Raw genomic sequence first — 60948 nt, forward strand, 5'->3', positions numbered from 1 at the left:
TCTTCTTTATTGGAAGATAAAGCTGCCCTAAACCCATTTATTAACTCCATGACCGCTTACTCACTGTATGGATAATGAAAGAGTCACAAAATATCCACCTCCTTTACTGCATCAGAGGAGAATACTGGATGGTTATGTGATTTATCACCAGCCGGCAAGAGGGCAGACAACAACTGAAGATCTAGATTAATTAATTGGAGTCTGCAGTTAAAAGTGTGTAATAACAGAAGAGCTGAGTGTGGAGAAATCATCACATTGGGGAAAATTGCATCAGAACTGCTTGAACAAAATGCTTTAGAGTGTCTTAAGGAAAGGATGCACATGTTTAAAACTGTGTTTCTAGACAGCATTTGTGTTGTGCTCTTTATGTCCTTCTGCATCCATACTCTGTGTCTGCATGTGTAGATCTGTATGTAAGATAATGAGCAGGAGATAAAACAAAATTGTATGCTGAAATCTCAGCACTTCAATTTATTCCTCTATCACAGCTCAGAGTTCAACACGGTGCAGGAAGAGAAAAGCCTTTGATTATGAAGCTGTTAAAAACTAGAACACAATGTAAACAACAGCAGACCGCCAGACTGAACCGGTGCTTTTCCCCTCATCAAAAGAGAATTGATCCCAGATTTGCATAAAAAGATAATTTGGCTACAAAATGCTTGGGGATGTATTAATGTTTGAGGCATTTGTTTGAAGACTGCAGTGTTGCTGTTTTTTCACAGAGTTTTGCTGTCACAAAGTGTGAAGTTGATAATGTCAGAGGAGCTGCAGAGTCAGAAAAAAGCTGTGATAAAATGCTTCATAACCCCATGACTAAAGGACACCTCGCCTCTCTTCTTGTAACCCTTCAAATCTCCATCTTTCCCATTTCAACCGTTTACCCTTGTGCACGCTCTAAGGTAAGAAAACAGTTGTATTACTGCCCTGTTTAGAAGTAACAGGAGATCAGAGAGAGCTCTGGAGCTAAAGGGTGCTATCTTATACTGCTATACCTTTACAGAGGCTCAATTTAGCATGAACATCTCATTTTTTACACTGAGCACATTTAAACATGAAGATTCGGGGAAATTATTTAAGCTGAAGCTATTTGGAGTTTTCCTACTGCTTTCCTAAACAAACAAATTAATATGTTGTGTGGAATTTGGTGTTGCTAATGACTTTTCCATTGACAATTATCTCAAGTTGACAAATTCGTTGGAGTGTTGTTTGTTCCCTGATAGTTTCTAAGAAGCTCTGAAGCAAATGTTAAACTAGCTCAAAGCTGAACTTACATTTTAATATAAATTAAGTTCATACACTATTAAAAAGGGGCATCTAAAATTAACACAGTTTTCCATGCATTTATCAAATCACGTTAAATATATTCGTGCATACATTCCTCAAATGTCTCTGTGAGCTGGAGTATATGCACACAGACTTAAGCTGGTTTTCCACCCTGAATGAAAATTCTTGAAACCTCAAATGGGTATCTTGACATTTTGAATTCAAATCTGTTTTCATCACCTCAAACTTTTTTTTTCCAGCTGTCTAGCTGCATTAAAAACGATTAATTTGCTTCCGTCTACCTGCAGAATACTTACTTACTGTATTTTTATTCATGGATACTAAATCTAATTTGGTGAATATTTTTCCAGAAAAGAGTGTTGATCACAGCGACAGATTAAAAAAAACACACTTTTGTGATGTGCATGTTTTAAAAACTCTACAGTTAAAAGTAAAATCGAAAAAAATGACATAAATTAATCAAATCTGTTGCTTGCTGTTTAGACTTTTGTGCCTACTTTATTATGATACCATAATGTCATGCTGTATTGAAAATTCATGAGTAAGAATTAATGAGTGCAGAGAGTGTCACCTCCAACAAATCATCATGCTGACATATTTCTGGGTAGCATGTGTGAGATGAATATTATTCATTTCCAGTCATAAAACAGCTACTGCTGACACGCAACAAGAGGGGTGACAAAAAAATCAGACCAACTGGAGGGATATTTTAACGGCCATGCGAAACAAAGACTGCACATACAAGCTGGCTGGAGTGTTGGAGCTCTCTTATCCTACTGATATACAAATGGCATTTTCCTTATTAGAAAACTTTTTGATAAAGCTTGGGATGCTGTGTGAAACCCTGGAACACCTTACAGCTAATTAGGTTAACTGGCAACAGTTCAGTAACACAACTAAGCAAACTTCAAAAGAAGACGTGAATTCCATCACCTACTATGCACAGTGCTGGGGAAAACAGTGGTTAGAGACCACGGCATGACCAAAGTTACTGTCACTGTGAGAAATGAAATTGTGATCTTGTGAATTGTGAACACAGGGACTGTGAGTCAAGGCAACTTTGTTGCATCAAGATGGGCTACAAAACAGCAATAAGATGGAGTCAGTCTGCTATGAGTTGTGAATGAGTGGCATCAAGCTGATAATTGCATACAAACTGTTTGTGATGAATCACTGTTGCAATCTACATACACAGAAATTTGCATTAACTACTAACATACATTCAGGATCTGGCCAAAACATATAAATCTAAAAGAGAAATTTGCAGTTGCAACATGACATAGGCACGCGGTATCCTTGCTTTTGTATTAATATATAACCCAGTGTTTCCCAACCACTATGTGCCGCGAGAAATGATCAGGTGTGCCGCGGAAGATTATCTGGTTCCACCTGATTAGTACTCTCAATTACATTCTCTTCCATTAGAGGGCAGTGCAGCTACCTTCTCTAATTAAATGGGTTGCCAACTGTCAGTAAAACAAAAGAAGATGAAGAAAAAATTACATAATAGTCAAGCTGTGAGACGGCGCAGCGTGTAATAGCAATAGATAAATTGTTGAAAAGAAAAAGTTGTCAATCTGATCTGGGTCCTGAAGAAAATGCCAACGCGGATGAAGCCCCTAGCATGAGTAGTGATCGGAAAAATGCAAAAAAGGTATACTGGGGACAAACTGCGCCAATTCTGCTATGCCTGATGCATCACAAAAAGCAAATTATCAATATGCTTTTTGTGACATTTCTGTTTGGTGGTGCGATTTTTCAAATGTGAAATATGTGCTGTGGCTCCAAAAGGTTGGGAAACACTGACATAACCAATATAGTCAGAAAAGTGCCAGTTGGAAAGCAGCTGAGTTGAGTCCCCTATTCCAAAGAGATGCATCGTAGATGAGCTGCGTTCATCGTTGCAGACTGACTCAGATTGATTGCAACATGTTGACGTTCTGCCTGCGTTTAAAAAGTAGACAGCAGTTATTTGCAAACCTTTCCCAATCAATCTGAATGTGACTGCAGTCAGCCAGAATCAGTCACACCTGTTTGGAGACAGTCTGCCTTCCACCAATCACCTAGTGGTCTAAAGGGGTCTCTGTAACAACTTGCAATCTGTCCCCGACTGTAAAAAAAATTCAGTGCACTCACTGGGCACCTTTGGGCCCTCGAGTGGCACTGCAATAAAAACAGGCACGATTCTGTGGCAGGAGACACTAAAAAGCTCTCAGTAACATTTCTGACGACTGTTTCAACATGGGTTGACGCCACTTCCACCAATTCAAATTAATACAATAGATGACAACAGACCTGTCACCTACTGAAAACATTTGAGACACTACTGAATGAAAAATATGTCAAGACTGAACTATCGAGCAGCTAAACTTTGATATGGAGTAGAGATAAATCCAGCAGGAGAAAAAAACTTTGATTTCAAACCTACAGCAATTGGTCTCCTCAGTTCTTAAAAGCTGACAGAATTTTGTTAAAAGATGTGATGCAACACCATTGTAAACATGCGTCTGTCCCCAACCTTTTCTGGCATTCAAAAGTAGCACCTATTCAAGAAAAGCCAGTTTTTTTGGTGCCAACATTTGATATTGTGTTTCTGTAAATGAATTATAGGCTATGAATAATTTGCTGATAACTGCAACTCACCAAAGATTGCTCCCAGCTGCTCCCAACAGGCTTTAATGCCCTTCCAATGAGTTCTGATCTAAAGATATTTTTTAAGGCAAGAACAACAAAATTACCTGTTTCACAGTAGGGCAAACACTGAGGCTACAAAGAAAACAGATAAAATGCTGTTCCATCAGTCCCATCTAAAATAACTTCCCTTTTACATCACCTCATGTAGCAAGTGGTGAATGACATTTCCCCGGGCCAACTGTTAAACATGGTCTGCTTCACATTCACACGCACAGATAAAATGGATGCTTATGAAAACAAACTGTCTTGTGCCTCTCAGCTTTTTCTCGCAATCTAACTCCCACTTGTGCCCTTTAATAGGCAAGTCAAACCGTGTTAGGCGCCATTAAACTCTTCCTGCTGCTTGTGTTTTTGATGCATATCACAACAGGAGAAAACTGCTCTGACGGTAACCTTCCACATGATATAATTATCTTTGAGTTTAGATTCAATATTTTGAAATCTTTTTCCATAACACAGAAGGCTGAATGAACGTGGCATCTGACAGGCCTTGATTCAGAGTAAAAGTGACAACTATGTCAACATGAAGCATGTGTTTGCAGACAAAAATACACAGGTACTCATCAAAACATCAAAATGCACTGCTGATTATGGTAAAAGGTAAAAATTAAATATATTTTGAGAAAAGTAATGCATTACACATTGCTTGTAACGTTTTTTTTTTAAACATAATGCGTTATTTTACTTATTTGCTCCCTGTAGAAAATAATTCCTCACATTACCTTTGCATTACTCTGCACTAAGGTCTAAGATGCACTGTTACTTAATTACCAGATAACAACATAAACCTCAGGCTACAGTACTGCACACTGATACAATTTCCTATCAACACAAAACTCTTATTTTAGCTTCAGCATTAATAGAAAGCCAAAAGACCACTTAACTGTAGAAACCGCTACTAGCTGACTGCCCATCTCTGCTTTTGTTACCTGCTGAAAATCAAGCTTTGGCTGCTCGGTTGGGCTTGGCAGACACTCAGCTTTAACATCACTCTGGGTACTTCACTGCGAGCTTTGTACTCACATGCTGTCTGTGCAGTCGCTGCATGGTAGCTGGTTGTGGCCTGGGTGCAGTTTACACTTTACTGTCATTTTTGTGTGCTTTTTGTGGAATAAAAATGTAATCCATGTTCATGTATCTGCTCCTCAAATATTGTTGATTGCTCTGCTATATTTCTCTTGTCTCTGTGGGAATAAGCGCACAGGAAAAGGACATCTTTAGCAAGGAGGGGGGGATAAGTAACAAAGGACAGTTGAATAATAGAAAATCCATCGTGGACATCAATATAATGAATATTAAATAATGATGTAAAAAAGTAAAGATGCAAAAAAGCTAGGTTGAGTAACTACACAATATGGCCTACATCCAGGAAGGCACACATCAGGTTACGGCATAGGTTACTGTCCCGCGTTTCAGAGGGATTTGCAGTTATGATTAGTTATGATATTTCACACAGTTTAAATCCCTGTTACACCTAAGACTGATCAGGATTGCATCCCATCCACTACCAATAACTCACACAAATGTATTATTGCAGGGTCTTTATCTTACAATATAAAGCCCCTTGTTGTGATTTGCCGCTATTTAAATAAAATTGAAGTGAACTGAATAAACATCCAAAGAGTCAGGGTCACAGTTCTCAGGTAGGAGATTTCATGTTTCTGCAGTAATAGTAACATAAGCTAGTATGTACTAAGAATAAAATACAGTAGCTATCTAAAGACGAAACAACTGTTAGTGTGTTGTGACTCTATGAAGAAGGCTTCTTTAAAGAACAAGAGCTCTTACTCTGTGGTTCTGACTATCATAGCAAGGTTATGAAACTATAGAAAACCCCAAAAAGCAAAGACTCTGTCAGCAAGAAGGGTTCATTTTTCTACAGGAAAAGGTGAACTAAGTACTCAGTAACTCAGCATCCTTCAATGGCTAAAAAAATTAAGCTGGACTATGATTGGGTCAGAAAAGGGCGCGGCTTGTTTGGCAGTGGTACAAGCGGATCTATTGCAAGGTATTTGAGCAAACAAAGTTTGGAATCAGTCATTCCTTCATCCACCCATTTCATATTCTCTTCCCGATTCCAGCCATCTATTAGACAGTGCATTCATCTTTTCCCTCTTCCTCTCTCTCCCCCTCTCCCTTTCCCTCCATCAGAATTGTGGAGACGGATGGACAAAGTGTGCACGAGTCCTTGGCTGAACTGCAGAAGTGCTGACGTGGCGCCAAGCCCTCTAACTGCGTGGTGACGCCTCTATCTGTCTCTCTATGATGCAGTCGCTCGTACAGACACACAAGCGCGTTCATACAGAAACACACTTGCAGGTGCATGCTTATGCTGGCACTTGCAAAAAACACTGAACTTACACGCAGAAAAATGCCCGTGTTGTATCGGCACACAGAGTTATACTGCATGGTAAAAAAAAAAAACAACTCACACACACAAGGGCTATGTGCACACTCCAACCGTGGAACACATCCACTCTCTATCTTTGTCTGTCTATCTAATGACACCTTTATCACTCCATTCAGTCTCCCATGCAATCAGCATTAGTCTCTATTGTCACACACACGCACACAATCTGGCCACACTCCTACCATCACCACCACAAATACACAGGATCTCATATTAAATGCACCCACACACAAACACTCTCAGGTCAGCTGAGTGATGTTGGATTGTGTATTTCTCTTCTGCCTGTGTTAAAGTGAGTCATCTATCCTTCCACAGCTTCATTACAACCTGCAAGGGCAAACACTATCTTTTGCTCGCTCTGCCTCTCCAGATGAAGGGAGAGAGAGAACGAGAGATACAGTATGTAGTAAGTGAAATTCCTCTCTCTCTTTATATCCACCCATCTCCTTTCTCTCTTGTTCCCTTGTCTCTAAATTTATCATCTATCTCCATACCTATCACCTTATACCGTTTCTTTTTCCCCCTCCAAGTCACACAGTGTTTCACTCTTCCTTTTCCATGTACCTTTAAGCAAGCACCAGAATGGTTAAAGAGCTTGATGTAAACATTTGATGGATGTGATGCAAGAGAGAGCATGTCTAGGTAGATATAACCAAGAGCATGTGGACTTCATTTTCCTGCTATTTCTACTTTGGGGCACTTTAATGGTCTTGGAAAGGCTCATTCTACCTTGTCCAGTTAAGGAAACGTTGAAGCAGCAACAAACAACACTTTAGATTATAGTGTGCCTCCAACTTGCTTGCAACAATTTAGAAAATGCTTTTTTCTGATTCAGTATAATTCCCCTGTGCAATGCCCATGAAGGAGTGAAGTTCATGTTGACGAAAAATCTGCAAAGAGCCCCAACTCCCAGAAGCACATTAAAGCCCTTGCTTGGTTTTTTTTGGAGTCCAAAATGTTGCACATGGGTTTATTTTTCATATTCAGATAGATAAGAGATTAAAAATAATCATGCTTCTATAGCAAGACAAGAACAAGAAGAGAGTCATTGAGAGGAGAAATTTGTTGTGTTTCTACCTGCCTCTCTCAGCTCTGAGTTTTTCAGGGCCCTACAGAAACCATGAATAATTCATGGATAAAACCTCTTATTCTCTAAATTTTAAATGGCTGGCTGTTATCAAAAATAACTTGATCTGTGTAGCATTAGTCAACTTGCACGCAACAGAGTGGCTTCAGTGCACTACAGGAAAGAGAGGGCATTGGGTCCAAGCTAAACAAGTTCCATATTTCTCACCATGCTTACAAAGCCCTCCTTGTGATGTTTCAAGAAGGGGAAAAAAATCATCTCTCTTACAATCATTCATGCATTTTGAATAAACAAATACTGTTTGACTCACTAACACAGCATAAAATTGATATTTTAGTGCTGAGTTTAACATGTACGTTTTCACAAATCTCAGCCTTAAACTGGAACCCTCAAATAAGCTTCTGACTCACCACAGTACAGAGACAGGATTAAAGCCTTGGACTCCCTCTACTGGTTTATATGACAGGCTGATAGAAAAGGCTGTGGACTTTCTAAGACTGTTGAGATGTCCCCTTAGAAAGAGCATTCCCCGTGGAAGATTATTACAAGTCATTAGGAAAGACACTCAGTGGAAGCAATGGGGATTTGTGCTTATAATCCACAAACAGGGCAGCTTTTGATATTTTTACAGTCACTCCAAGGGAAAAAAAAAGGTCTATGACAAATTCGTCCAGGAGTTTGAGAGTTAAAACAATTAGTCATAAGTTTCTTATTGATCTTTCCCCAAGGTCTCTTATCCCGCCAACTGCAGGCGGGCTCATTACTCTAAAAGACAACCTTAAGGACTGATAAAGCCGAATCAATGCCACTGATCAGCTCTCACCTTAGTATGGATAAACACACTGAACTAGAACAGACAGAAAGGGCATTCTCATTAAAAAAAAAGCTTTCAAACAGTCTTTTACACCAAGAGTACAGTAACTTACAGGGTACAAGAAAAGTTGGTGCAGTTTCCATGACACAAAAAAATCAGTGTGGACAGAAGCACTTGATCACTTGCACCCTGATATAAGTGGCTACAACTTCTGGCCCAGCTATTTTGTGGTGTCGGTGGCAAGTTGCAGCCTTTTGGCATTTTTTTCCCAGTGGGAATGCGTGAAACCAGTTCTAGATTAGGCATCAGTGCCACATCACTGAAAAGAGATATTCATCACTTTAACAACCACAGCTTGAAACAATGGCATGCCTATGGATAGGCCTTGGACACCCAAAGGAATCATCTAGCCACTGTATTTAATAAAAGAAAGCATGGCTGCACTTATTCAGTGCTTCTTCATTTTATAGTCAATCACAGCACTTTTTTCACCCATATGGCACAGACATGGTTAAATGAACTGTTCTCCACAGTCCAATTAAATTGGTTAATGCCTTTGATTTTCACTCGCTCTTTCTTTGGTTCTTAAAAGTTGCATTAGGGGTCTTGTGCACTCTGGTTTCACAGCTGAGCTTGTACATGTTGCAAGCTGTGTTTCTTTGAAGTTACTCAATCCTAGTTTACCACAGAAACAACTGCGCTGAAGTATTGTTTAATTTTACTGTTGTAGTTCCCCATTGACATTGATGATTTTAGCGGTAAACTCAGCATTCAGCCTTCACATGGGTCTGTCCTTGGCAGAAGTAGTTTAGTTCATCACACAGATGGACACCATACAGGCACAGCTTTGGAGTATGAATGTGTGTAAATGTTAGTTAGAAAGCACTCAGGTGTAGAAAAAAGTACTCATATGGATCGGTTTATGAGGCATGTTGTATAAAGTGAGTGCTCAAGTAGAGTAGAAAAGCACTATATAAGAACCAGTCCATTTACCAGAACCAGTGCTGATTCTCTGTTTTCTGTTCATCATACAGTCTAACTCTTAGCATGTATCGCTGTGCTGAAGGAAGGATTTGGACTCATAGTACAGGATGCAAGAGACAGGACATGAAAGCATTTGACTTTTATTACTGCTAATTTACAAAGACACAAAAATAAACACAGAGCCAGGTCAGAGCTACCACATACACAATGGGTATGAGGGGACAACGCAACAAGGAATACAGACAATCAAACGGTTGTCTAAACAAAAGGGAATAGGGCAAAGTGGAAACATCTGGCAAGAAACTGAATACACTTAAAAGAGGGCACAGACCAACATGGGGATAGAACGGGATCAAGCAAGACATAGCTAGCAGAAAGCAAAAAATCACCATAATAAACAGAAGACTAAATAACTATAATTAAAGATAGATAGATAGATAGATAGATAGATAGATAGATAGATAGATAGATAGATAGATAGATAGATAGATAGATAGATAGATGTGGATGCTATTGTCCCACCTCGCCAGCCCCTTCTCAAAATGAATTTCTAGACACTTGCTTAGTCTACTCTTAATCCAAATGCCCATCAAAACATGACACCCCTGGCTTGAAATTAATCAACCTCAGCCGCGTGTTTGGCACTTAAACTTGCAATAAAAGTTCATTTACATCTTTAGCTGATACTTAATTATTTTGGAACTCAACTTTTAATTGCCCAACATGAACTACAAGAAAATTACACTGATCCTCTAATTAACATCTTCTAATAATAAAGCCTCGAGAGTGGTGAATGGGAATGAACTGATGGACTATTTTGTCAACTTGTTATTCTGCTGGTCTTCCGTCTTGCTGGCGTTTAGTATGCATCACATGTCTTTATTATTGCTCAAACCCCGCATTTCTGCGCTGTGTTGTCTCTAACATGCTTACATGCTGTTTGGGACCCGGATAATAGCTCATTACGCCTCTTCCATGAACCGCCTAAGCCCTCAGAGTAGACTCTGACTCACCTGCCACACAGTGTGCAACAGTCAAACAAGTTACAGTGCTTTCACCATCAGCGTTATGAATACACTCCTACCTCTGTGTGTGTGTGTGAACTGTACTGAAATCTGAGCTTTGGGCGGATTGTTTTGCAATCCTTTTACTTCCCCTTCTCTGTACTACTACGCCTGGGTGTCACCGTTGCTACAAGCATGCTATTATCCGCAGTGAACGGTTGAAGTGGACTTCTGTGAGTTATTACTTGGTTTTTCTATACCATCGCTGTCTCTCTGTCATCATGGGTGACTACAAGCCAGCCGAAGCATTAACCCACAGGAGAAGAGCGACTCTCGCAGTGGCGAGAGCTGCGACTCTCCAGCCGATGAACAGGAGGTTTGAAGGGGATCGTCAGAGCTTGGTGGCCGCAGACATTAGCTTTGAAAATGAACATAACAAACATGACCATTCACTGGAAATAAGCCGGAATAAAACGAAGAACGATAAGAAGAAACGCAGGAATGATATAAGTGACATGTTGAGGTGAGCTGGATAAACTTACTGAAGTGTTGCCCAGTTTGAGGAAAGTGGGAAGAGTTTTTTGTTTTTCCTTCAGGAAAGATATGACAACATGCTGCCCGTAGCTAACGGCTAATGTTGTATCTAGCATTAAGAAACGCTAGATACGTGTCCTTGTTATTCATTGTCGGTAACGACTTGGTTCAGGGTCGTGGGGGACGATCTGGACCAGAGCCTGTTTATTTTTCCACAGTTGTCACTCATTCATTCATACTTACACTCCCGCTCTTCTTTAGTGCTGCTGGGCCGAGTTCCAGGAACTTTAAGATCGGGTATATGTGTCTCCAATAAATAAAATGCACAATGTGGGTTGTTTCGTGGGAGGCTGTGTAAAGGGGAACCCTATGAATAGGCGTGAATTAACTTAATCTTCTCAGACCAGTTATGTAACACAAACAGCCGATATAACACTGTTTGGTTTGCAAAAGTTTCGCATATTCGTTTATATTGCTGATTGCTGAAGCCTCATCAGAAATGGCCTGGGTGGAAGGGTGTAGTCAAAAAGCAGTTTTTAATATAGGGAAACAGGGAGGATAAAAGTCTGAGGAATGCCAAACTACACAAGAACTCCATTGAAAATCAGTGGCAACAGTTTCAATTAAGTGATGAATCCAAATTTGAAATTCAAATTATCACCAGTATGTACAGAGGAGGTCAGGAGAGATGCACAACAGTGAGTGTCTACAGCCATCGGTAAAAGAGATCTGTGCACATATGAATGTCTACAAACCTCAAGCAATTGAAGCAGTGCTGTAAAGAAGAGTGGGACAAAATTTCCCCACAGTGATGTGAGATAATAATAAAAACAGACAGGAAGTGATTACTTAAAGCTCTTGTTTCTAAAGGTGGTTCTACAAGCTGTTGATTGGGTTTTACTTAGTTTTACACAGGACATGTTTGTTGCAGGACTATAAAAACCTTCACAGAGCTCCTAGCGCATCTCACTGTGTATTTAACTTTGTCCTATTGTTGCAGCTAGAGTTCGAATGAAAATCAATGCAACATAAATACATTCATTTTTAATTGTCTCACTCATTTACTGTATCCATCTGATTTATTTCAGTAACTGTCACAAGACACAGGAGTCCCTGCTGAGTTCAGCCAGTGGTTATAAAAACTACAGAGGAGTCCTCAACTGGTGTGTGGTAATGCTGGTAAGACACAGACAAAAGGAAACATGTGTTCCCATGAAAATCCTAAAAAAAAAGCATTTGACAATCTTGTTTTGTTGTTTGAGCACATAAGATGATATTTTTGTTGATATTTCAATGAATTTCCAAACATGGCCAACATGTATCCAGTGACATAAAGCCAAGCGTCTTTCCCATCTCTATTTCCCACTCATGTTTTTTCTTTAATTTTAATTCCAGCAGCTCTTAGTGTGGGTGTAATTGTCAGTTTTTGTGTTTTTGACAGATGTATTGTATGAAATTATGATTTTTATGATTACAATGTACATGGAAGTAAATGGAAGTCAGGATAAGCAGTCGAAAGAAAACTGGTTATCAGCTTGCTTTCAGCTGCAGCCCCGATGGTGTTAGGGTTGCAGCATAAGTTACCACGGTGATGTACCCCAGTAAGATGGGAACCACCTTCATAATACAAAAACCCAGTGTTAGCCCCCAACTGACCTGTATACAATGATATCCTGCTTCGCAGTACAGGCCTGTCAAGTGGACACCTCCAAGCTATTAGTAGAACAATCTGTCTAACCACACTTCCTGTAATTAGACTTTTTGATTATTGATTTTTTTCAGTAAGATAAATCTTATTTTATTGCATATGACTTAATATCAGTTTAGCAATTAGTATAGATAGTAATGGACTTTTGTGATACAGACCATCCACTGTCATAGACTAATACACTGAGATAATTCAATATTGCATTAAATAGTAAACAAAACGATTGTCCGGATTAAGACCCTGATTAACTTATCTTCTGATATATGGGCATGACCTCCGACACTTCTGCTGACCCTTGTTTGTACTAATGGTGATTGTATAAAAATGTCACCAGCGTTTCAGCCAACATTCATCCTGATAAAATGCAGAGTTTTCACTGCATTTCATCCAAGTGAAGAGGAAAAAAATATGCAGAGTCACGTTTTGCTGTCATTACTGTTGTGCTGCTTCTGTCCACTCATTTCCTCTTTGTGCAGAGTTTCCTCTCAGGCGGGGCTCAGCAGCTTTACCACAGACACACACACAGACACACAAGACTCTAAAGTATTTTGTTCAAGTTAAATAGTTCAGGCAGATAATTTTTCACTCATCAATAAAAAAAACCCTATGAGCTTTAGCCATAGTCAGGAATCTGTTGTTCATCTATTCCCCATTCACAAGAATGGCTGCTTCTCCAAGAGTATTGGTCAGATTTTTAGTGAAACCTCAAACAGTTCTTCATTGAAACTGTTCACAAGATGAAGATCACATTTGTTATTTTGCGTTGCAACGCTAACTGCATTGTGATGAAGTGTGAACAGATGAGCTAACTAGCTAATGTGTATTTTCTAGAGATGTCGAATAGTGTACATCCACCATAAAATAACTGACCTGTTAGTGTCAAGCTTAGCACATTTTGCAGTTCTTTCTCGCCCGTGCTTGGGAGAATGGGCCAATTATAGCAGGAAACGAGAAGATTCAGGTGGTGAACCCCGCTAATCCAACAAATCATTGTGTTCATTATAGGAGGTTTTTCCTTCATTCTGACAGACCCAGAGATTTTGTGTTTGGTAATAGGATATTACAATCCATTTAGCTGAGGAGAGCAAACGGACAGGATACAGCAAGGAGTGCAAAAGAGGGGAGCAAGAGAAGGAGACGACCATGGAGGAGAGAGTGATACAGAACGATGAGGCAATTCAATTAAAGCTGAAGGCTTTAAAATGAGAACCATGAAATAAATGTACATGTGGAGAACAGTGTAAGGAGGATTGTTGTGCAAGAAATATTTATCATTGTCTGTCTTTTTGTTACAGGTACTGAGCAACGCGCGCCTCTTCTTAGAAAACCTCTTACGGTGAGAATGTTTTATTAGCTATTATTTCAAAAGGCTTCATGGACTACTTTTACCCAATGTGCCATTCTTAACATTAATGAGGGTGGTGTTTTAAATGTGACACGAGGTTCATGTAACTCATCTCGTCATAATGTCATTTGTTACACTTGTGGGGTTTTTTTCCTCTCAGAAGTTAAAATAACCGCTGTGGAAAATATTATATATGAAAACTGAGCCAGCGCTCAGTTTTCTGCTGCATCAGTTGTTACTTACATTGAAGCTCAGATCTGTAAAAACACACCTGTCTTAATTTGGATCCTGGCTTTTCTTTTGGCCATCGTTCTTTGTTTTGTTTTTTTAGGTACGGTGTTTTGGTCGATCCTGTTCAGGTGGTTTCCTTGTTTCTGAATGATCCCTACAGCTGGCCAGCAGCTTGCCTAGTGATTGGTAGGTATATTTTCTGTGTAACACTTCAAAATAATGGAAATGATTCAATATTATTTTACACTGATTATATTATTTCTGGGTTTAAAAAAACATAAAAATCTCAGCTACAAAACGTGCACGAAATGCTTGTATAACCAAGACCAGGATGACCAATTTTAAGTGATCTTAAGCAGTAGTATTCCAGGTTGTATGAAGGTTGGTGACTTTTTTCACTCATTTTCAGTCCACTCCTTGTACCTGAAAATGTTCTGGGGAAAGTTTTAATTTAGCAAAGAACCAGTTTTAAAATAAAATCCTTAGAAACTTGCTAACATCCTATCACCAAAACAAGTGGGGGACAAAAGTGTGATATGTAAGTGTAAATGTCAGGTCATGCAAAAAAAGTTACCTACAGTAAATGAACAATGTTTGAAAGTCTTGCCCTTAAGCTATAGGACAAAAACAGAAACTGATAGAGCCATCTGGACCTTAAGTTTATTGATCTACTGCTTATTAGAAAAGGTCTCACGGGAAGGGTGTCTGCCAAGAAGTCAGTCATAAGGAGGAGAAACTGGGAGACAAGGCTGTGGCATGCCACATTGCACAAGAACTGGATAGAAAATCAGTGGCAACGAACTAATGGATTGGCTTAAATTATCATCACTATGTGTGGAGAAGGTAAGGAGAGTGGTACAACAGCGAGTGTCTGCAGCCATCTGTAAAACACAGTAGAGGCTCTGTGATTGTTTGGGGCTGAATTCAGTCAGTGGTGTTGGGGATCTTGATGGATTTCTGTATACAGAAGAGTACCGTACCACCAGATTATCATCCACCATGCAGTACCATCGTGAAAGTGTCTGATTGGCAACAGCTTCATTGTTTTCACCATGAGAATGATTCCAAACACACTGCCAGAGCAGTCAAACACACAACGGAACAATTTTAAAACAAAAGGCAGCTAACGTTCAAGAGCTTTGAATGTCCTCAAGAAGCCTGGAGAACTATTCCTGAATGACTGCTTAAAGAAATTGAAAGGACTCTTGTTTAAGAGAGGAATAAAAATGATAAAGAATAAACAAAATATTGACTTTCAAGCTTGTTAGAATTATACAGACTCTGTTTTTGCCTTATGTACTGTATTTTCTTTTATGTTTCAGTAATTCGTTGCGATTTGCGGACCAACCTAGCAAGAACGTTTCAGAAAACTAGGTGGAAAAAACATTTAAAACTGATTATAGAGCCACTTCCTTTAAGGCCTACCCTGCTATAAGACGAACACATGCAGTTTTTTTGTTTTCCGAGTACTTACTTTTATAGTATATTGCAGTGAAGGTCTGCAGTAGTGCAGCTTTCAGTGTCTCTAGAGGGACACTCACCTGCCCTATATACTGCATACTGGTGTTCTCCTGCAGAGAGGAGGAGGGAGTAAGAGAGAGGGATGAAGAAGAGAAGTAAGGAGGAAGGATTTAATGGAAGCCAAGTTAAGTAAGTAAATTTGTATAGATGGTTGGAAAACAGGACAAGAACAGGCAGAGAGAGACGGGGTAGAAAGAGCAGGAGAGTGGTGGAGTAAAGTGCCGCATCAACTCGGGACCGGAGAAGGGAAAGGGAGGGAGGAGGAGAGAAATGGATGGAGTTAAGGCAAATGACTGCACAGACAATAGGTAAGAGGCAGGTGAGGATGGGAGTCTGTTTACAGTGGCATGGACTGTAAAGCAGCCTATCCCCCGAGGGCATTCAGAGAGTCACTGCAGTAACTTACGCACACTCCCACACACACAAACACAGTCTACACTTCATGAAGCCTACCAGCAAAATGGGCAAACTTTGGAAAGAAAGTTAGACATTAAGAAAACTCTATTGTGAGTGATAAATGTTATTTTACTTTGCTGTAGTAAGTGCATTGCTTCTACAATATATACCTGAAGGCACCAGATAAAAGGCTTGTGTGTCTAACAGGTGCTAAATTGAGTTGTTTGTTCCAGTTTCATGCAGTTTGGGCACAATACAGTAGTTGGTATTTGGCAAAGAGGCTCAACAGATGCTTTGCAAAAGAAAAAGCAGTAGGGAATAAGATTTGGGCTCTTCTCAGATGTTCTTTTGTCTGGTTTCTCTTCTTTGCATTTAAAAGTCTCTTATTCTGTGAATTGTTCTTATTATTATACAACGACAACGATGGCAATAATAAAATTGTCAAAGAAAACTGTCCTAGCAATAAAGATCCTTATTTAAATGTATTAAATTGTTTAACTTTTTTATAATTTAGCACCAATGATCTTGATACACTCACAGTACTTTGTAAAATTTGCTGTGTTATCCTTTGCGACACTCTCCTTTGCATATTTGCTGAAAGCGTGAGTTGTCCTTATGTTAAACGCAGCCTAGTTAGAAGACAGGTTTCCTGACTCCATACTTTTCTTTTTCCTTCCTATAGGTGCATTTAAAGATGAGTATAATGGGAGTGTATTGTGAGGTCTGATGAAGTGATGCCTACAGGCTGATTAATTGCTTTCGTTTGTGCACAGTAATCTTACTGTATAGACTCTGCTGTGCCTGCAGCGCATTTCCTCCTTCCTGTCTTTGATGTGCCGTGTATACCACGAACTCGAAAACAACCATGTGACTGAATGACTAAAGACATTGATTCGTAATGGCAGTTATCAAGGGTGACACTGTTGATGATCACATGATGAACCCCCCCAAAAACAGAGTTTATACAATTCTAACAAGCTTGAAAGTCAATATTTTAGCATGACCAACGTGATCTTCATCATTTCTTGTCATTTCTTTAAGTAGTCTTCAGGAATAGTTCTCCAGATTTGTTGAAGTCCATTCAGAGCTCGTCTGTGGATGTTGGCTGCCCTTTATTCAGTTTTCTGTCAAGATGATCCCACACTGCTTCAGTAATGTTGAGGTCTGAGCTCTGAGGAGGCCAGTCCATGATTGATATTGTTTCATTTTGTGTTTTGGATCATTGTCTCCACCACTGGCTGAAATGCAGCCCCAAACCATGACAGAGCCTCCTCTGTATTATGACTATAGACCAGGGGTAGGCAACTCCAGGCCTCGAGTTCGGGTGTCCTGGACGTTTTAGATGTGTCCATGATCAATCACAGCTGATTTAAAGGGCTAAATGACTCCTCAGCATTTCTTGAAGTTCTCCAGAGGCCTGGTAATGAACTAATCATTTGATTCAGGTGTGTTAACCCAGGGTGTGATCTAAAACCTGCAGGACACTGGCACTTGAGGCCTGGAGTTGCCTACCCCTGCTATAGACAGTCAGTGATGTACCTTGGTCCTGATCTGTACATACTGACAACAATTTGAACCAGAAAATTTACATTTGGACTCATCGCTCCGTAAACCCCATTGTCACCAATTTTCAGTCCAGTTCTTGTGTAATTTGTCATACCTCAGCCATTTCTCCCCATTTCCCTCCTTAAAAATGTCTTCTTGATGGTCACCCTCCCACTGAAACCATTTCTGAGGCTTCAACAAACAGATGGATTATCTGAAGGTCCAGATGTACCTCGCAGGTCCTCTGTCAAGTCTTTGCTGGATGTTTTTTTTTCCCCATTTCTTAACATAACTTTTAGATACTGAAACAGATATTGATACAGGTAGATGCAGAGACAGAAGTAGATTTTCATCTGATGTAAGTGATATGAAACACTGTATATCATCCAAGGTTTTGGTTGGTAGCTCTTTGGGAATCACCTCGTTGCTGCAAAAATATTATGTTATGCCTGTTAAACCATGTTATCCTTGTAATTTTGCATAGTTTCACCTAATAAAATTGGAACAAATGGTGTGATTTTTGTGAGAGGCTGCAAGTAATAAAAGGCCTAAAGATATAATTTTTCTATGTTGAAACAACACTGGTTTAGCCCTTGAGTTAGGTGCTTTTTTACGGTATAAACAAAAAAAGAATAACCTTCCTCTGATGGACTGAAAAGGAGTGAAAAAGCAGACAGTATCCAAAGGAAAACTTTCAAAGACTCTCAGAAAGCCTTGAGAACTATTGCTCAACACCACTTTAAAAATTACAAGAAGTCTAGTTCCTTGGAAGCAAAGTAAAAAAGAAATGAGGTGTTGCTCAAGACTTTTGCACAGTACCATACATCCCAAAATTAGACCTGTCTTTCTGAAGTGTTGATATGAAATCATACTGTAGAATATCTTCTTTTTTATTTTATTTTATTTTCTAAAGCTTCACTAAAGAATCTTCTTGATTATGTTACTTGATTGATTCACTTGGGATTTTTCTGTCACAGTCATTTGCTCCATGGCCTTTTTGATCTTACATATTCAAGTAAACAGTTTAAAGTACACTCATTTATTTGATAACCTCCACATCATACAAGTTGTCAAAAGAGCAGCAGACACTGAATATGGAGATGGATATACTGTGCAGGAAACAAAAGATAAAGAATAAAAAATGATGTGATTCTTTGTGTGTGTGTGTGTGTGTGTGTGTGTGTGTGTGTGTGTGTGTGTGTGTGTGTGTGAGAGAGAGAGAGCTTTTCCACACACATCGACTGGTCTAGTCACTCAGCTGTCTAGCAGTTGGTATATGCTGTGAAACACATATGCTCTGTTATTGCCGGTTCATTTCTTTCATCAGGTGTTGCTATTTAATCATGTGAAAGTCTGTGTGTGTCTGTGTGTGAGAGACACCATGTTGCTCAGGTTTCAGGAAATTTTCAGTCAAAACATGAAATTGGTATATTCTCTCAGCACTGCTTTTAAAACGTAGAAGTCACTGACTAAAATGATGGAGTTCTGCTGAATACCAGTGTTTTCGGAGCCAAAATGTCTTCAGTTCATGAGCTCCCTAGTGTAAATACAGGCTGAAAAAATGATCACTGAGCATCAGCACTGACATGGTTCATTTTGTCCGACAGTGTCCAATGTGTTCATTCTGGTGGCTCTCTATACCGAAAGGCAGCTGTCGAAGGTGAGGAGAGAAACCCTGCTTGCACTAAAACGTGAGAGCAGTGTGAATTTTAACCGGACTGCTGAATTCAGAGCACTTTCCCAAGTCTCGGGTGGGATTATTTTCCTAAAACTGTTCTCTAAAGCTGACTGTGGAGCTGACCCTCCCCAGTTGCATCTGCAAATGTGAAATGGTAAAATGAGAAATTAGTTTCACCATCTACATTTGGGCCACATTCAGTTATGCTCTGCCTGTTTGGCACGAATTGGAACAGTTTTTTGTTGTTTTTTAACTTAACTAGGCCAGAATAACTTAAAATGTGATCTGTGGTGGGGTGAGAAGTAAAAAATGGTTAAAACATTTAGTTTCTGTAATAATTGGCAGTGTTTTAGAATTAGGTCACCAGTAAATACCCAAGGCTAAAAGCATGCGACCAAAACGGAGGCAGTTTTGTAGAAATGGATACATTGTTAAGATAAAAAACTCCTGCTGTTCCTATGTTTGTTTGTTTTTTGGACACAGGGTTCATTCAGTGAACTTGTGGGATTTCTGGTCCATTTCATTAACATGGCCGTTCTGCTAACGTTTCCTGCAGCAGTGGTCCTATTGGTTCCCTCCATGACCTCAGGTAAAATGTGTTTCCCTATTATTCAACTGTCCTCCCTGCAATCTTGTTCCTAACAACTGTACATTACTGCGACAAATAATTTACTAAAATGGTCTCATCTCTTATGCAGCCAAAACATTATCCGTTCACTCGTAGTTTACAATGTAGAAAATAATTTAAGGGTAATAAAGATTAAGAGAACATCCACTTCCTTGCCCTTCACAGAAACACGCAGCCAGTTTGGCAGTGCAGTAAAAGGCATCTCTGATACAGAGTCATAATTGGAGTCGGTTAGTGGTAATGGACCAGTTGGTCATGACTGGATTGTTTCCAGCTGGCTCTGAGGAGAGGAGAGGGGAGGAAAGGAGAAGAAAGGATAGGAAAGGAATGGAAAGGGGTGTGGCTTGCTGTGCAGGGTTATTCAAGGTTCACTACCTTCTGTCTTCATCATACACGCAACATGATTGACCCATGATGAACTGGGAATACAGCACGCCGTATTTTTACAGGAAAGACAAGTAGACAGAAGTCCTCATAAATTTAATGAGAAATACTCTTTAAGCACCTTTTTTTTTTTTTTTTCTTTTACCATGAAACAATCACATTAATGTGCATTACTCTGTATAAAAACAATAGATTATTGCATCTACTGAAATGTTATTGCTTGATGACAATAATTTGCTGTGTCATCGCAAATTTCTTGATGGTGGTGGTGGTTATCCAAATTTCACTGTTTCCGCCGACTGACTGGTTTATACTACGGTAAAATCTTAGCCTGTACCGGGGTGTAGAGTTTTAGCTGGAACACGTAACGAACTTGACAAATATTTCACCGACAAGGTCACATTTGTCACTTAATCCACAAATGTTCCACGGTAGGAGTGTTTTATGTCATGGACTTGATAAATGTATTTAGTTCAGTTGTTTTGGCACAGCACCAGTCCTTTACTCTTCAAGCTTTAGTAAGCACACCTCTGACTTTAAATCAATCAAAGGACATCCATGTTGGGAGTTTCCTATGTAAGGCTGGTTTATTTTATCCCAGAAAGTCATTGTTTCCCCTTTTGGGTTATTTTTTTCTCTCCTCTTCTCCTCCCTCATCTCATCTGTTCTCTCACTGGGAGGTGTAGAAGTAAAGGAGTCGGTCCATCTGTCTGTCTGTTTTCTCTGCACTGCTGTTCGCACAGGAAGGACAATTGACAGAGGGCAGGTGTGTGTGTGTATGTACGAATATGTGTGCGTACTGATATTAGGTTTTGGGGGCATATATTAGGGATGTTTTCATAGTCACATTGTCAATTATCATGTAAATGCAACGTCCTGTTACAAAACACAGCTAATTTTGTGTGTCTGTGTGACAGACGGAGAAAAAGAACACATTTATAGATATTCAATCAAATTTGGTAACATACTACTAAACTTTACTGTTATCTGCTGACATCATTTCATTATTTCCAAAGCTTTGGATTGGTCCTTTAATGCATCATGGCTTTAAGTGTGTGCACCTGGGTTTGAGTGTCCTTACAGCAGTGTTTCTGATAACAGTGCGAATTTGAAAAACTGAAAAATAAAAATCACACAGATATTCAGACGTCCACATAGATGGTGTAAAGTGCAGTGCCACATACATTGTGTATTTTTATAAGCAGGTGTAAACCACCCTCTAATATTCTAAAGCACGCTCTTACTCAGCTTATCAAACGACGACTCAGAAACTGCATGCATAAAGCTGTCAAAGCTTTCTTTGCATAGTGTAGTACAGCGTTAGGCGACACCACATCTGAGAGGGGGCTGGTTTTGGCATGTTTTTCCCCACTCAGGCTCGTCTCTGTGTGCTTATTATTTTTTTTTTTTTTTACGATTCCTATCTCTTGAGTCACTGTCTTGAAGAAAATCTAGCAGTTTAGGAGCCACACTGAGCCAGAGAGACAGATGGTTAATGGATAAGATCTGGTATGGTTTGCTGCCAGGTGTGCTGACCTCCTCCTCACCCTGCTGGCACAACAGGCAGTTTTTGTTTGTGCGTTTCTGAGTGTTTGTGCACATATACGTGTGCGTGTTTGTTCTCTGTCCGGCTTGATCCCTTTCTATCAAGCATATGGTGACTATTGATAAAGCCCTGGTAGGCAAGCTGGTGTAAGCGTGCGCTTGCAATTTACTAAATATGTTTATTGATCTCCTTTCAAATCAGCTTTTCCTCATTGGCCAATTAGCACAAACTTTGGCACGGGTTTCTGAGTGCACATTCTCTCAAAAAAACAACAACAACATGGTGACTATGTAATAATGTCCTTGGCATAGTTAGACTGCTTTTATACTTTGTGTTGAGATGATTTATTCAGCTGTTTGTTCCAGATCAAATGACAGCCTCTCATTGTCTGTCTCCTTTCCTTTTTCACTCTCCTACCTCTCTGCTCTGTTTTCCATCCTGTCCCTGGCTCTGCTTCTAACGTACATCCCATAATTTTTTTTTCCTCGCATTGTTCTTTTAGTTTTTATGTCCTCATCCGTTCTTCTTCGCTAATTTTTCCTTACTGTTAGCATCCCCTCATATCTTCCTCCTCATCTTCTTCTTAGATCACATATGAGCTAATTACATGTTTCTGCATTAGTTTATCCACAGTGCTAATCCTTACCTCTTTTTCTCCCTCTCCCCATGACAGTTGGTGGTTTATTCGTACTTGGTACTTACACCATTATCTTACTTAAACTGTACTCCTATAAGGATGTCAACTTGTGGTGCAGAGAGCTGAGCACTATGAAGGCAAAGAAACTGTCCAGGTCACTGTCTTGTAAGTCACACATACGCATGCTTATTTAGATTTATATTTTACACTCACTGACATCATAAGAAAGTAAGCAATATACATTATCATTTTGTTTTTATACTCGAAATGGCTTTTAATGTGATTTAGTTTCTACCCAGAAAGAGGTTTCAGTATATCGCTCGTGCTGTTATGATGACATCTACTGGCAGATAGTTGACATCACAGCTTTCTGATGAAACTTACATGAATGGTGTAAATTTTATTTATGTCTGGTACAGGCCCGTCAGAACAGCGTTTCTATGAAGGTGAACGCAAAGTGTGCTATCCTGGCAACCTCACCCTCCGAGGTACTCAGAGCTTTTATTATCATTACTGTTTGCTGGGATGTGAGTTGATCGTGTTTCTGTGATGCACCACTGTTTCTGTTTTACTGTGTCACATGTTCTGGTTAACACACTGACTTTCTCTCCACCTCTGTAGACATGTACTACTTCATCTTTGCGCCAACTCTGTGCTATGAGCTCAACTTCCCCCGCTCTCCAAACATTCGCATGAGCTTCCTGCTAAGGAGACTCTTTGAGATGGTGAGGAAATATCTCATGTCAGCATCACCCATTAAACACCTTTAGTGTAGCTGTGTGTTCAAAGTAAGCACAGACACACACTCAGACGATTAGAAGTATCACCTAAAAGTGCTTAAGTGCTAGATCACAGTATAAAGGTGGCATATTTCTGCAGAAATATTGGGTTATGGATACGATGCAGTGTATGTACAAGTTTGATCAACAACACAGGGCACAATCCCAACATGTCACACAAACAGGTGCATCCTTTAAGAGTGAAACTGAAAAAAGGCCATTTATATCACTGAAATAATGTCACTCTATCAATTTGTGCCTTTCTCCTCAGCTTTTTTTCACCCAGCTGTTAGTTGGACTCACTCAGCAGGTACAGTCGGATAAACCTAAACATCACCGTTTAAAATGTGTACATTGCAGCTCATGTCTTAAAGTAGCTTGAGTATTTTTTTCTCTTTCTGTCAGTGGATGATTCCCATCATTCAGAGCTCAATGAAACCACTAGAGGTAAGTCAGGCAAAATGAGACAGACGCTACAAGGGTGAAGTGGTTTTAAACCAGATGTGTAAAATCTGTTCAAGTATTTTGTGCCTTAAAAATAAATTCTGTAACGTTCACACCAGCTGCATAATTTTGCAAATTTTCAACCTTATTTGCAACCAAGCTCAATTTTCCGCTCAGATCTGACCAATCAGACCACAGCATTTGGCAACAAGTGCGCTCTAGGCTCAAAGCTCCCACAAGTGTTGAATTTACAAAAACATGTAAATAGTAAACTATAATATATTATTATTTTTACCTCAGACAACGTTCCAGATCAGTCGGTTCAGTGGAGGAAATCCTCCTTGCTGCTGCATTCTCGTGATAATTGCATGAAATTGAAGTTATGCAACAAGTTCGGATTTAAAAATGCATGAATTTCTTCTCACTTTTTAGGAATGTGCTTGGTGTGTAACGACCTTTACTGTGTGTTTGTCAATTCACGCCTCGTGTTTTCTCTCCTGTAGGACATGGATCTGTCCAGGATGACTGAGAGACTCCTGCGACTGGCTGTGCGTAAACACTATAACATTAAGCACCGTGACATCAAAACAGAGCTCCAGTTTTGATAAAAATGTGAAGCAAGAGATCAGAACTGTTAATTTCCAGTTCTTGTACTTGTCAGTGTTTTGGACTTGCAGTATAAAGCTACAGTTTATTTATGACCAGAGATCATGCTACAACTGTAGTGCAACTTCTCAGTCATCATTAAAGCAAATACATGCATGTAGTGTGCGCGCATATGCCAATTTATATTTAAGCTGTAAACAGTTACTGCGTATACTGAGCATGCAGCAGCATGTTGGGTGAGGGTCATGTGTTGTTCTTGTTCACGAGACTTGAACTTGTCTTTCCAGGTTCCTAATCACTTGCTTTGGCTGATGTCTTTCTATTGGTTCTTCCACTCATCTTTGAACTTCACAGCTGAGCTGCTGCGCTTTGGTGACAGACAGTTTTACAAAGACTGGTGGTAAGTTTTTGTCTGTGTTGTTTGTGATTTTTATGAGGTGTGGTGGACTGTGCTCAAACACTTTTTCAGAGTAGCTCCATGCGCTAATAACTGCATGTGTGCATAAGAGAGCGGATTTATGTGTATTCTCATGAATGTATTTGGTTTATATCAATGCCATTTGTATAATCAAAGCAGTAAACTTATGAATCAGTTTATGTATTTCTAATATTTGTAAATAGGTGTCAGTCAGTGGACTGTGGAATAATTGCTTTTATTTCCTCCTTTCTCATGAAAACAGATTTCCTTATGTCTATCAATATTAATCAAGCTGCTTTAAATTCATTATTTAGAGGCTGTAATCCAGCACACTGTTTGATGGCTTTTTATTATTATTTTATTTTTTTTATAGGAATTCGGAGTCGGTGACATATTTCTGGCAGAACTGGAACATCCCAGTGCACAAGTGGTGTCTACGGTAAAGTGAATTATTCACACAGTTGGACATTAGAAGGGAGGAATTAAATTATAGGACTCGGCACAGGAGACGGCGGTGAATTTGATGCAGCGGGATGCGCTTAACAAGGCACACTGATGTATTTAGGAAGTGGATTCATCTGGCTATAATTGAATAAGCAGCGGTGGTAAATACAGCAACAGGAGCAAATACATTTCTATTAAACAAGATGAAGTGAACGCGGTGCTTTCTAAAGTGTATTTTCTCTTAGAGAGACAGAATTACAGCAGGTCTACTGTAGTACACACGGTAAACAAATTCTAGTTTACTGAAAAAATATAATTTGTTCTCAGAATAATCTCTCTGATTTGAATGTAGGTATTCACACATTTTTATATCTGTTCTTCTGTGTCTTGCAGCCACTTTTACAAGCCGCTTCTGAGGAGAGGATTCAGCAAAATGTTCAGCCAATCAGCTGTCTTCTTCTTGTCAGCCTTTTTCCATGAGGTAAGAATAGAGACCAGAACTGCTTTTTCTGCTGAGCTTTCACTGTCATTCAAAAAGGGAAAAAAGTAGCAACCAGGTGCTGCTAATCAAATGCACTGATTGGTTAACTAGTAAAGAAGTGTTAGCACCTCTATGAGAGCAGAAATTTTTCCTCTTCGCTCATCCGGAGCATTTACTGATGTTCAGGACATTACAGAATGGAACAATGTTGTTTAGACAGATGAGACCAAAGTGACCAGAACAAGAACACAGCATATCAGCACAAACTCTTCATACTAAATATAAAGCACAGTGGTGGAGGGGTGATGATTTGGGCTTGTTTTGCAGCCACAGGACATGAGCGCTTGCATTCAGTGACCTGACCGTGACCAGTGTCTGGGTCATGCAACAGGACAATGGTCCCAAGCACAGCAGCAAATCTACAACAGAATGGCTGAAAAAGAAATGAATGAAGGTGTCAAAGTCCAGACCTCAATGAACTGAAACAATGTTGTAAATAAGTGTGGCTCAAAATGCCTCCATGACTGATAAAGTCATACAGAAATTATCTGCTTCAAGTTATGAATCATTGGGTGTGTTTTGTTTTTCACAGGATTGCATACACGCTGTGAAAAACATTCTTTCTTACATAAGATAAGATAAGATAACCTTTATTAGTCCCACACGTGGGAAATTTGTTTTGTCACAGCAGGAAGTGGACAGTGCAAAAGTTATGAGGCAAAAATTAGAATACAATAAGAATAAATACAGTACACAGCTGTACAGAATAGAATAAAATAATATACTATATACAGTAGAATAAAATAGAATAAAAATATACAATAAGATAAAAATAGAATACGAATGCTATATACAACTGAGTAAAAATACAACGATGCCAGAAACGCCGCACGTTGACCTGGAAAAAATACAATGTACACAGTGTTGTACCTCTTTATCAGTGTGGTGCAAGTTGTCAAGCATATTTCTAGAAATTATAGCTGAATATTGATGATTCTGATCTGATTTCTTTCCCTGTGTGTTTCCCTATCTGCCAGTACTTAGTGAGTGTTCCCCTCAGGATGTTCAGGTTATGGGCTTTTATGGGCATGATGGCACAGGTAAGACGATAAATATACAGCTACAGTTGACACAAACTGCCGTGTACTGAAATTTTTAATGTAACATGGGTGCGAATTCCTGCTCAGTGTTTAAAAATGCTAAAAGAAAAACAAAGCTATATGGAGACCAGATGTCATCATTGTATATAACTAAGTCATACAGAGGGTCAAAATACAGACGTTTTTATGATATTTCTTTGAACTGTTGATGGACATCTTGCGGTGTTGTCAGTGTTTGACCCCGAAATAATTAACTTAATAAATAGCCTTATTAATGTAGCGGGGGATGTTTGATGTACCAATGATAATCGGCTATCATGGGCTGTCTCTCTGGGTTTAATATTTACAAACAAAAAGAAATAAGAAGTTAAATAAATTAAAGTTAGGTTAATTAGGGCTGTCATTAGTGATATGTCATGATTACTCCTTGTGGGCTTTTTTTAATGATGTTTTATTCGCTCACCAGCTTCCGTTAGCCTGGTTCGTTGGCTGTTTCCTGCGTGGTAACTACGGCAACGCTGCAGTTTGGATTTCCATCATTATCGGTCAGCCGTTTGCTGTCCTCATGTACGTCCACGACTACTATGTCATTCACTACAGACAGGAGGGAGACTAATACACATGTATATTCACACAACTTGCAACACATCTTTCTTACTCAAGTGTAAATACCACTAAACTAAAGCACTGGTAACACATATTGTCCGCTACTCCTACATGTCAGGATGAGCGGGTCACATCGACTGTGTTGTGGTTGTAGTGTGTTTACATTAGACACACTGACTTTTGTGTCTTCCTGCTGGAAAAGCTGAGAATACAGTGGGGGAAAAAGCAGAAATAGTTAAATGTCCATCTTGAAACACTACTGTAACATAAGGAGAAAGGTGATGTAGCATACAGCATCATACTCAGGGGATTTTTTTATTTCAGTGCCTTGTAAAAACCTGATGGTTAGTTTGGGGATTCATGTTTATGGTGAGTTTGTCGTTATTGGTACTGTGAGAACAGCAGACACAGGGTCTTCTTTACTCTATTTCCATAAAGGGTTTACTTATCTTTAGCATGTGAATCACAGTGGAGACACTGTGCTTGAACACTATGAAATGCTAATATGACACCATGATTCAAAGGGTTGTTGTTGGTTAGGAAAGAGATCTATGATCCAATCATTTTTCACTTTGTGACCGAAGGGGCCTTAAACTGTTTGGTTTTACTGTGAGGGGAGGATCATAAGAAGAATGTATACTTCTAGGATTTTATTAATGTAACTTTCTCTTTCAAATTGTGGTTATTGGTTATAAAGTCTGTGTGTGTATGTTTGGGGTGTTTTTTAACTGAGAAGCTGCCATGTATCAATTGCGGCACCACTTTTTTTTGTACTGACTTTTTTAAAATTTTGTATGACAACAAAAACGACTAATGTGGTAAAAACAATTACAGAATGTGCTGTATTAAACACCAGACTAGTGCCAAGTAACATCTAATGATAATTCAAACTACATTTTGTGTCTGAAAATAAAGTTTTAATTTAAGTCTTATGAAGTGTGTGTTATTTAGATTTTTTTCCCATTTTGGCATGAACATGGTCTTTCTCATTTTAGTTTAAAAGTAAAAAAAAAAGATTAAAAGTAAATAGACAATATTTGGTATTGAAAGTGAAATATACAGAAAACAAGAAGACAAGTGCAGCGTTCTCATAGCCTTCATGTATTTTCTTTCCTCCGTGCGGCCATATGTAAATATATTGCTAGAAAGGGAAGTTGAGATTTTAACTTTGTAAAAAATTTCTTTTGCACATCCTGTTTACACTCGAAAAGCCTTGATAGCATTGGTTTGGACTCCTTTTTGCACTCAGAGCTGCTTTCATTCTTTGTGGCAAATACTCAACAAGGTGCTCAGAGATTTTTGACACAGATTTGTCAGCTGCACATCAATGATGTGAATCTCCTGTTCCTCCACAATCCAGAGGTGCTCTGTTGCTAACTGGAGGCCAAATGAGTGAACTGATTGTAATTTTTAAAAAACAGTCTGAGGTGACAGGAGCTTTGTGTCAAGGGTGCGTTACCTGCTAAAAGCAGCCTTCGGTATCTGTGTGCACTGTTCTCATAATTTGGTTGTATAGTCAACAATGCTTAGGTAGGCTGTGGTATTTAAATGGTGCTTGCCTTGTACTAAGGCGTCCAAAGTGTGCAGAGAAAATTTATCCCATGTCATTACACCACCAGCAGCCTGAACCTTTAATACAAAATATGAGGGATCCATGCTTTCATATTGTTAAAGCCCAAATTCTGACTGTCATCCACATGGAAATCGGAAATCCAGACTTGAATTACAGCCTCAGTTTCCTATTTTTAGGTGACTGGAGTGATACCTAGTGTGATCTGCTGCTGCTGTAGCCCATCTGCTTTCAGTTTTGTTAAGGTTGTTTTAACTATGTCAAGCCTAAATGTGCTGCTGTGTGTTGACTCATACATACTTGCATTCATCTTCAGTTGAATGGTTGTATGTAACAAAGTGAGTGTATATTTTAGAGGCCCAACTCAAAGTAGATCATTTAAGATCAATTATAACTTTCACTCAGCTTCTCGCTGTTAAACTTTCCACAATGGTGGAAATTTTTGCAAATATCTGAACTTGAAGCAGCTTTTGGAAGACGATGTTTCAGAGCTGTACTAATTTACTGTGGAACTGTATTGCCTTATCTCCTTAGATTTCTGTAGACTAGGCAGATATTTAAGTCTATGAGAAAAGACAATCTCCGAGTTGGTGACTAATTTCTCTTTCACCTGTTAGTGTATAATTTGAAGGTTTGTAATAATTAGATTAGGAGACAGTAATTTAACATTTACCAAATTAGAAGGCATACAGTGGGGCAAAAAAGTATTCAGTCAGCCACCGATTGTGCAAGTTCCCCCACCTAAAATGATGACAGAGGTCAGTAATTTGCACCAGAGGTACACTTCAACTGTGAGAGACAGAATGTGAAGAAAAAAAATCCATGAATCCACATGGTAGGATTTGTAAAGAATTTATTCGTAAATCAGGGTGGAAAATAAGTATTTGGTCAATAACAAAAATACAACTCAATACTTTGTAACATAACCTTTGTTGGCAATAACAGAGGTCAAACGTTTACTATAGGTCTTTACCAGGTTTGCACACACAGTAGCTGGTATTTTGGCCCACTCCTCCATGCAGATCTTCTCGAGAGCAGTGATGCTTTGGGGCTGTCGCCGAGCAACACGGACTTTCAACTCCCGCCACAGATTTTCTATGGGGTTGAGGTCTGGAGACTGGCTAGGCCACTCCAGGACTTTCAAATGCTTCTTACGGAGACACTCCTTTGTTGCCCGGGCGGTGTGTTTTGGATCATTGTCATGTTGGAAGACCCAGCCTCGTTTCATCTTCAAAGTTCTCACTGATGGAAGGAGGTTTTGGCTCAAAATCTCACGATACATGGCCCCATTCATTCTGTCCTTAACACGGATCAGTCGTCCTGTCCCCTTGGCAGAAAAACAGCCCCATAGCATGATGTTTCCACCCCCATGCTTCACAGTAGGTATGGTGTTCTTGGGATGCAACTCAGTATTCTTCTTCCTCCAAACACGACGAGTTGAGTTTATACCAAAAAGTTCTACTTTGGTTTCATCTGACCACATGACATTCTCCCAATCCTCTGCTGTATCATCCATGTGCTCTCTGGCAAACTTCAGACGGGCCTGGACATGCACTGGCTTCAGCAGCGGAACACGTCTGGCACTGCGGGATTTGATTCCCTGCCGTTGTAGTGTGTTACTGATGGTGACCTTTGTTACTTTGGTCCCAGCTCTCTGCAGGTCATTCACCAGGTCCCCCCGTGTGGTTCTGGGATCTTTGCTCACCGTTCTCATGATCATTTTGACCCCACGGGATGAGATCTTGCGTGGAGCCCCAGATCGAGGGAGATTATCAGTGGTCTTGTATGTCTTCCATTTTCTGATGATTGCTCCCACAGTTGATTTTTTTCACACCAAGCTGCTTGCCTATTGTAGATTCACTCTTCCCAGTCTGGTGCAGGTCTACAATACTTTTCCTGGTGTCCTTCAAAAGCTCTTTGGTCTTGGCCATGGCGGAGTTTGGAGTCTGACTGTTTGAGGCTGTGGACAGGTGTCTTTTATACAGATGATGAGTTCAAACAGGTGCCATTCATACAGGTAACGAGTGGGGGACAGAAAAGCTTCTTACAGAAGACGTTACAGGTCTGTGAGAGCCAGAGATTTTCCTTGTTTGAGGTGACCAAATACTTATTTTCCACCCTAATTTACGAATAAATTCTTTACAAATCCTACCATGTGAATTCATGGATTTTTTTTTCACATTCTGTCTCTCACAGTTGAAGTGTACCTCTGGTGCAAATTACTGACCTCTGTCATCATTTTAGGTGGGGGAACTTGCACAATCGGTGGCTCACTAAATACTTTTTTGCCCCACTGTATCTAATGGCTCACATGGCTCACGAGTTGGGAGTTCGTCTTGTAATCGGAAGGTTGCCGGTTCGAGCCCCGGCTTGGACAGTCTTGGTCATTGTGTCCTTGGGTAAGACACTTCACCCGTTGCCTACTGGTGGTGGTCAGAGGGCCCGGTGGCGCCAGTGTCCAGCAGCCTCGCCTCGCCCAGGCTGTGGCTACAATGTAGCTTGCCATCACCAGTGTGTGAATGGCTTTTGGGGTCCTTAGGGACTATACAAATACAGGCCATTTCCCATAATTGCCACTGTATAAGATCACACTGCTGATAAAAGTTACTCTATTAAAGGATTACTTTTTTCTCAAACTACCACCCTACCGAGACTTCACCATTCAGAGAATCATACCTCAAAGAACATTGAGGAAAAAGACAACTACTGCAGTTTCCTTCCAGCTTTCTCCTAAGCACTCCTTTCACCCCTTAACAGTGTTCGATGTACAGCAGTGCATAGTAATTTTACACCTGTATGTACCGCCAGTGGCTCCTGTCATTAAATTCAAGACCCTGTTGTCTGAGGCTCTGAAGTAATCAAATATTAATACCTCCAGGCAGTGGTATAAATCTGTAATCAAGATGATGATGATGATGTCTGTGACACTCACCACTTAGCTCTTCTTTCAGCTCCTTTATCAAGATTAGAACGATCGTGTGATGCATTCAGAAAAGCAAATTTACTTCCATCCTTGGATGATGGGTTAATGCTTCACTTCACCTGCATCCCAAATTACAGTGAGAGTCATATACATCATGTATTTTCCAAAATAACCTCAAATCTTACTCTCCTATTTCTTTTACCAGTTTATTTTTAATGGTTACTATTTAATGTGTGTTTGGATGATAGCAAGGTAAAAGCAGAAACTGCAAAGATATAATAATACATCCAGACACAGTCATTAATACTCATACACTTCAATCTTTAGTCACAGACATTTACCAAACCAGGGTTTAAGGACTGATAGTCATGATGATCAGGCTCACTGCCTACCTGGCTAAATATTCAGTGTAAGACAGTGAGAGTTTATTTTAGTTTTTTATTTTATCCAAGGGCACAAAACCAGATCACATTCTCACTTTCTCTCCATGTGCTAGTAGATTAGTCATCCATAGGTGTGAGGACAGGGCTGTGAACCTGCATTTTGTCAGGTTGACAGAGAGTTAAACATGAAGTCTGGGACAAATCATAAAGTTTCTCAAGTGTGACATTTGGTTAAACAATCATCACGGGTGATTAGACTGTAGATAAGACAGGGGACTTTGGATATGTGAGGCAATCCCTGCAAAACAAAAATAAACAGGTATAATTTTTTCTTTAAGGACTTGGTAGGAAATTGTACAAGGCTAGTTTGGTTCCTGTCTTTAAGGATATTATTGTTTCTGTAGAGACTCCACAAGTAAGTTCACGTTTTCCTCTTGTGCTTGTTGTCATGAGGGATACATGTAGTTGTTTACAGAATAATTTAAAAAATCTCCTCATTCCCGTTAAACAAGGAAGGCAGGAGACTTTACTTTTTTGCTGCAGATGGCTGCACCAATGTAAGAAATGCAAAAAATGTCAACATCTGTTACGAATCATCGGTGTTCAGAATGATATAAACCACACCTTCCAGATCCTCTTACCCACAGATTGATGCACCATCTCTATAACAGCCTTCATTCACAAAGACATTATATACTGTAACGGTCTGTCTTCTGTTTACCCACATGTGCAGACATATATATTTACTCCATGTTTTTCTCTGAGTATTTCTCTAAAATGTTCCCGTGCCCTTGCTCCATGCACTTCTTTCCATTCTGTTCTTACCCTGCTCGTTCTAACAGGTTGATCCATGGCGCTTCTCTTGGCATCCGTTATTCCGGATCTTTTCTAGCTAGCCTGACAAGTTATGAGTGATGATGATTCTCCTGCCAGGAAACCAGGAGACCTAAACCTGTCCCATTCTGCAAGACTGATGGATGCTTGAACCAGGACTAGTTATCAAGAGACAGCCCGAGTTTTACATTTGAATCTGATTTTTAGTCAGACCAGTGTATTTACTTCCTGTATTTAGGTTATGGATAAAAAATATAAGATATGCTAAATGCTGCACATTACAGGAGACATGATGACAATAATTAAGCATCCATCAATTTGAGTACATTACATTACATGAGTTTTTCAAAGTTTGTAATGTAATTGTTGCTTGTAAATACATTTAAAGCAATCTAATCATGTCTTTATACATTTATCAACACATTTAAGAAATGTCTACAAAATACAGTAGATGTGTCTAACACACACATGTGCGTGTGCATATCCACACAAATTTTCACACATTTTTAAAAAATCCAGTGAAGAAAAACAGCAAACAATATTTAGCCTCTAATTTTCCTTCATACAAGTTCACCAATATTTTTTTATTTCGATTGTAGTAAAGTGCAGATGAGCCAAATTTATATGTATCTTACACTATGTCTCTTTGCATGCCCTTAGTTCATTTTTCTGAAACATCTGCCTTTCCTGATTGGCCACTCAGCTCAAACAAAGGGTTTGAACAGCAGATGTATGTAACTCTTGTGCTTGAGAGGACTATGTTAAAGATACTCCTTCTGTTTGACATCATGGAGAGCCAAGTCTGAAGCCTGAGCTTTTGGTTCACAGGAATTACTTCAAACACTGACTAAGCTTTTGAAACTTTGGCCATGTTTGATATAAGAATCCATCACTGCGCACTCTGTTTATATGAAAGAAAGTCACAAAATCAGAAAGAAAAACCCCTAGAAAATGCACAACATTTGTTACAGAATATGTTTTATGTGTGCATGCTTGTGCTTTACACTGGTGTGTGTGTGCATAGTGTATATGGGCACATGCATGTTCCCGGGAATGTAAACACATTTTAAGACTTCCTGTCCGGGGATGAAACTGAAGAGAGCTTTAGAGAGTGAGGGAGGAAGGTATTAAGCCCGAGCCGCTGAATGAAGAGAGAGACTAAAAATGATGGAAAAAGAAGGAGAAATGGGAAAAGAGAAAAATAAGAACACACTGACACAGGTGAGATTTACAAACACAGATGGAGAGGCCAATAGACAGGAGGGTGTTTGAAAAATTTGGAGATATTCAGAATGGGCAAGTACATCTCGTTCACAGATTTACGCACAAAACAGAAATGGAATTCTACCTGATGATGAACTGCTTAACGCAGAAAGACGACTTCCAGAAACGGGGATGAAGATACAAAGTTGCAAAGGTCACTGAAAGCTGAAGTATCCTTGGACAACGATGAAGGAATTTTGGATTAGGATTTAAAGACACCCCAGTTTCATCATAGTTGACTTCAGAGTTACTCATTTGACTGATCTCCTTTTTCTCAGCAGGTATGTCATATAAAATTTCTATTTTATTAAAAAATTGAAAACTTAATGAAGTGTTTCACCAAGTTAGATTTTTGTGAACTGTTTCTTAATCAGGGTGTGCTGAAACACCAACGGCAAGCTTTTAGTCCAATCGCGAGTACATATGTCTCTAAAATCAGAGTTGTCTTGAAGGGTTTAAGTAAAACTAGGAAAAAACATAATATATCACTGTCACACTCCATAATTTTGCCTTATTTGTTTTCTTGAATGCTGTCTTTTAGATGATCAGTAGCACACACACACACAAACACACACACATAAAGCCAGACTCCCACGCTGCTAGGATTTATTTGCACAGTGTTATTTTGGATCTTCCTCTGAGCCCTCTCTTTTCCTCCCAGTATCATTTTACAGTTATTGCATCATGACTGTCTTTGATTTCGGAAGAAGAGGAGCAACAATAAAATGGAAACAGCGATGCATTAGATTACATCTGGGTTGCCAAATGTTGCGGTATTACAGTACAGTTACACTAGGCAGTATTTACAGTTTATAGCAGATAGAGAGTGCGAGCCCTACTGTAAATTTTATTTTAAATTAATAGCATTTTAATTTTCCTATCATAAATCTTTACTTGATGGCCCATGATGGCAATAGAAGAACAAACATGAGCTCGTCGTGCTGTTAGGGTTGCCTAAGGATTCCAATCATGTTATAGCTGTATCACATGTATTAACTCTTACATGCTTTATTTGACATTTGACATCAGTAAAAATATCCTAAATGTCATTCGTTTAGCCTGAAAAGTGATGACTTGAGAGGGTCAGTCAATTTATACGATTGCAGGTGCTACTAGATTTTGTACATTGAGGCTGTTTCAGGTTAATTTTGAGCCGCGTCTGTTGAGATGCATTCTAGATCCACTCGTGTGAGTCAAATCACAGAAAATTGTGGATTTAGGGAATCTTGAAACTATGTGTGTATTTTCTATGGGATAGTGGTGACAGAGTTCGAGGGTGACCTTAACACTGTGTTCCCACCACAGCTGCCCAGGTTCCCACAGAGGTAGGCACTTGCTGGTCTGGAAATAGTAAAAACAAACAAACATAGAAGTGATCATATGTATAATGCACATAAAGAACAGAGGTCAGATGGTGCCTTGATACAGACACAAGATGTGCAAGAGCGAGAAGCAACAATGTAACTAAATAATCTAAAAATGAAGACAGTAGAATCCCTGTATTCTGAACTTCTGAGATTAAATTAGGTGACAGCTAAATTAGATTAAAATAAAACTCAGAAGAGGAATAGGGAGTGGGTAGATCAGTGCTAGGTGATATCTTATTGCTGTTTTGGATACACAGACTAGTTTGCAGTTATACAATAAGCAGTAGACATGATGTTTAATGGTTATAATGTATAATAAATCCCAGTTCCAGCGTGATCTCGCCATTTTTACTTTCAATAAAATATATTTAAACAATTATAGCTGCAATGTTTTTATTATTTAGATTAAACAGGGCATGATGTTGTGTGATAGTAGAGGTTTTTTTTACAAAACCCAAAAATATACACTTTCTCATGCTCTGTGAAATATTATTTAATTTAATATTGTCTCATAGGCTATTTATAAAGTTTAAAGCATTTCATTTGGATCCTGTGAAGACACGGTTTATGAACAGTGTGTAAGGGCAAACTAAATGCAACTGGCTGTAGTTACGGGTGTCACAGGAAAATGTCTGACTACATTTCTAAGAGTGAAATCTAAGTGGAAAAACTTTAACAAACTGAAAAGAAAAATTCTCAAAGAATGTTTGGGAACAGTTTTTAAGTAACTCTTAAATGCACAAGTTATTAGAAATAAAGAAGAAATGACAACAGGGCTAACTTTTTTGCCATTCTGCTGAAACTTACACATAGTTCATGGGTTGCTTAGGATGAATAACATTCATATTTGTGCATATATCATAAAAGAGAGAGAAAGAAGCAAGTGCCTAAATAAAAACTTTCCTCAGAGTGCTCCACTATAACGCTTGTAAGCACTGTTAATAATGATGAACTAGGTCAAATAAGCTGACTAATATCAGAGGGTGTCACTGTGAAAACACTCATTTATTTCCTTCAGTGCTCTTAATGTTGTGTGGCTAGACTGCTCCGGTTCATGTAGATGAATCACATTATTCATGCCTCACCCTCAGTTGAGCATGTTATTCCCATTAGCATGAATAGACTACATTTTTCATCAGCCGGATGATTATTTTGCTAAGAGATTTGTTGTAAGCAAGGAGCACAAAACACAAACTCCGGGCATCACATACACTGGGCTTCTTAAACCTTCCCAGTGTGGCACTCACAGGAATAATTAAACTGCATTTGTCATGGAAGACAAAGGATGCAGGAGTGAAATCCAGCTCATTTATGCGAAACATCACGCGACTTTGGCCTTTTTTAGTGCTTTAAATGCCAGTAGATTCTCCATGAGATTGATTCTGTAACCTAAGCTTTTGTGAGCTATTTAAATGGAAAAGAAAACAAATGATCTATCTCTTTTTTATTATGATTAAATGAAAAGGTCCCTGGATGTCCAGAGTAATGACATGTTGTTTCTGTACTTTGTGAGAGGGTTATATCTTGGCCAATAAGAGCAAAAGTATTTATTTTTTATTTGTAATAATAGCTGGAATGAGAATTAATCCTAGCCCCTCAGGGAGTATTGCTGTAGTGATAAATAAATATAGTTACATTATAAATATATGGGTTCAACAAGCCAGATATTGGTTTAAAATAGCCATGCCAGTGTATCTGTGACAACAGCAACAGCCAGTATGAGGTCAGAGACAGAGAGAGTGAGCATCAGAGAAAAGGAGGACAGTGTGTGTCCCTATGTTTCTCTGTAGATGCTGAAGTCAAACATAGAAAAGAGGAAGTAACATAGTACAGCAAGGCAGGCCTTTAGAGATGATGTAACTGTAAAACTGCAGTTTTCTGTTTAAACATGAAAACTAATGCAACTAATGCGTGGATCTGTCAGTAAATGTGGTGTATATATCTCTCTATAAAACTTGTATTATTCTCTCTGACAGTTTCCACTTTATCATCCGTGTCATCCTCACAATCCTCATCAGCATCATTAAGGCGGCTTATCACCTCATCGCACATCATCATGATGATGAACATTAATGGTACAGAGTCCTGGCTTTTCATCAACACTTCCTTTAATACACCTCAAATATCGGGTCCAGCAAACACAAGTGGTATGGAAAGATATCTTCAAAGACTGGCACATTTAGATGAGGGGCTCTACAATGACTTCTATGGCCTTTGGATTGCACTGGTGGTCATAAACTCCCTTATTTTCCTGGTAAGGTGTTTTGACGAAGGCTTTTTAATGTTGCACATAATTTCTATGTTGAAATTTAGTACCTCTTACTAATTTTCCTCGCATCTATCTTTTAACTCTTTTGGTTTTTCAGGTGGGCATGGTGCTCAACATAGTTGCACTTTATGTTTTCTGTTTCCGCACCAAGCAAAAGACCACCTCAGTCATCTACACCATCAACCTGGCCGTGAGTGACCTCTTGGTGAATCTCTCTCTACCGACTCGCATCCTGCTCTACTACAGTGGAGGAGCTTGTATCACCTGCTCATATCTGCACATCTTCAGCTACTTTGTCAACATGTACTGCAGTATCCTGTTTCTAACCTGCATATGCGTCGACCGGTACCTTGCCATTGTGCAGGTGAGTGTCGTCTGTAGCTTGGTTACACAGTCGTGCTTTTGAAAATGCTAGACACTTACAAGGCTGCACATTCTGCTCTGTCTTTGTAGGCTGAAGCCTCTCGTCGCTGGAGGAACTCCAGTGTGGCCAAATGTGTTTGCATTTCTGTATGGCTGTTTGCCATTGTGGTTACCTACTCCTTTCTTTCCACCGCTTTTCAGCACACAGGCTGCTGTCTCTCAAAGCTCCTCTTTCTCACCATCACTGAGTTCTTTCTACCACTTGTCATCATTGTGGTCTTCACTTTGCGCATTATGTGGGCCTTAACAGACCGTCGTCTGATGCAACAGAGCAGGTAGGTAGAACTAATATTACACTGACAGATGGCGGGAAAGAAAACTAAAGTTGTTTTTCTTGTATTGAAGAAAATAAAGTGCATCCACAAAATATTCAGAGGAAATCACACACTGGCTCTGAATACTTATATACATGTTATGTTTTTGTTTTTTGTTTTAAATTTGCAAGAATTTCAAGCAAACCTTTTTCACATTGTCATTATGGGGCATTGTGTGCAGAATCTCGAGTGAAATGTAAATAAATCGATTTTGGAATAAGGTTGTAACATGACAAAATGTGGAACAAGTGAAGCGCTCTGAATACTTTTAGGATGCACTGCATTAACTGTTTACATGGATTCTCTCCAGTTATTCCAGCTTCACCGTACAGTCCTAAGATGTGCAGGGGGTTTGTTAAATGTTGATTCTGAACTGAAATTGGGTTTGAATGTGAGCCTCTTTGTTCCATGTGTGTATGTGAGCCGTCTGTCTGTCTTTGACTCACTGACACATAGGATAGTTTATATCCCATAAAAATATGCAGATAATGGTATCTTTAACTTTATTTTCTCAGGGATAGGAGAAGGAAAGCTGTCCAGCTGTTGACAACTGTGCTGATCATCTTCACAGTCTGTTTCACACCCTTTCATGTTAGACAGGTGAGCAACAAGTATTTGAACAAGTAAAAGGCCAAGTAGTATTAATGATTGTATTCTCCCTTATGAAACTGTGGATGCTTTCAACTTTATCCTCTAAAAGGATTACAAATGAACAAATGTGAGGCAGAAAACCAGCCTTTGCTTGAACTGCTCATAAATTATGTCCATGCTTGGGTGAACCTTGACCCTGCATTGTGGGTCACCGGTAGGTTCAGGACAATTTTGATTAGACAATATTACCAGGTGATAAAGCAACAAAAGAAAAATCTATATATATATAACATAAATATATAGACAAAAATACATGTACAATATTTCAAACCAATATTGACATGTATTAAAAAGACAGAAAGTTTATGTATACACACACATACAGTATACACACAGTACACAGTCCTCCATTTTCAGCAGCTCAAATATAATTGGACAACTTCCTGATAAATAATTTTATGGTCAGATGAAGCCTGTTTCCTCACTAACACTCTCCAGGAGGTTCATGTATCATTGTCAGAGTCTGCAATCAATGTAAACACAAAGGGTTTACAGCAAGGTGCAAATCCACTGGTTAAACTTAAGGACAAGAAGGGCAGATTAGACTTTGTCAGAAACCATCTAAAAGAGCCTGAACAGTGCAGGAAAAGATTATTTGGACAGATGACACAAAGATTAACTTGTACCTGAATTGTGGGAAGAGAAAAGTATGGAGAAGCAAAGAAAAAGCTCATGATCCAAAGCATACCACGTTATACGTCAAACATGGTTGGAGCCAGTGATATCGCATGGGCATGTATGGCTGCCAGTATAACAGGGTCATTAGTATTTATTGATGATGCAACTGCTAACAGAAGCAGCACCAAACACTTCATGGTGACAAAAACCTTACTGCAGAAGCAACCAGAGCGTTTCCCAAGACAAAGAAATCGGACAATGTTCAATGCCCAAGTCAGTCAACCCAGTAGAGCAGGCTTTTCAGTTACCAAAGACAAAACTGAATTCAGAAAGATCCACAAACAGACAGCTACTGAAGATGACTGCAGTAAAGTCCTGGCAGAGGAGAAAACTGAGCATTTGGATATAAATGGCTTCTAGATTTCAGGCAGTCATTGACTGCAAAGTTAACATAAAATACTAAACTAAAATACAATAGAATGTTATTTTAAAAAAGCTGAATACAAAAGTAGGGAAAATAGTAAGGATCTCAAAGTTATAATTTTAATAAAATACAACAAAGATAAAAACAGTAAACAGTGAAACACAATAAACATATTAATGAAATGAACGTTTTTGTTTGACTTAATGAGAAAAATGTATTTGCTTTTATGGGAACATTTGGCATTGCCTGTTTGTGCTGCAGGTGGTGGTATACTTCTACCCTGACATGCCTCACCATGTGATAGTGTACCATCTAACTGTCACCCTCAGCAGTTTGAATAGCTGTATGGATCCTGTTGTCTACTGTTTTGTTACAAATAATTTCCAGGTAAGACTGAAGCACTTTTCCTATTCTCTTCCTCCACGTTCTTTAACTTAACTTGACATTTTTCTTCTTTTCTCCACATCCACCTGTCCCTTCAGGTGTGATATGCCCATCATCATTTTTTTACTCATTGATTCTCCAAATAATTTACTTCTCCTGCTGTCTCCAGGCCACTATGAGACATCTTTTCCGCCGCGCAGAGCCCAAGCAGACCAGTGGTGACATTGTCAGTATGCAGCACAGCTCTAAAGCCTCAGCAGGGACGGACAACGCCATGACTAATAATGTTATATTGATGACCAAGATTCTCAGATCACTGCAGAGCAGCAACACAGGAAAGGACCGCACACTGTAAAATATTTTACAAAGGGTGCATAAAACTATAAGTTATAGGGATGGCACAGTTAAAGTTCTGAGTTCTGCAACTTGCTGACCAGCAGAACTCAACACAGACACTCAGTGCTGCCATTGTTTTTTTCAATGATGAGCGCCAACACAATAACATGCAGATATTCACATGTATATGATATTCACACCAAGAAACATTGCCATCACTCTGGACTGACTTTTCATTTGTCAATGTCTATAGACACTTGGTCAATTTAGCCAACTGCCCTCTGGATATTATTAGAAACTACACAAGAAAATGTCTCAATAAAATGGTAAATATTCCAGTGTTGTCTGTTTTCCTTTTATATCTGCCATTCAATTTGGCAGAAATAAGATGCATATTCATCAGTGGCACGGTGTCACTCTTACAGAAAGGTGAGACTCTTTAACAAGACGAACTGGACCAGATTAAAACAGTGTGCTCGCAGCCTCTTGCTGGACTCTTCCTGGCTGAAAAATTGTAAAATGTTATTCTTTCTATAGTTTTCATTTAAATACACTGCTAAACAAAATGTGTTTGGCCTCTGACATTTTTCCCTCCTTATCTTTTCTGGCTGGTTTTTTTTTTCATCAGTTTTGCATGTGACTAGACTCAGTGTCATTGCTGGTAGCATACGACAATACCTGGACCCTACAGAGGTTGCACGGGTAGTCCAATCCTCCAGGATGCCAGAAGGTTTGCTGTGTCTTCCAGCAGAGACTCAAGAGCATGGAGTAGATTCTAGGAGACAGACAGTTACGTTAGAAGAGCTGGAAAGTGTTTTAAAAAGTATTTAACCCATCAGCAGAACTGGTATCTGCTCCTTTGTGCAAAAAGCAGATATCAGGAAGAAGACTGCCAGAGCCCTACAAAATGACCACTAGCAGGCGTCCAGTATGAATGTCTCTGACCAATCATTCACAGACAAACTTAATGAGGGTAGCTTTACTCAGTGGGCCCTGTGCTTACTGTCAGGACATTGGAGCCTAATTGATGTTTACTGTATAATATCAAAATTTGCCACTGCGGCCCTGAACTTTTCGTGCAGGGTCACCTTGAGGATTAACCCTGAGGCATGAAAGGTTCTCGAAAAGCCATGGAGAACGTTATACTGGCTTTAACATTGTTCAGCACGACTGGTTTGGGGATGGGTCAGGGATGAAAAGGCTTATGGAGGGATGCACAGACCTCTACAGGCTAGGTTACCCACCCTGACTGATATTTGGTATCAAAATGAAATCTTACGCTCACCTGACTTAAATTCAATGGAACGCCTCTGGGATATTATGTCCATCCAAGTTGTCCTGTCCTGTCGAGTAGCTCAGTGATGCCTTCGTCCAGATCTGGGAGGAGATCCTCCAAGGCACCATAAGTTTCCTCATCCTTGTTAGGCATGCATGCAAACAGGCCATACATAAAGCCATACAACATACTGAGTAACATTTGAAATTGTTGCAATGAAATTTCTGAAAAACGGACTAGGCTGCTATATCATTTTTTCAATTTGGTTTTCAGGGCGTCTTTAAATTCAGTTCTCTGTTGGTTGATCGTTTTCATTTCTGTCAAACAATGTGGGATCCTTTCTTTCCTAACACATTACCCAGTCCACATCAGTACAGGCAAACTTTTGAGCAGTGTCGTTACCATTTATAGAACTATTAGTTTAGCAAATGAAGCAATAAAACACTTAGAAAATACCTGACTGCCCATTAAACTGTATCAATGGAAAACTGTACATTAGGTGTGTCAAAAGTAAAAGTACTCATCCTGCACCAAAAAAATTCCCCATCAGTGATATATGGATCAGTATTGCTGCTCCTGATATTTAAGGTGGAGCTCATTTTAAACACTTGTTCTCTTGACTGTTCACTTTATAGGTTGACAAAGTGGATCATCTGCCTCCATCTCACCCTATATCTAACATCCTCTTCTGTCTGCATTTCCTCCTTCACTACATCCACGAAACTCTTCTGATGTCTTCCTCTTTTCCTCCTGCTGGCAGCTCCATTTTCAGCATTGTTTGTCCAGTATATCCATCATTTCTGCCCGCCATGTGTCCAAATCATCTCAGCCTTGCCTCTCTAACTTTGTCCCCAAACAGCTCAACTTGTGCTGTTCCTCTGATACATACTAATTTCTAATCCCATGCAATCTTTAACCAGCTCAGAAACTGAGATGTGAATTTAAAAAGTATATTAAATACGTTTTCTCTTCTTGTCTTTCTTTAATAGTGAGGGCATTTTCCTCCTCAATCCCCAAACAAGTAATATAATCAGAACATATTAGAGAATAATAACTACTAATGTACACCAGGGAGCAGCATTGCCTATTCTTTGAAAAAACCAATGGAGAACGAGCCCGAAGGAAACTTCAGCGCATTGGAAACCGCTTGGACGAATGATTCTGTGAATGTAAGCACAGGGTTGTTTGTTTGTTTATGTATTTATTTATTTTTTACAACAGAGTATAATATTATGCGATTTTTAAATAGCCTGAAGAACTGATGGCTTCTAATTAATCAATCTTCAGAGCCTGTTTTTGAAGCTCTAGATCGCAATAAATGTATATTGGAGCAGGGAGGAAATTAACCGAATTAATGGTCAAGTTAGTCAAAGTCAATGATTTAGGAACAACATATAGGAACATATATAGAGCTATAGGACCAAGTTCTAGGAAGAGTCGAAAGCGTGCTAGCTAATAAACAAAAGAGTAAATGAATTAATGAATTATGAATAAATAAATAAATATCCTCCATTATGACTTTGTGAATTGTCTTTTTTTTCCAGTTCTTGAGGTCCATTATTGTTGACATATTTTCATTTCTTTATGTTATCAATCCATGCAATTTTCCATGCAGTTGGTTCCACTTATATCATGCTAGCTAGTTGCCCTTTCACCGTCGTCCATAGGTGAGGCGTTCGCTGACGTCACGAAGGTTTTCTGATGGCCACGCCCCGCTGTGTTAATGTGGAAACCATTGAAATTGGTGAGTGTAGTAAACCCTATGGTCACCCAGTTAGCTTGCAAAGGTTTTGCAAACCTAAAGAAGTGAGAGGTTTTTTTTTCTTATTATTATTATTTTTTTTGTGCTAACACGTCATAGAAGTTTTCCACAACGCGGAACTGGCTGAGCTTTACCACAGCGCTGTAAAATCTCAGGTACGTTACACGTTCCTGTCTGTCATGAAAGTGGGTTTCTCCGCTATTAACTCGCTAACGTAAGCTGCTTAATATCAGCCAAGCCTAGCTTGCTAAGGTAACTTTTTGCGTCAGTCAAAGTCAGGTTAACGGTAATGCGCCTGAATTCTGGTGTTTTTCCTCTCAGTCCAGACGAGAATACACTTTTATCGCTGTGCGCCTTATTCGCATAAAACGGCAAATAATTTTTAATATATTAATTTATTATTTATAGACTGGCAGGTAGTTCAGGTGAGGCAAAACATGTCATAACTGGTCCAACGAGCCCCTCGGACCTTCACGTGTACACACAGTCCTGTGAGAATTCAGCTCACACACCTCGATGAAGTTTAAAAAAAAGTTACCTTTCTACATTAATTTGTTCGGATTACTAACTAAACACAAAAACACTTTGATCTGTCTCTTTGTGAAAATGACAGAAAACTGCACAAAGCTCTCATTAAACATCAACTTATACATGATCTAAGCTTTTTTTTCATATTGCTCAACTCAGAAGAGCCAGGCAGAAAATGAATAAGTAAAGAATAGAAGAATGGTCTTTGCCATGCTCTCTTGTAAGGTATGTGTCAATAGGATCTGCTTGCTTTCTGCTCCACTTACGCAACAGCAATAGTGGTGTAATAATGGTTTATTTTTTAATGTGGCTCTTGTCTATGAGTCTGATTTTGCTATTATGACTTCAAGGTTCTAGATAGTGGCGATGTCACTGGATTTAACAGAGCAATCTTGGGTTAATTCAGTCTAATTTTTTTGATCGTTTGGCCCTTTATTTGAGTCTATGATGCTTATACTTATTGTAAATTATTTGTTATGTCTTACGGCTTAATTTATACAAACCCATTATGGGGTGAACCTCTCAAACCCTAGACTAAGGGAATCAGGTGTCTCTGTTCGAACTCTTAGGCCTTTTGTTGGCAGTGTCTGGTTCCACTTATTCCCCTTGAAAAGAGAGTTGTAAGATAAGAAAATTAAATCCTAAGGGCACTGATCTCTTCCAGGATGATGATAGATATGAGAGTGCTAGGAGTCTATGACCTTCACTGTCACCAGATCTGAACCAAACTGGATACCTGTGCATTGGTATGGGTTGATCTGATTGACCACTCTCTCCATCAACATCATCTTATCATTAAGGGAGGTATTATCTCTTTGAGTAGTGGCTCTGGGAGTTATACAATTAATATAATGTATTGTATTCTAATTTTTGCTACATAACTTTTGTTTTGTCCACTTCCTGCTGTGACAAAACAAATTTCCCACGTGTGGGACTAATAAAGGTTATCTTATCTTATAAGGAGGGAATAAAGCAATTCTGGGGGAAGATGTTGCTACAGCACCCTTCTAGGACAGTGGTGTATTTTGTTTTGTTTTTTCATTCACACTAGAATTTACTTGCAGAAATAACAGTTCATTAAAAAATCTACTTAATAATAATAAGACTTCTGTATCAGCATTTGGAGACTGAACAGATTTTCTGGAAAATGCACTAACAGGTTTCCCTGTTTAAATCAAGGCAAAGCTACATCCTGTGTTGTCATAGCTTTAGCTTTTTGCACAGCTGGTATCTGTTTTTCTTGTTTGTTTTGTTTTGTTTTTGCAGGTTAATTTGTAACATTATTAGTAGGAGTTTACTGAGAAATCTCAAGATATTTTAACCCGGACTTGCCTGACAAGCACTAACTTTCTTAGTTGGACTTGCCCAAACTTCATGCACACAGCCACTTCTATTCAGGAGTTCACTGCAGGTCACCACCACAAACATCTGCTGGAGACCATAAAACACTTATCACCCCACCTCGCCTCTCTTACACTCTTCCCTACCCATCACCATTAAATACTTTTGGAGATGTGCTAAAACTGTGATTGTTCTCGCCTCTGTGTTTCTTTTGCTTTGACCTTAGTAGTGACTTGTTAGTCTTCTGAAATAGCTTTATCTTCTCATGAGCTATAAAAAATCAAGGTGAAAACTATGCCTATTACACTTTTTGACAGTGATAAGATGGTAAGATTGTGCTTGCATTTATAGGAAAAACTGTGGCACAAAGACATATATACTGATCTATAACAGCCACAACAAATGGTTCCCCTGAAGTCAAACCAGACTGAAATGGAGATGGCAGCTGAGGGTGGAGATGCTTCTCGTCTTCCAGAGATCAGAAGACCCAAAGAAGAAGAAGCATATGACAGTGAGAGTGAGACAGACATGGACGAGGAAGGCAGAGGAGTACGAATCCCTCTGCATCGCTGGGTAATGCACGGGACAGTGATGTTTGGACGTGAGTTTTGCTATGCCATGGAAACCGCTCTGGTAACACCAGTTCTGCTGCAAATAGGTAGGAGACACAACACAGTTTTTTCCTTATCCACTAGTTAGTTATCTTAGTGACACATTTGTGGCAGCATTCTCCTAATCACTGTCAAAAAACTTGAAGATTGGTTGCAGTGTAGCAGCGATTATGCTGTGTTTGGTTCACTATCTATATAACAATAGCTGGATTTGATTTGCAGTGAAGCTAACCACTGTTATCCAAACCAGATGCACATCAGTCTGTGGTTGTGGTAGTAGTCAGGTAACAGTGGTGACTTTGTGGAATTTGATTGTTGTCACAATTCATTGGTTTCAGGGCTGCTCTTCTGTATCATGTAGCCCGTGTCTCTACTCAAGCGGGGAGCTTTGTGGTTTGATGTCAAGTTAGCAACCATAACAGACCTGGAACAAAAGCATTTTTTACTGGTTAGGTATGAGAAGAATGTTTAACACAGCACATTTCACTTTTCTGCTCCATTAACAACATGATAAGACTGACTGATTCTAATTAACGTGTCTGATTGGGTAGTTATTTTTTCATATGCCAATAAAGTTTATTGCTAAACCTGTTGAATGTAAATGATCCAGAGGTGGGACCAAGTCATTGTTTTGCAAGTCTCAAGTAAGTCTCAAGTCTTTATCCTCAAGTCTCAAGTCAAGTCTCAAGTAATGTCAGGCAAGTCAGAGTCGAGTCTCAAGTCACTGGTGTAAAAGTCCGAGTCAAGTCACAAGTCTGAAACTTTGAATTTCAAGTCCTTTCGAGTCTTTAAAAAAAAAAAAACGAAAAAATAATGTTGCAGTTATATGCTAAATGTAAATATTAGACCATGTAATTTTAAAATCTGTGTTTTTCTCAACACATGACAAAATAGTGAACTTAGAAAATATACACAAATTGTGAAATTGCACCTCTTTAAAATGCAGCTCAATTAAACCTAGCTCCAAGAATAATTTTCACGGACAGTTCTGAGATAAGCTGCATGTTATTCTTGGATGCGGTTGTAGGACCGGCTTTAAAATCGCATGACAAAAATATCATACACATTAAAAAAAACTGTATCACCAACGTAGCCTGGACAACATTTGCTAGTTAGATGAAGTCAGCTATCTCATTGTAGCATATTTATATGCATATTTATAATCATACGGTTCTTGGAGTGAGTGCATACACTCATGAAGTTTAGTAACTTCAGGTCACTGCAACAAGCCCAGGTACAGTTTACCGACGGATGGGTACAGGGACCATGAAATGCACCGTGTAGAACGAAAGACCATCGTACGTATCATAAGTTTACCAGTCTCACAAATCGTCTTCATAAATACACATTCCTTAACCGTTTATTAATAGGACCTTTGAGCTCAACGGTAATTAATTAGCAGTGGAAATAATTTCTGGTAGCATCACAGAAATGTAGCAGTGACAACAATATTGTATGCTGTAATCGTACTGGGCAATTAGTGATACAAAAAACCTGTTTTATCCTGTGAATAAAAGTATATGTTTTTGTCAATGTACCATAATAACAGAAGCGAAACGCAATATTGTGTCAGGACAATTCACTATTTATGCACAATAAACACAATAAATAAAGGAGCATAGCGCGACAATTTCTGTTCAGCGCCAGACTTGCTTGTAACCTATATCACTAATTATGTTATGAAAATGACGTATTAACTACTAAAAAACACTGACCTTCGTGTAAATGCTTGGAGCAGACTAACCTGTGAGCTGGAGTGTTCTGGGACGTTATATTTGATCTTTGAATGGCTGCAATTCAGGCCATCCGTCGCCTCTTTGTTACTTCGGAAACATGGCTCGAACAATTTCTCTTCAACGACGTAATCCGATAACAACCGATCTCTTTACCCGTCGGCTTCCCGTGGCTGTCATGCGACCGGCTATTGCAGTTAATAATACAACAGCTTCTTGACATTTTTGTGTTTCTTTTTATCGCTGTATAACTGATTTTAATTGAAAGCCTGCGTGAGCTAGTACCGCTTGCCACGAGTTCCCAGAATCCTTTGTGGTTCTACCCGTGAATGACGTCACATTTTCAATCTCTATATAATATGCATGTTAAATTTTATATTTGGGGTAAAATATCAAGTCTTTTCAAGTAAACCGGTTCAAGTCCAATTCAAGTCCCAGGTCATTGGTGTAAAAGTCCAAGTCAAGCCACAAGTCTTAGAACATTTTTTCAAGTCAAGTCTAAAGTCATAAAATTAATGACTCGAGTCTGACTCGAGTCCAAGTCATGTGACTCGAGTCCACACCTCTGAAATGATCTACCAAGTGATATTGGTTATAGATGACAACGGATTATTGACATAGGATTTTTTTTTAATTTATTGAACTGAATCAGCCTCACTTATTTTTTGGAATGGATACGTTTTAAGCTAATTACATTAGAAAAGGAGAAATCTTTATGCTTTTTCTTTGCTTTTTAAAGCTTCAGGACTTGCAAACGATTGTGTTAAGACTGAAAGACACTGCTGAGCTGGTGAAACATCAGGATTTGTTTTGTCTTACCACTCATACTCTTGCTTACTTTGCCATAGCCAACACCTTTAAAACAAACATTCAGCAAGTGCAGTGCAGTTCATTTTATGCTGGGACAGGTTGTAATTTTGAACTTACCTTTGATTATTGCCAAATAAATGCATCCATAGCTTGTTGAAATCCCAGGGTTCTTGACTGAACATGTGTTTAGAAAACTGTTTGACATTGCCTTTAAGCACAGTAAATGTGTTTTATTAACTTGTTGCAGATACACAACTTTGTTCATGTTTCTTTGTTCACAGTGCACAAGGTATGTTTGTAACCTAAAACTCAAGTGAAGTATAGACACGATTTTTCTTGTCTCATGGGTTTATCATGCTTTTACTTACCGTATGTGTATTCTTTAGCTCAGACAAACATTTAGAGTTTTCTTCCCCATGTACTTGTATTGGACACACAGAGACACACTCATGTATAACTACTTCATTAGTGAAAAGTGTATAAAGCATCTCTGAGCTTTGCTGCATAAGTCTGTTGAAGAGGAAATAAGCAGTAATGGAAAAGACAGATGGAGAGAGAGATATTTTTCATGCTGTGAGAAAGTTATATTCGCTTTTGTTGACTTAAGGGAGAAGGAAGGCAGGAACAGAACATAATGTTCCCTTGAGAATTATCCAGCTCAGTCAGCCTGCTGACATAATTCATCAGATTTTAAACCTAAAAGTCCACTTCTTTTAGAGTTGATGTACACTAAAAATGGAAATGCCTCTCCGGTTTGGAAATGGGTAAAAACAACTGAAGAGTAGTGTTTTGAGATTTGCAGACATGCTGTAACATAGTTTTGTCTTCGACATGCACAACTACAGGTTTCACCACTTTCCTGTTTGTAGCATATTTTTGACTGTGTTGATGTAACTGGCCGCCATATTACCAAAAATGCTTCTGCTAAGTTAAAAACCACTGATAATGGAAAAGTGGTTCTTCAGCTGTGGAATGCAAGTCATGTGATATTATTAAAACATGGGAAAACTTGCCCTTTGTGTATTGAAATCATAATGAAAACGTTCTGTGCCTGTTCCTGCATCTAAATTTGGCTTAACTTTGACTTAACTTATTCAAAACAGAGCCTGGTAGATAAGTAACTTATTACAAAACAATCATCAGCTTTTTGTCAGCATTTTTATTTTATTTTAGTGAAAGCTAAAAACTGGTTTGCAAACGAGTCAAAATACAAATATCTAATGCAAAAGAGTCAAAATACAAATATCTAATGCAAAAGAGTCAAAATACAAATATCTAATGCCAAAGCCTGATAGATCTCAATATTTAAAAGAATAGACAATGGACAAATACTGCCTTGCATCAAAATAAAAATAACAGATAAAGGTATTAAATTCTGCAGAGTATGTTTTATTCCCACCACCGCCTAAATAAAATGACAAATATGAGACATTTACTTACATTTGGTTGTAATACATTAAGTATTAAGTTTTGTGGCCTGTCAGAAAACAAAAACACTTGCTCTTAGATCAGATCAGATCAGATTGCTGTTTTGCAATTTGTCTTTAAAGCTCTCTGTGGCTTTGCTCCAGGTTACATTTCAGATCTCCTTAGCCTGCACCTAACCACTCCAACTCTGCGTCCTCCAGTCAAATACTTATGTGGGTCCCATGCTCCCATTTAAAATCTAAAGGTGACAGGGCTTTCTCTGTTGCTGCTCCAAGACTCTGCAAGTCTTCCCTCTTTTATATAGTTCTCCTTCTCATTGGAAATCTTCAACTCAACTTGAAGACCTACCTATTTTCACAGGCTTTTAGATCACTTGGAAACACACAGTCTATTCCGTCTCATTTATTTTGTTTTTTTATGTTATTTGATGATGTATGCATGTGTGTGTGTTAGTGTGTGTGTGTGTGTATATATATATATATATATATATATATATATATATATATATATATACATATATATATATATATATATATACACACACTTCACTATGCTGTGGTTGTTTTTTAATTCTTATATTAGCTTTAGTGTAATTGAAAATACTTGAATGAATCAATTGTGTTTATTTTCCAGGTCTTCCTGAAAAGTATTACAGTTTAACCTGGTTTCTCAGTCCTATCCTGGGTCTCCTCTTCACACCTCTGATTGGCACAGCCAGTGACCGCTGTAGCCTGCGATGGGGCAGGAGAAGACCGTTCATTCTGGGTCTTTGTGTAGGTGTACTGCTGGGAGTGGCACTGTTTTTAAATGGTTCATTAATAGGTGAGTGCAAGGCTTCAAGGGAGATAATCTGCTAACAAATCATAAAAAATGCAGTTCAGCAAATCCGGTCTGTGTATATTTTGTGGTATTCTCTTCAGGCCTTTCCGTCGGCGACACTCCCAATAAGCATACTATCGGCATCGTTCTTACTGTGCTGGGCGTGGTGGTGCTGGACTTCTGCGCTGATGCCTCAGAGGGACCAATCAGAGCTTATCTGCTGGATGTTGCAGACACAGATGAGCAAGATATTGCGCTGAACATTCATGCATTCTCTGCTGGTAAGTCTATGTAGATTTTTGGAGGTTTCGTTCTCAACATTCACAAGACTGTGAACCAGGAATTCATTCAGCGGGGATCAGACTGTCAACATTCTTAGATATCTGGACACCAACACACAGTTCACCACGCATACTACAGCTACTTCGTCCTCTTTCCCAGAATGAAATTTAAGTTGAAGGCTCACCTCTTTGACACAGTGGAGGAAAGACATGGACCGTGTAATTTGAATGTTCACATGGATGCAGAAAGCGAATGTTCTGAACATTATCAAATCTGAATACATGCATAATGTTAGGATTACAGTTGCACAACCCTCCATACATATTTACAAATAATAATGCTACACTAATCCCCTTATACCTGTCTCTTTAGGGCTTGGTGGAGCAATAGGATACATGCTTGGAGGTCTAGACTGGACTGGCACAGCTCTGGGCCAAGCATTTCAATCACAGGAGCAGGTTCTCTTCATGTTTGCAGCCATCGTCTTTATTATCTCTGTCACACTGCACATGTTCAGTATCCCTGAGCAGCCCTTCAGTCCATCAAACCAGGTTAAAGACACAGAAAATGGGGATTCTACTGGCCAGGTATCTTTGAAGCCAGCTGGCCGCACACTGGATGTAATTACAGAAGAGGATGCTTCTGCTCGAGCTCGATCCAGAGACGACCCTGAATCAGATCCTAAGGAAGTGGAAATTGACTTTCTTGCTGTGGAGCGAGTAAGGAGTAAAAGTGATTCAGTCTTAGCCATGCCAGATGCTACAATTGAGTTAGATGCAGACCTTGACCCAGACACACAAAATTTCTTGCCAGAGACACACTTTCAACCTGAAATGCAAGAAGAGCTTGAAGATGTTTTCAAACTATCAGATTCCAGTGCTGAAGCCCCACCTTCTTTCGGACCACAACCCCCTCCTGATGGGATGGCCGACGTGACGCCTATAAGTTCAGTTTTATCTGAACTTAAAGATTCAGCAAATGGTCATCCGTCCTTCCAGCAGACCAACTGGGGCTCAGAGGATTCCCAGTTGAAACTGGTAAAATGGCTGCTGTGATCAAATATGGTTTTTGTTTGTTTTTTAGCTTATGATAACTTTGAGACAAACAGTGTTCCTTCAGTAATTTGTACCACACTGCCTCTCTCTTCTGTCCTAGCAGGCCAAACCTGCCAATGGTTCTGAGTTCCCCAGTGTTATGAAAACCCATGGCACCAAGCCGGGAAACCATACATCCAGTACACGGCCAGGCAGACCCACCTACTACAGACAAGTATGGTTTAATTTATTGTTTAATCTTTAATTGACAACATAGGTTATTTTGCAGATGTATAAAAACTGATTTTGGTGGGTTTTTTCTCTTCAGCCCTCATTTACCTTTTCATATTATGGTCGAGTTGGAGCACAACGGCATCGAATGCGACACACAGGACATTTCACCCCTCGGCCAATCACCACGTCCCAAAGTTTGAATGATTTAAGCATCATCCAGCGGCATACAGACAGACGACGGTTGCAGCTTTCAGCCAGCAGTGTGTCATCTGAGGGCTCAAGCAGTGAGGGAGGAACAGACAAGGGTGGGAGTGTACGGCTGCTGTGGTTGTCCATGTTGAAGGTGAATTTCTTCTTCATTCTCCTACTACAGCACTGGATTATGTCAACAGAGATGATTGATGTTCCAGTAATAAATACTGCCTGTATTACTTTCACTCTAGATGCCCAGTCAGCTCTGGAGATTATGTGTGTGTCACCTGCTCACATGGTTCTCCATTATAGCTGAAGCTGTGTTTTATACAGATTTCATGGGGCAGGTTATTTTCCAAGGAGACCCCAAGGTATACACACAAGCACACACATACAGATACCTTCCAAATCCCATCTGTATTGTTGTTGAAGCACTACCTGACATCATTTGGTATTTTGTATTCCTTGGAAACCACACAGTAGTGCAGTGGACTTAGCACATTTTACAATTTATGAGTATGAGGCACTAAAATGTCAGTGGAAGTCAAATCGTCAGTGTTTCTACTTTTTTTCTTTTTTCTTTAAGGCACCAGCCAATTCCACAGAGCTACAAAATTATCACAAAGGAGTACAGATGGGCTGCTGGGGACTGGTGGTTTATGCTGCTACTGCTGCTGTCTGCTCTGGTAAAACTCAAACAGCTTCATTTTTTTATAGAACTATTCAGCTAACTACTCAGTGAATGACAGTTTTTCTCCACCCAGCCATCCTTCAGAAGTATCTGGATCATTTTGATCTCAGCATTAGGGTCATCTACATTCTTGGGACTCTGGGATTCTCAGTAGGTGAGCTGACTTATTAGAATAGTTGAAATATGAGTATAAATGTTGTTAGCCTCTGTAAAGTTACTTACGGATTGGATTCCCTCTCATCTTAGGTACTGCAGTCATGGCAATCATCCCTAATGTTTATGTTGCGATGGTGATGATCAGTACCATGGGCATCATCTCCATGAGTATCTCCTACTGTCCCTATGCATTACTTGGCCAGTACCATGAAATAAAAGAGGTATGATCACACTTATGTTCCTGGTGCATACTAAAACCATTATGGTCAAGTCTGAGGTTGTTTGACCAAATGTGCTGTAATTCAGTTCAATTCAGTTTTATTTATATAGTGTCAAATCACAAAAATTAAAAACAATCCTTATATTTAAAATTATGTTAATATCCCCAATTACTTTTGAAAATGATTGATGTGTCTATAAATGGCTCCAGTTTTTATAGTTTCTAAACAGTTAATGCAATAATTCAATTAAACCACTTTAATTAATTACTATTTGTTTTGAGCCTCTTCCCCATTTATTCAATTAGAAACATCGGTCGTTTCAGTATAGTTACAGTCTTTCCTGTCATGCTTCTTTTCTCAGTACATTAACCACAGCCCAGAAAACACTCGAAGAGGTTTTGGGATTGATTGCGCTATTTTAACCTGCCAGGTAAGTACTGTACCAAATTAAGCTGACCCTGATGCATAAATTCAGGTTACACTGAGCAAAATGAGAAACGTTCAAAAGTGAAACGGCATGTTTAAGTTTTTGTAAATAGTCTGGTTACAGTATTTCCTCTTTCAGGTTTACATCAGCCAGATTTTGGTTGCATCAGCACTTGGATCTGTGGTAGAGGCAGTTGGCAGTGTGCGTGTCATTCCCATTGTGGCCTCTGGAGGTTCTTTCCTTGGCTTTCTTGCAGCTTGTTTCCTTCTCATTTATCCTGATTTGGAGCCCAGCAGCTCAGAGCAGGACGAGGATTCGGTGGGTTTTCCTGGAGTAGAAGACCAGAATGCAGAAAATACCAGTGAGCAGACACAGGCTCTGCTGAAACTCACAAACACAGATACAGAAACGGAGAGTTTGAATAAGATGGAAAACCACTCTTCTACCTGAGCATGACCATACAAAGACTTGCTTAGGATTATGTTCATCAAGCAGAAATCACAGGATGTGAGGTTTTTACCAAATGCATCTACCTGATTTACAGATTTTACATTCTGGACCTTTCTGAAGGAAAGATCAGAAAAAGAAAAAAAAGACATGGCAGAAAGTTAGGTCCATATTAAGATATCAAGGTGGAGCTGAGCTGGAACAATTATTTGCTTTGTGTACTAACAGAAATAAGTATTTCAGTTTTGATATGTTTCATTTGTCGTACTACCTCAGCTCTAATGCAAATAAATTTCCAGCTGCTTAGATTTAAAGAAGCCATTAGAATACCAAAAGACAAATGACAGCTATCTGTTGTGACTGTTGAAAGTAAATTAGATGGTACTACTGAAACAAACTTTATTGAAAAATGGATTTAAGAAGCACACAGGGCACTTTCTGTCTCTCTTCTGAATGCTGATGCTGCAGAGTAAAGTAATGTCTGACACTTTACATCATAGAAGCTGTTCTATAACTGCTTAATAGACAATCACGATGCTGTAAAAATTATGTGTATTCCTGCATTACCTGCAGGCTAAATACAGATGCAGAAAACATTTTCCAATTTCTTGCTGAAGTGCCTTGAGATATTAATGTTGCTGGCTTTAATGCAATGGGATTCTGTCATTTAGACATAGGTCACTTTAGCTCACTCAGTATTTTGTCATGTGTGCATAAAGTTTGTTGCATTTGTGAAAACTGTTGTTGTCAGTATTGTCTCTGGCAGATAATTGGAATTCTCTTTGGGCATCTGAGAGGTTCCATAATGCATAATGTGTGTCTGTTGTTGACCACACAGAGACTTTCAGAGTTGTGGAGACTTTTTTGTGTTTACTTGAACGAAAGCATTTTTTTTAGTCGCACCATTGAGATTTTATCCTCAGTTTTTCAATTCTGCAAACGAAATCTAGGCTGTTTTGAACTTGAGTAAGTTCATGAAAATCAGGTTCTGTGGCAGAGTTAAAAATGTGAAGGAAAGCAGACAAGTGATCATTGCTGAAAGAGGTTGTTTATCTTTATTTGTTAAATGTCAGGACTGAGAATGTTTGTAAAAAACATCTCTTTATGTGTGGAAGGCTATCCTCTTTGAAGAATAAAAGAATAAAAATCCCGCAGTCACACTGACTTCAAGTGAAAGTGTAACAAAGTGAGTCAGCGCTCTTACCCTGATGAAGTTAGCTATTTTAGCCGAAACATCAACAGCATAGTTAATTTTTAGCAGTGACTTACACAACACCTTCTGGTGTATTTAATAGTGCAAAAAATGCCAATTTCAGTTCTAGGTTCATTTCTCTCACTTTATACTGTATCTGATTCAAAAGTCAGATGTTTTTTCCTTTCAGATTTGGACAGCCATCGCTTTTAACACCTGCCAGTTTGTCCCAATTTAGCCCCCAGCTTATCAATTCATGCAGTTACCTCCGTGAACAAGTAACTCCCTGTCACAGTCCCTTTCATAGAGTGCATTTCTGCCAGCTCCTTTGTAATCTCACACTCTTTTGTTATCCCACGTACAAAGATGAGAAACTGGGCTGTGTTGCGGACCTAACAGCGCTCATCCCGAACTGAAGTGAAAAGTTAAAATTGTCTGGCTAAAGCCTCACATTTTTCACAGTGTCCTTGATCTGTCTTGTTACTATTTGCATATTTTCAAATACTTCTTTTATCTCAGGGCTAATTAGCCAGGCAGAGTCCACCAAATACTCTTTGATAAACTCCTCATCTGAGAACATCCTACTAGTGATGGGTAGACGAGGCCTCGTGAAGCGTTTCAGCACATTCCCCAAACTGTATCGATACTATGTCGACACAGTGTTGTTGTTTTGCTCCATACTGACACCTGCTGGACCTTAAATATCATTGCAGGCAACTTACTTGAGACTCACAACAGACACTGATTCAATGACCTACTCATACTTGTATACTCTGTAAGGTATTGTACTTTCCATGGAATCATTTTATATCTTTTACATTTCAAATATTGTAGGCATCTTTAAAATATATTGTGAATGATATTAAGTGAAAATTAAAATGAAAGTATTGTGAATGTAATATTACCCATTTAAATGTAATTGACTCAGCGTTTATTATAAATTTCTATTCAGAAAAATACGTTTATCCAATGTTTTTCCATTCAGTCTATTGCGTTTTTTTGACACCATTTCCCCAGCTTTGGAAAACACACGCTCACGGGGCACAGATGAAACTGGGGTACACAAAAACTGTAAAGCCAGGTGGAAAAGGTTCGGATAAGACGTCTTCCTATTCCCCCAGTACGTTAAAGGATCCTCTGATCTTGGAATGTTTCTCTCTGCCAAGTAGCTGGACCTCAGTGATGGAGTCCGCTGTTGCATTGTTGGTTTGTCTGCCAACTTCTTCATCGAGCTGCAGGTTTTCTGAAATAATAAAAAATGCATGGCCATTTTCGTTTTTGTCATCTACCCCAAATTAGTACACATTAGCATCAAAATAAATGTAAGAATAAGCTGATAATACTGAACTTGTCTGGAACAGGTGACTGCTCTGATGAAGGTCCAGGCTGTGGCTCAGATGCTGTGCGGGACTGCAGCACACTCCATTTTCAGGCGACTGACTGCCTCACTACACTTGGAGGAACTACGAAATCCGAGTGTTTTAAATCTGGGGTCTAAAAGGGTTGATAGGGTCAACACACTTAATGACTCCAGGTTAGAAGCAGTGTCTGTGACATGACGCCTAAGTTGGTCATGGAGATGGGTGGCTGTTTGTGTGCGTAGATGTAAAGAGTTCCGGTCAAGTGCACAATAAAGCATTTTCATCATCGGGATGATCTTTGATCCTGAAACTCTCCTCAGACAACTCCACTGTGGCCTGATGGAAAGGGGCCAGCACAAGAAGTGCTTCCCTTATGATGTTACACTCATCAGCCGTAAGTGGAGTTAAATCTGTTGAAGAGAAGCAACAGATACCCAGACTGGTTCTTTCTCATCATGTAGCCGTGACAGCATCTGATATGTGCTGTTCCAATGTGTTGGTACCTCGTTGATAAGTTTCAAGATGGGCCGTCCCATCTGCTGCTGCACTTTGGCAAGCTTTTCTTTGGCTGTAGTGCTGGATCTGAAGAATGATACGATTTGTCTAGATTTGTCTCTTATGGATGAAAGTTCAGGGATTTGATCACATGATTTCTTGACTAATAAATTTATTTTGTGTGCAATGCAAACTGAATGTCGACTTTGGAGAGTTCTTGTTGCTGCAATCATGTTTGGTGCTGTCGGTCAGTGGACATCTTACCTTATTTGTGATGGCCCAGTCATCCATCATGCCTGTTTTGAATTGGGCCAAATTGTCTGCAGTGTGACTTTGTGGAAAGTGTTTCACACCCAACACAGATGTACACAACTGCATATTCTCATTAATGTAGTGACAGGTAAGAGCCAAGTAAGCCTCCATGTTCAAAGAGGTCCACATGTCAGCTGTTATACTCACTGCCACAGCTTGCTTTACTTCCATTTTCACTCGTTCGAGTTTCTCCGCATGTTTTTTGGCTATCAATTCCTTGATGGTCTGAAGATGAAACAAAATTAAATCAGTATGCAGTACTTAACATCAGCTACCTGATGAGACGTTGTCTATACAAACCTTTCTGGTTGGCAAAACGTATGATGGATCACCTGAACCAGCCCCCTGAACCCCTCACTCTCCACAATACTAAGGGGTTGGCAGGCCTTTATAATAAAATTCAGGACTGCCTGGCCCAGAACAGTCTTCCTAGATGCTTGATTTCAAAATAATAAAACATATTAATTAATAAAAAAAATTATGATAAAGCTGCTCAATGTCTATATAAGCCTACCTGTGTTTGTCTCTTCCTTTTCATGTTTGGCTCTGTAATGCCTAAACATTGAGGAGGTGCTTTTGTTTGTGTAAGAAAGCTCCACAGAACAGATGCGACATTTAACCTGCATAAAATGAAAAACATAATTTACACTGCAGGTCACACTGTTGTTTTTCCTATTCTGATAGATTACACTGAAACAAAGACAGACAAACAGTTAAAATATCGAAATGATCCCACACAGCAGAAACGTTTCTTTTTCTTTCCTTTCGGGCTCCATTTTGTTATATAGAGATATGTATTTTTTTTTTTTTTTATCTTTGCGAGAGTAATTTTTTTTCTTTTTTTGGGGGGGGGGGGGGGGGGACCTCATTCCGTTGACAGATGCGGACAGGATGCTGAAAAAAGGAAACTTACTATTTATCGAAAATCATAAATTTTCCGTGAAAAGTCAGACACGTAGATATCTCCTGAGCGGTTAATCCACTCAGATAGGGCTCTTTGTAATGGGTGTAACCTTTTACATTGAATTCATGTAATAAAAAATCACCACAGTAAGTCCCAAGATTGTATTTGTGTTTAATATGAGCGTTTTGTAAATATAATACATTAGAATAAACACGTGTTTCCCTAATTGTTAACAGAGGTGGGACCAAGTCATTGTTTTGCAAGTCTCAAGTAAGTCTCAAGTCTTTATCCTCAAGTCTCAAGTCAAGTCTCAAGTAATGTCAGGCAAGTCAGAGTCGAGTCTCAAGTCACTGGTGTAAAAGTCCGAGTCAAGTCACAAGTCTGAAATTTTGAATTTCAAGTCCTTTCGAGTCGTTAAAAAAAACGAAAAAAAGCATGTTGCAGTTATGCTAAATGTAAATATTAGACCATGTAATTTTAAAATCTGTGTTTTTCTCAACACATGACAAAATAGTGAACTTAGAAAATATACACAAATTGTGAAATTGCACCTCTTTAAAATGCAGCTCAATTAAACCTAGCTCCAAGAATAATTTTCACCGACAGTTCTGAGATAAGCTGCATGTTATTCTTGGATGCGGTTGTAGGACCGGCTTTAAAATCGCATGACAAAAATATCATACATAAATAAATGATATTTTTAAAAAAAATATCATTTAAAAAAAAAACTGCATCACCAACGTAGCCTGGAAAACATTTGCTAGTTAGATGAAGTCAGCTATCTCATCGTAGCATATTTATATGCATATTTATAATCATACGGTTCTTGGAGTGAGTGCATACACTCATGAAGTTTAGTAACTTCAGGTCACTGCAACAAGCCCAGGTACAGTTTACCGACGGATGGGTACAGGACCTTGAAATGCACCGTGTAGAACGAAAGACCATCGTACGTATCATAAGTTTACCAGTCTCACAAATTGTCGTCATAAATACACATTCGTTAACCGTTTATTAATAGGACCTTTGAGCTCAACGGTAATTAATTAGTAGTGGAAATAATTTCTGGTACGCATCACAGAAATGTAGCAGTGACAATAATACTGTATGCTGTAATCGTACTGGGCAATTAGTGATACAAAAAACCTGTTTTATCCTGTGAATAAAAGTATGTGTTTTTGTCAGTGTACCATAATAACAGAAGCGAAACACAATATTGTGTCAGGACAATTCACTATTTATGCACAATAAATAAAGGAGCATAGCGCGACAATTTCTGTTCAGCGCCAGACTTGCTTGTAACCTATATCACCAATTATGTTATGAAAATGACGCATTAACTACAACAGAAGACTGACCTTTGTGGAAATGCTTGGAGCAGACTAACATGTGAGCTGGAGTGTTCTGGGACGTTATATTTGATCTTTGAATGGCTGCAATCCAGGACACCCGTCGCCTCTTTGTTACTTCGGAAACATGGCTCGAACAATTTCTCCTCAATGACGTAATCCGATAACAACCGATCTCTTTACCCGTCGGCTTCCCGTGGCTGTCATGCGACCGGCTATTTGCAGTTAATAATACAACAGCTTCTTGACATTTTTGTGTTTCTTTTTATCGCTGTA

At 39.1% G+C, this 60948-nt stretch overlaps 3 protein-coding genes and 1 pseudogene across 4 annotated transcripts; 3 read left to right on the forward strand and 1 right to left on the reverse strand.

Moving 5' to 3' along the window:
- Positions 1 to 10282: 10282 nt before the first annotated feature.
- Positions 10283 to 28240, forward strand: LOC146564429 (diacylglycerol O-acyltransferase 1-like). The gene is made up of 17 exons (XM_085292228.1): positions 10283 to 10800; positions 11900 to 11990; positions 13815 to 13855; positions 14196 to 14281; positions 19165 to 19217; positions 19719 to 19824; positions 22467 to 22595; positions 22850 to 22918; positions 23052 to 23155; positions 23481 to 23519; positions 23615 to 23656; positions 24157 to 24201; positions 24547 to 24659; positions 25051 to 25116; positions 25515 to 25602; positions 26640 to 26702; positions 27169 to 28240. Exons 1-17 carry the CDS (start codon positions 10559 to 10561, stop codon positions 27316 to 27318), a joined length of 1527 nt encoding a protein of 508 aa, XP_085148354.1. The 5' UTR covers positions 10283 to 10558; the 3' UTR covers positions 27319 to 28240.
- Positions 28241 to 34160: 5920 nt separating this feature from the next.
- On the forward strand, positions 34161 to 41365 carry LOC146564430 (G protein-coupled receptor 20-like). The gene is made up of 7 exons (XM_085292231.1): positions 34161 to 34562; positions 37625 to 37902; positions 38015 to 38281; positions 38371 to 38615; positions 39170 to 39254; positions 40609 to 40734; positions 40901 to 41365. Exons 2-7 carry the CDS (start codon positions 37705 to 37707, stop codon positions 41084 to 41086), a joined length of 1107 nt encoding a protein of 368 aa, XP_085148357.1. The 5' UTR covers positions 34161 to 34562; positions 37625 to 37704; the 3' UTR covers positions 41087 to 41365.
- Positions 41366 to 44057: 2692 nt separating this feature from the next.
- Positions 44058 to 57362, forward strand: LOC146564431 (polyamine-transporter SLC45A4-like). 2 transcript variants are annotated; one of them, XM_085292229.1, is made up of 13 exons: positions 44058 to 44260; positions 46326 to 46632; positions 51190 to 51378; positions 51477 to 51656; positions 52030 to 52694; positions 52813 to 52926; positions 53020 to 53268; positions 53369 to 53488; positions 53704 to 53803; positions 53882 to 53962; positions 54055 to 54185; positions 54547 to 54615; positions 54751 to 57362. In XM_085292229.1, the coding sequence occupies exons 2-13, from the start codon at positions 46377 to 46379 to the stop codon at positions 55060 to 55062; spliced, it is 2466 nt and encodes an 821-aa protein (XP_085148355.1). In that variant the 5' UTR covers positions 44058 to 44260; positions 46326 to 46376; the 3' UTR covers positions 55063 to 57362. The 2 variants fall into 2 exon arrangements, with proteins under 2 accessions (XP_085148355.1, XP_085148356.1); XM_085292230.1 differs by having other exon boundaries at positions 52816 to 52926.
- Positions 57363 to 57644: 282 nt separating this feature from the next.
- Positions 57645 to 58178, reverse strand: LOC146564432 (zinc finger BED domain-containing protein 4-like; annotated as a pseudogene).
- Between the last annotated feature and the right edge of the window lie 2770 nt (positions 58179 to 60948).

The sequence above is a fragment of the Mchenga conophoros genome, linkage group LG11, assembly GCF_057382185.1.
Source record: "Mchenga conophoros isolate Kocher_MC1m ecotype Shallow Benthic linkage group LG11, M_conophoros_male_GT1.1, whole genome shotgun sequence".
In the NCBI taxonomy this organism is placed as follows: domain Eukaryota; kingdom Metazoa; phylum Chordata; class Actinopteri; order Cichliformes; family Cichlidae; genus Mchenga; species Mchenga conophoros.

Excerpts from the sequence above, each read along its gene's own strand:
- LOC146564430 (XM_085292231.1), top strand. The coding sequence starts at position 37,705 with ATGATGATGAACATTAATGGTACAGAGTCCTGGCTTTTCATCAACACT. Across the intron at positions 37,903-38,014 it reads TAAACTCCCTTATTTTCCTG|GTGGGCATGGTGCTCAACAT; the intron begins GTAAGGTGTTTT and ends TTGGTTTTTCAG. Across the intron at positions 40,735-40,900 it reads TTGTTACAAATAATTTCCAG|GCCACTATGAGACATCTTTT; the intron begins GTAAGACTGAAG and ends TGCTGTCTCCAG.
- LOC146564431 (XM_085292229.1), top strand. The coding sequence starts at position 46,377 with ATGGTTCCCCTGAAGTCAAACCAGACTGAAATGGAGATGGCAGCTGAG. Across the intron at positions 53,963-54,054 it reads GACTCTGGGATTCTCAGTAG|GTACTGCAGTCATGGCAATC; the intron begins GTGAGCTGACTT and ends CTCTCATCTTAG. Across the intron at positions 54,616-54,750 it reads GCGCTATTTTAACCTGCCAG|GTTTACATCAGCCAGATTTT; the intron begins GTAAGTACTGTA and ends TTCCTCTTTCAG.
- LOC146564429 (XM_085292228.1), top strand. The coding sequence starts at position 10,559 with ATGGGTGACTACAAGCCAGCCGAAGCATTAACCCACAGGAGAAGAGCG. Across the intron at positions 23,520-23,614 it reads TAGTTGGACTCACTCAGCAG|TGGATGATTCCCATCATTCA; the intron begins GTACAGTCGGAT and ends TCTTTCTGTCAG. Across the intron at positions 25,603-26,639 it reads TGTCAGCCTTTTTCCATGAG|TACTTAGTGAGTGTTCCCCT; the intron begins GTAAGAATAGAG and ends CCTATCTGCCAG.